Below are 60,948 nucleotides of genomic sequence, written 5' to 3' on the forward strand. Positions count from 1 at the left end.
CCCCCACCATTTAATGGTAGGCCGTCGTCGCATAAGTGAAATGTTTATAAATATGGCGTAAAAGCTGAATCAGGTGAATAAATGAAATAAATAAATTCAACCCACTCATCAAGAAGTGCCATCGTGCGTACGCTGAGAAAGAATTCTGGCAATCGTCATGTAAAGTCTTGCCCTGTATACGATGAAATAACGGGCACATTTCATATATACAAAAGCTTTTTGGTAAATGTTTGAGAAGTTTGAAACAAAAAGCAGTTATCAACAAAACAAAAACCAGTTATCAACTAAAACAAAAGCAGTTATCAACCAAACGTTGCATGGAAAACATAATCAGATTATAAACAAAGCAAAGGTGATACGCTAAAATCACTTGGAAATTCCACCAAATTTCGAGCTACTTTATTAATGGTGAGGTAAAACAGGCAGCCAAAGCAGTATGAGGTATATACCGAAATCATCTCATTGCTGATGTGATAGCGGTTTCACATTGTGCAGCATGACTGGTACTGCGGCATTACTGCATGGCCGGCTGCATGCATTCAGAAGGAAGTGTGTGTTGGAGGGGGAGGGAGGGTATAAGCGCCGCAGAAACAACTTCACAGGTTTTTCTTTTTTGAAGCAGATATTTATCTGGAAGCGTGCTAATATCTGGGAGTGTGAAGGAATATACGGGCCCATCACCAGAGCAGTTAACAACCGATCCTTTGCCAGCTTGCTTGGTGCAAGCGTTTTAACCGTGGGCGATGAAAACTCTGCGATATGAGGATTATGTGGCTTGCAGGGCCTCAAAAATAATTACCCCTAATGAGTGCTGTAAACACGTTCTTGAACAGAGGCCAATATTCCGTGGACACGTTCAAAGTAATCACCATAAAGAAGACATAAGAGTCAGTTGGTACGCTGAGGTGTTGATGTCGTCCGGCAAAAGTGACTGACACTGTCGACGGAGCGATTGAGGCGCTGAAAGTCCGCGTCCTCACCTTTTCATGCTCCAAGTTTTCATGGTCGTTTTAACAAATGAAGTATTTAACGTTTTCCGAAGTACGCCAATATTTAGTACTAACAGCCGCTAATATCCTGAACGGACAAATTGCTCGAAAGTAGGCCTATACGTTTTTATCCTTTACGTTCATGTCAAGACACACATGTCGACGTGGGAAGCGGAAAACATCCCTGCAGGACGGCATGCCCACTGTCACGAGGGGCAATCTGGAAACTATGACTAGTAAAATATGCGGGCGCCAAGCGGATAGAGATTGTGCGAACCTAATAGAAAACCACTTAGTGCCTAATTAATTCACGGCGGTGCATGCCACAAACTCCGTCAGGTTCTATTTTTTCCCCCACCCCAGGTCCTCTTCCTGGGACATTTATACTATACCGTTAAAGGAATGGATCGCAAGATGCTAGTAACCTGTTCTGCGATGTTTCTCGACAGGAAATATGAAGTCATTTGATGAAAAACTGTATTAACGACCCAATCTGTTTCTCGTAAGTAATCTAGAGGATCATTATCTATGTACTTTGAAGATGTCATGATATATGTTATGATGGGCGGCATGCAGTCAAAGTAAGAAATTAGGCCAGTATAAATAGATATATATTATATATGACTTGAACCATTCTGCACACTGCTCAATTAATTAAGCAAATAGTATGTACCGATAAAAAACATAAACTACAAGTAATATACAGACTCCTTCACAAGATATTAGAACCAATATCAGTACAAGATGAACACCTCCACTTTGTGCACACTAGAGTGCCACTACAGTGGCATTTATATTCAGCCGATATAACATTATGAATTTTTGTAAATGCTTCTTGCAGTCATAATATATGTATGTATTTTTTTAATTTACTTTTTTAAGTTAAATATTAAACAACCCAATGTGCAAAAACGATGAAAAGTGTGATTACAACACAAATTTAGGCCTATCCCATAATATACTCAGTCATACCAGCATGGGGGACGACTTAGGCGCTATGTTTCCAACATTCCGTCATCGCAAACGGGCTTGTTATTGTATATTAAATGTGATGACAATAAAGTATTTTGAGCAATTATTGACCAGTGGTAGACGTCTAATAAATTGCAGATACCATCACTGCATTCCTTTTTACCTAATTCTATACTTAAACCACAGTAATAGGGGGAATGTAATTTGCTACGATTTAATTATTTAAATATGAACAGTTGGAATCAAACCCTAGTGTATACTGACAGAAGGCCATATTTCACCGGTTACGTGCGACCATGTGTCAACTATCACCATGTCGCTGCTGCTCTGTGTGTGCTGTAAGTCTCTTATTTTGAATCTCAAGTGACCGTTAACACGCTCTTCGAAGTTTGTGTCGTGGTGAGGAAGCTTGTCCAAGTTTTTGTTGATATTATAAACTACCAGAGCTTAACAGGCCGCTTCAGTGGCATGCCGGCTGTAGAGCGTCCGTCTCGAACCCAGGTTGGGTCATACCAACGATTTCAATAATGGTACTTGTTGCTGTCTCACTTGGCGCTTTGGCCAGGTGTCAGTATAATGTGACTGGATGAGTGTGTCATGTCTGGTGTTGTCGGCAAGATCCTTCAGTGGAGGTAGCACTACGGCGGCAGCTACATGAAGGCACTCCATATGTACACACACCTAATGACTGCTCGTCGTCATATTACTGAAACATTGTTACATACGCAGTAAAAGCGAAATACATACACATACATGTAGAACCACACCAGGGATTCAACGCATCTGAATCGTTGGCCACAAAAACTGCTATATTTCTATATGATAATATAGGCCTGTAGTATTTAAACTGTTATAAGTCCAGCCCATCATCGCTTAATCCACACGTGTATAGTCTTAAGTCTTCACTCCAATATACAAGTCATCGTTATAATAGATACTGCCACAGTGTAGTTACGAGTACCTTAAGAGAGCTTTGTAATACCACCAGCAGTGTACGAGGATATATAGTCCTACAAGGACCTTAGGAAAACTTTGTACCAATGTACGATGATATATAGTCATACAAGGACCTTAGGAAAACTTTGTACCGATGTACGATGATATATAGTCCTACAAGGAAGTTGGGAAAACTTCGTACCAATGTATGATGATATATAGTCATACAAGGACCTAAAGAAAACTTCGTACCAATGTATGATGATATATAGTCATACAAGGACCTTAGGAAAACTTTGTACCAATGTACGATGATATATAGTCATACAAGGACCTTAGGAAACCTTTGTATCAATGTACGATGATATATAGTCATACAAGGACCTTAGGAAAACTTTGTACCAATGTACGATGATATATAGGCCTAGTCATACAAGGACCTTAGGAAAACTTTGTACCAATGTACGATGATATATATAGTCATACAAGGACCTTAGGAAAACTTTGTATCAATGTACGATGATATATAGTCATACAAGGACCTTAGGAAAACTTTGTACCAATGTACGATGATAGTTATATAAAAGCACCTTAATTATGAAATACATGTAGCTTTGTAATCCCACCAAGATACCACGATAGTTACCGCTAGTTGTTATACAGTGCTGAAGATGGTCCATCTATTAACATTGCCATATGAAGTAGGTACACTGTGTGTATATAGACTATAGCTTTGGCGAAGGAAATGTTTCAGCTCGAAAATGTGCCTGTTGGAATCATTTAGTAATAGGCCTAACCTCTTTATCATCTTCAACAGAAAACCCACATGAAAGCGCACGATGATCTGTAGAGATCGTTTCGTCTTCCGGACAGGTATACTTGATACTGTCGAACTTACACCGCAGCAATAAATATACAATTAGATTCTTTTCCGATTTTTTGCCTCCAAAGATTGTTAGAAGCCGAAGTGGAATATTGGTACAAATTGGGTATTCGGGACGTACACACTTCGCACTCTTCCGCACAGAATATATCGTGTGTTTCTATTCTATATTCCCCTGCTGTTTTATCTGAAGACACGCTCTCTGCAAACAAGTTCTTAATCAGAAACACATTGGCTCGACGCAGATACTGGGCCAAAACATTTCCTCTGTCGAGTGTTTTTTAAATAGAGCCTAACTAACATTGCAGATAAAACCAGCGTATCCTTTATATATGCATTTTATACGTCGTTTTCCTGCATATGGCTCCGGACTCAGATAGCGCTTTGTCATTGTTTGCTTTTCTGTTACCAAAGATTTTGTTGATCTGGATAGCCAGGTTTTACCATGCACATCTGATACTGCATGAGGCACTCCCGTCACGTTCTAATTAAACAACACCAGCTATAAATGTGCGCTATTATCAGAGGCCTGCCCTTGTCTGCATAGAAACTTACACTGAATAGTATTATAGTCTTCTGTCTTTACATGTGTATACATGTGTAAATGACCTTATAACACACATACAAAAGCATTGTGTGCTGGAAAAAAATAGAAACAAAAATTTGCTACCGCTTCCTTCTGGAAATTTACATAATTCATTGCATTACTACTGTATTTGACATCTGAAATTTCAAAGAATGAGTTTACCTATATTTACTATTATTCATTGGCGAGTTACACGTAAAAAATGTCTCCACATACCTCGCATTAACTTCTTTGGCAAATAAGCTCATTATGTATCTTTTTCATGTTGATTTCCTACATTTATATGGTGATACCTATGATACCTTACCTTGGGCTCTCTTATACACAAAATTTTGTGTGTTTTTCGCTCAAATATTAATATTTATTTATTTATTTGATTGGTGTTTTACGCCGTACTCAAGAATATTTCACTTATACGACGGCGGCCATCATTATGGTGGGTGGAAGCCAGGCAGAGCCCGGGGGAAATCCACGACCATCCGCAGGTTGCTGGAGGCCTTCCCACGTACTGGACTGGACTCGAGCTCACAGCGACCATATTGGTGAGAGGCTGCTGGGTCACTGCGCTGCGCTAGCGCGCTATCCAACTGAGCCACGGAGGCCCCCGAATATTAATAGTATTTACCACAAATATCAATACATTGAATACCAGTTACAGTTTTTGTTCTAAATCTATTTGTGTGTAGTCTCTCGTCGGTGCTTTATATGTGCCTAAAGCCTTAACCACCGTTCCAAACTATGTACAACGCCTCAATTTGTATTTCAGGACCACGCGTAACTGACTGTGGGTTTAAACAAACTGTCGTGCAGGTTGTCATGTTGGCGCGCATCCCTCACTTTTCTATTGAGCAGTTCATCCCCTTTATCGACTGTGACATATTTGTGGTACCTGTCGTTATGACTATATTGCGTGTTTCACGGCAATGTATCGTTTATTGTCGATTACTCGCATTTTCCATCTCCACCGCTGTCTGTTTGCCTTTCATGTTTATCGTGTATATACCTTATCTATATTGTCATCAGTGTGATTATCTCTCTTAGCCATCTTTATTTCGTATTACTTTCATTCTACTCCATAACATGCTTATGTTGTATTAACGCACCGGTTTTACGTAAGCTGTACATATTTACCCTGATTAGATTTTATGTAAATGATTTGAATCAAAGCATGTGTGCTGGCGATCCCTGTGTTTTCTGTCGTATTCACATCATGCATGCATGCGTTTTCGTTGATCCGAACGATATGTTCACAGTCTCTTTTCAGACACCGATAACCTTAGATCAAAACGCTTTCGTTTGTTCCAGTACAGCCTTACTCTAGAAGGTTTTATGGGTACTTGGCAGGAAGTATCTGACCACCATAACTCAAGAATAATAAAGTTCAGCAAGACTTACGACACAACTGAAATATATAAATAATATAGATCTTTTCTGACGGTGCCAATTTTTGCTCCGACAGTAAACTATATTTCGATCCATTAAACAGCTGCAACAATGGTACATGTGGCCTTTTAAATACAACGACGGTTGTTTCTCGAAAGGTTATATGCATGGTAACAAAAAAATCTCCCCACATGACTCACAGCAAAAACTATCCTTTTAGGCAATTGCCTTTGATTTTGACTTAAAAGGAGACATTCTGAATAGAATTCTGCTGTAAATCGCAGAAAACTACGACAGAAATGATTGATTCATTTAAGACCATAAACTTATATGTGTAAAGTCAGTGTATATCTTAAGAAATAAATGTATTCAAATAAGACCAAATCACTTACTCAAGCCTGTAGACCGCCATTATAGCTAAAATGGTGACGTCATGCATAGATCTTCTTACTCATTTGTACCGAATTTTGTTCAGCCAGTGTTTACAAGAAAAAGGGTTTTTTCTCCGTGTGCAGACATATATTTTCTTATACTTTACCACGAGTGTCTGAACAATTTTTTCTTTGTGATTTTTATACACGAGTTACAAATATTTTTCCAAAACGCTTTTCTAATTTTCCATCTTGATTTTCCCTGGAAGATATCTCTAGAGCATTTTGGTATTTGTAGAGAACTTAGCTGGACTGACACTTGTATAAAGATTCGCGTTGACTCGTACGTAGTCTACACGTACAACATGAGTGTTGGGGAACAAGTCTGTCAGAGGTTCATCTTGCTATATAATAACAACGTCAATGTTTTGCCTTTATCAGTTTTGGAATGAAGTCTGCATCATCGCCTTATCTAAACTACAGCGTGTTGTCAGATGCTTTAGGTATCAGTTCCGCGATTGTTAGATAAGGAAATGCCCGTACAAACGAGCAAGTTAGCGTTTAATGACGTGAAAGCGACGCCTTGACATGGAATGTAATTTCTTGGCATCCCTTCTACGAGGCCAGATGGGACATTAAATACCATGAAGTGAAAAGGAATGGACTACAAATGAGCCTCCCTCGCTGTTAAACGTTCCTGGCCAGTGACCCACGGTCACGGCGGCATATTTTGGCCCACTGAAGTCATTCCGAGAGCGTATGGACTACCACAAGCCAATATAAATATGCTTGTTGTTAAACTTGACGCGGTTAATGAACGAAACACACGTGGTTATCTCCCCTGGTAGAACTCGCGCATCCTTTCTGAGAAAACTCAATTAAGATTTGCAAACCTGTCCCTGTCGACTGATGTGACCATACACTATCCAGAAACTAAAATAAACTAATATTGATGTATTGTTGTACCATGAAATTGTCTCAGTTATGTAATATTCCGTACATTCATATATCAATGGAATATAGCGTTTAGATTAGCGTTAATTTTGAAGGTTTTTGCTTCAGATCATATCAAATGACGGAAACTCAGAGGTACGTTCTACAAAGCTGTCGCAACGCTGCTTCAAGCGCGTTTACCATGGCAACGAATCTCTTTATGGACATGTATGTTGTCATGAAATTTGCGCCGGGCTATTTTGTAAATTCGTAGAACATGATTCTTAAGTCTTGAATGTATGAAAAGTAATTCAGTCAAAATCTGGGAGACAAGAGGGACTAAAAAAAATCTCAGGAAAGTCGTTAAATATTTCCAGCCATTTGGTTGCAAATTGACAACAAACTTTTTCATTTTGACTAATTGTTTTAAAAGCTACAGGGTATAAATTTTGGACTATCCGCCGTTGTGTTGTCTATGATTAGACGCTATTTCAGTCAAGTGGAATTGACGTGTACAGGCAGCTATGTAAAGTAATAATTAATTGTCAATTATCAGGTGCAAAACAAAGAGCGCCAACTTCCGACTGCAGAGGAATCTATACGCACGCTCCACGCAGCTCTAAACGAACAGCGAGCTATAGTTAAACTGGCATTTACTGTCAAGTTAAGTATGATGCTTGTTGTAGTTAGTTGGCATGTCAGACAAAAATGTTTTGTAAATTCACAGTCTCTGTTTCAAGACGGGGAAACTATTTCGTGTCCAAAGTGATCTGTCCAGCCTGGACTCTTTTACGACGAAACCACTTAAAAATGCTCCCGGGCTACTTTACCCCATAGACGTTTACATGACATATCAGGGCAGAGAAGTCATTTCCAGGGTCTTCCAGACCTGAGTATGTCTGTAAACATGTCCGGTGAATCGGGTGAGTAATACGGACAGGTGGGTACTCAGGGTGGGGGTTGAGGATACGGATAGGGGATGCGCGAAGAGGGGAGGGTGGGGAGGCGTGATCTACAGCCGACCAGGTCAGACCAGTTGTACACTGGTAATGATATTTACGCGACCATTTTACCATTGCTCGAAATCCTAAGTTTTAAGGCTAATGAACATAACAGAGTCAGACAGGCAATTCTGGCATAGTATATATAGTAAAGAAAAAAAAATTGAGAAAAGAATTGCAGAACGTTTGACTTAAGGACTTGGCATTTCACAACAGACGAGTTATTGTTCCACCCCTTGGTTAACTACGAACTTCACATCATTATTTTTCCATGCACACAATAAAAACATAAAACAACTGAACATAACTAAGACATTTTTGCTTTTCTTTTTACAAACAATACAACGCAGTCTTGTCTACACGACATTAGCAATTACCAAGGTTGCGAGTTTGGGCACTCAGCTATTCTAGGTTAAAAACGAATGAACAATTAGAGCTATTTGAAGGGAACAAGGTTTGGAGCCAGACGAGTTTGGACTGCCAAAAACAAAACTTGTCCAACAACACTCAATCTTGTGATCTCTGTGTAAAAACGTATTAACTGCAATTAAAGTGCCATAAAAATGTCTGCTCTGACAGCTCGCCTATACTTACTGAATGCAAACAGCCGAATTCATGAACATTTTCTCTGAGTAAATTAGTCTTGTAGCGATTCAAAATTATGGAAGGAATGTATAGCCGACGATTTGGTGCCTGCCTTTTGGGTCGTCGGTTCGAGCCCGTAGTGGTCTCGGCCAATTTTCAGCACTATAAAATATGAACTACATTTAGAAAGTGTAATCCTTAATAACTATAATACTTTTAATTACTGGTTATTTGAGAACAAGCCATATTGACCGTAAAAAAACCCATACCAAGTATGTGTACAATAAATTGTGTAAAATGTGACTTGTAAATAACAGAATGATGTATTTATAATCGCTTTTTGTCAGATTGACGTTTCTTAATAACAAAATAACAAATCTTACAGCCTGAATATATGATATGCAATGACTCTGGAAATACGTTTCATGAGAATATTGACCTGAAAAGTCCATTATGGTTCACGTTTAGTACAAGAATGCCTTGCACGACGCCTGGATTTAATCTGTTCACCTGAGTGGACACATTTACAATTGTTACAATACATATTGAGTAAAAAACTTTCTTGAAAAAGATTCCGAATAACCAAGACAAATAACAACTATAAATAGTTTTCAAATCAGGTGGGAATAACAAAAAAGAAAGTCAGCGTTTATAGTACTTGTTACAGGTGCATATAGGTGTGACCAGGGCGGTGGAAGATACAGTGTCGCATAGCGGTATATAGGCAATCCTTCGGTGAATATTCAGATGACCTTTTTTATCAAAATGCCCTGATTTTTTTACCCCTCTGAATAAGTTTTTCCTATGTTATTGGTATTTAAATCTATTATGTTCCGATTTCACTGAGTGTTTGTAGCTTAATAACTTGCAGTAGACTTCAAAAACGCATAGAATTTTTTGTTGACGATACAGTCAGGTCATGCAGACTGACTTTCTTCAAAATATTTTTTTTTTGAAATATTCATACCGTGATACGCCAGTGCGCTTCAAGAAAGATATCTTAGTGATTTTGGCCATGGGAATCATTATTGTTGTTAAAGAGATAAATGTCCCATACTGACTCCTCCCATTACAATCATATCGGCCGAGTCAATATGCATTTTGTCAACAAAAGTTCTTCTTTTAATCTACGACTTTGTTGTGGGATGGGCAGTGTCTGTGAAGCAGCACAATTTCATCGCCTTATCAGCTCTATTTCCCCAATAACCGATGAATCATCCCAGAGACAATTATTTGATGCTAAGGTCTTTTTCCTTCTCAGATTGCCACAGTCTTGGTCTCGGTCCTTTTACCAGCCACCCGGACCCGTAATGGGTTGACCGGACTAAACACTGTGGTAGAATATCTGTTTCCTGGAGCGGTTGATTTATCGACGGGCAATCTTGATAGGGGAATTTTAATTAAAATTCTCTAATCGGAGCAGGGAATAAAGAAAAGCGCTGCTGATGGCAGGAGAGATAAGACTTGCATGGGTGATACGAAGGGAATTAACAACCTTATTGTCCAAAGGAGGGCTGGGGAAGGGTGGAAAGACGGTTCCCGGACCGAACTGACTCAACTACCCTATTATTATCGATACAAACGAGCCACAATTCACTTTACGGGGAAACGGGACAAATCTTCGTAAACTACGGAGTCTATTGTGAAAGATGTGGTCGGCAACATGGGGTGAGCTCAATGCATTGTGGAATGACTTCCGGCCTGATAAGGCCACTTCCGGGGGTCGAACCATGGCCCATGGAACTTCATTTTAACATGCATTAGAATAAAGCCGTCACTGATAACAGTTTAACAATACATAATCTAATCAGTCATAAATTTTCGAACTGTTATTAATGAGGTTGAGAAAGCCGCTTTGGCTTAAAATTCATTATAGCTAATGCTATATTAAATTTTGGGGTCCTTTATTTTGCGACACACGAAAACGTGTCGCTAACGCTAACGTCTTCCCATGAAGTACATGTACATATGTATACGAAAATGATTTTCAAGGATGGGTATCTTTTATACCACTGAGAGTATAAAATCCAGAGTACGACAGTGATGTCAGCAAAACAAGAGTACATTATACCTATCATGTTATAAATTTATTTTAGTATGTCATCTGTTCCACCCCCTACCCCCCCAGCTCTTCCCGGTTTCCTCCCACATTGATGCTGGGCGAGGTCGAAGAAGTGAAATATTCTTGTGTACGGCGTAAAACACCAATCAAATAAATATATAAATTATTTTTAATCGTAAAACAACATCCGGGATGCAAAAATTCACAGCCATGAACGAGGGTTGTATATCTTGGATCTAAGTTGCTTTAGGCATGGCAGATTCACACTTTTATCTATATTTTCATGAGAACAGAATATGGGTTGGTCTTGTAAATGTCGACTGTGGATCAAGTCGAGCATGGGACTTGTTATGTAAGGGTGTTTTCTGTAATCCTCTCTCTGTCAGATCACTATCCAGTCATGAAGTTTGAAAAAGTTTCTCAACTACTAAATGTTTAATCACTGAATCCTCCTGGTTACAACCTACCTCGAAAAGAGAAATTTTAATTTCGTTAGCAGTGTTGAAATAGTCCTATTTTATATATACATGCTTACAATATACTTGAAATTCATTAAGACATTGTTGCCCTTCCTGGCCATGTATGTATTGGTTCAAAGCTATTAAGGACAATACTTGCGGTTTTCATCGTGTATCAAGGAGCCCCACTGCGCGACCAAGAATGCAGGGGCTAGAAACCAGTACCCTATTCATTATAAAGAAAACTCGTCATGCCAGAATTATATAATACAAAAAGATCCGTTTATTAAGATTAAGGCTAACATGATGATGTGATTAAGATAGATTTTCTTTTAAGTGATTTACGGGCCGTTTTGCCAAGTTTGTAGGGAATGAATTGCCTCCCTTGAGAATGATTAACGAACCGGTATTAGCATATCCTACGTAAGGGCTTCTAGGATTGGTTGGCCTCCCCGAAAACCCTGAGGCGTTAAACTATTTATCAACTCAGTTTTGCGATGTCGTTTTTTATTCAGTATCTCCCTGGCAGTTTGGTGATTTGTTTTGGGGAAGAAAACAAACATATTGCTAATCCATCAACGGTTATACGTCTTATGAAAGCTGAGATTAGCTGGGAGTGTGTTTAAGTCCCTGGCTCAACCCAGCGGGGCGTGGATAGCGTCAGAGGTGCGAAAGGCAAGAGAGCTACAAACGATTCCAGCCACGCCCCCTGCTCGGCGCGCGGCGTCAGGGAAACCGTTTCCCCAGCAGCAAGCAGCTGGCCCGTCAATCATCGCAAATTGTGTCCATTTCCAAGCCATTGACATTAAACATTGGTAATTGACCACAGAGCGTTCTAAGTGATGTTTGTCTATAAATAATAATAAATTGGCACATAGCTAGGGATATATTTCACAAGCGAGTCTTTGAGAAGCGAGACCTTTGCACTTATAGGATTGTCTGCTTAGCCCTCATCTGGAGGAGGCATTCAATAAAACACTCTATATGTTTAAACGCTTCCAGATTCGCACAATTATTCCTTCTTAAAGGCTGGACCGTTGACAAGACTGGCTCCTGAGTATCCGATGGTCAGTGTTGTAACAACTGACTGACACCAGACATGCTGAACAAGTGCCTCATTCTATTGAGTATCGGAGGGCTTCCATGTAGCTGACCGGTATCTTTACACGCCAAAATTAAAAGAAGGAAAACCAAAACGATACTACAATTTACATTTAATAAAAATAATTTATTACAATAATAATAAACACGCCAGGTGATATCACCCAGAATAAAACTTGTTCCAGTGACCTGTCAGGCTAAGTTGTCAAACGATTCCAATCTTCCTTTTTTACAAAGATGTCTTTCACGTATATTTTCACCTAGGAACGATGACTTTTTCAAGGCCCATAACTGTGGCGAAGGTAAAATGGCTGCTGCGTTAGTGATGAGTGTGAGGTGAATTTGGGTCTCACATGTCCTTACGAAGTGGAATATATTTGAGATGTTGCGTGTGCGGGCGAGTTGAGAGGTAAGCACAAAGAGACCACTTTTGGACTGCAGTCATTGTTTGGAAAGGACTTACCTTTCGTGACGCAAATCAGTGTATGGTTTACTATTGGTTCCCCCTGTGGCTACGATTCTCCGACAGCCTAATAAAGAGAGGAGTAAAGAAAGAAGTAGCCACTTTGGGCAAACCCAAAACCATTATCAAGACAAGAAGCATTGTCAAGATTTGTGTTGAACCGAAAATACTGACCCTTCATGTGTTGATAATGGTTTTGAATTCAACCAAAATTTCGACCTATATATAAATGGTATCATCCTCCATGGCTCATCTGAATTTACAACGTGTTAAAAATAAGCCAACTCCCCAGATATGACCACACACGCGTGTGCTAAGTATTGAATAAAATCATGTGGTCTAAAAAAAGGTTGATCTGAACCTTCGACATACATTACAGCTACATGTATCTGTTTTGTGTGACCAGTGACGTCTAACATATTGCCCAGCTCATGCTGACTTTCTCATCCGGCCGTGAGTGAGAAGGTCTGCCAGACTTTCTAAATACTGTCGGTGTGGCTCATAAAGCCCACCATATTTTTCAAATATTTGAATGCCTTTGAACGCTATCAAAAAATCTGAAAATATAAATGAAAGTATTTTTATGCATAGTTTTCAGTTGTCTTTATGTTTTATGTTAGCTTTCTCTTACTTTAAATACTTTCAAAAAATTTCTTTCAAAGGTTTTGGAAACGGGGGCTGGTTAGCGCAGCGTAATGACCCGGGAGCCTTTCACCAATGCGGTCGCTGTGAGTTCAAGTCCAACTCATGCTGGCTTCCCCTCCGGCCGTACGTGAGAAGGTCTCTTATCAACCTGCGGATGGTCGTGGGTTTCCCCCGTGCTCTGCCCGGTTTCCTCCCACCATAATGCTCGCCGCCGTCGTATAGGTGAAATATTCTTGAGTGCGGCGTCAAACACCAAACAAATAAAAAAAAATTAAAAAAGTAATCTAACATATTGTAATTAACATCACTGCTTCTTTTTTTACCTAATTCTGCTTAAGCCATAGTGCTGTATATGGGGCGTGTAAAGTACTGCTATATTTATGTATTTACAGGAACAGTTAGAACAGAATCCTAACTGAGGTAAATTGATAAGAGGCAGTATTTCACCAATGACGTGAGACCATTTGCCAGCTATCACACCGTCTTTAATTATATAACTCCTTATAGTAAAGGTACTTTGAAAGTATGTTTATTCACATCGTTTTGAGAAAGTTTATAGTCTGTTTGCTCAGGATGGTTAGAAATTTTGCGTGTTGAAAAAAAGTAACTCGACATGTACACATACACGCCGAAAGGCACCTTTTGTTATATTGTAAACATAAAACTAAAAAATTGAAAACTGTTTCAAGCAACAGGATCAAGGATTCTCGCAAGCAGATGGATTGGAAAGGCTCCAAATTGTGATGCTATAGGCTGTGTAGCGTGTATGTAGAATACAGGAAATAGTTTTGAGCACCTAATGTTGTGTCAGGCAAAATATAACCGATATTTTATATAAAAAGTTATGAATTTAAATCATATACACAAAGTTCTTAAATGAGTAGCATCTTCGTGGAAAAATGAAATACATTATGCATGCATATATCTGAAGCAATTTTCTTCACAAAGTTGTAAATAGAAAACCCTTGCCAATTGTAATGAATTAAGGCCGCTCAGCTTTGCAATATGTGCTATATGCAGACGTGAAATACGGAAATGGTCAGAATTGGACTCATTTGGACTCAATTGAGAAAACAAATACGAAACGCTTGAGAAACAATTATACGAAATGCTTGAGAAACAAGTTCGGAATTCGTGAAAAACAAATCCAAAGTTACTGTCACTCCCAATGCATGCGTGCATTAAAAATGTATGATATTTGTAAATTCTTTCAGACCACACGGATTTTAGCTTTGAGCATGCGCAGATATATGACCATCGTGTGAACTCATCAAAGTCAGGGCCACATATTTCACACCAGCGGGTGTCGCTCCCCTCGGAGATAAAACCATTTCGTTCGTCTCCGCGCTGTGATAACTAGCTCATCACCATTTATCAGCTGAGATGTTTAAATTATACGAGCCTTAATAGCAAGCTGCGACGTCTTCAGCTTTGAACTTATCAATATGGCTAACTTATTTAGAAATGTGTCCATTTCATGCCGTGTTTAATTTAGTGAACACTTTCTCGTTTACAGTGTTACCCAAGTAATTTAAAATTTTTTTTTTTTCTCACTTTTAGGAATAAAAAACAAAAATTTTTCAAAGCCAAACCAATGTTGTTGAAATATAGCCCGTGTGCAACAGTCAAATGTATACTAATTTATACACGAGCTAAACGATACACAGTCAAGTTCTTACAATCTATCTGATAGATAAATAACCAGACGTTCTATGAAATCTGACTTGGTCCCCCTAATTCGTCGCCTATACTCCTTGAGACATTTTTTTAAAAAAACCTCAAAGAATTTTTACTTTTTGATGCACGTCTACTTACCAATTACTTTCCACTAACCAACCATTGTATAACCTAACTGGCAAAACTTGCCAGTACATGTACCGGTATTGCTGTATATAAATGTATGGAAGTATCCATAATTTTCCTGCACAGCATACACCTATATAAGTGCTTCTTGTTGTGTTGTTTGTATACCAAAACCGACCCATACTCGATATTTGTACTTATAAATATATAAGTGGGGCCGGGGGTGGAGCTAACTTAACGCGTAAATGCATCAGCAAAACACAGTTTTAAAGATATTTGTATAATTACTTCGTCAGTCGTGTAAATACTTTCCCTCGTTCCCCTCAAGCAAAATGTCTCAAAGCTGAAGCAAGGATCAGTCCAAATATTTAGCATCAGGTTCTGCATGGCCACCAAAGAGACTATTCTTAATTCTTTCGCTATGTACGAGATAGTATAATGTGTATGTGAAGTAAGATTAAATTATCAGTACTTAATCAAATTATGTACTTATCAGGTCACTGAAATAAATAAATAAAAAAAAACAATAAAAAGTCGCATCTAACATACCACTACATTTGAGAGAAAGCGATGATTAAAGCGCGAATACCATGTATAGCTCAAAACTTCAGGAAAAAATTAAAAACGCATGTTAAATTAAAACTTGATGGGTTGGAAAAACAAATTGTTGGTTTGGTCGGAAATAATGATGATTACACTATTTAGAATTTCCATATTTGGCTGTATTTACACAATTCAGAAAAAACATGTTGAAATCCTTTGCTAAATTTAGAAGCATTGTACAAATATGAGTAAGCCCACCTGTTGTTGGTTGACAATACTGACATCCATTTACCGTCAAATTACATACACCTATTTTAGCCGTAATATATTATTAGTGTATATTTCATTGGTGCCTATGCCTTTACAGCACTTTGGCTGTGAAAATACGTGCGGTCATTGTTACAGTTTAGTATGAAACTATGCCCAATTGTACCTGAATTTACAGAAAAGAGCTGTTCATCTATATAAACAAATGCACTGTAGCCCAATATGCCCAAAATTTACTTGAAATATACTATTTCTTATTACAGTGTAAGATGATCTGGGAAACTCGTGTTTTTCCCGGTGGCAGCTTGGTCTGAGCTTGCACATCTCCCACAGGGTCAATATAAACAGGTATAGTGTGGGCAGGCCATGTATGGAAAACCATTTTACTGGTTTGTCTGCAGTAAAAATGATCGTAAAGAAAAAAAATCACATATGCATTCTAAAATACCATAGTTGTTTTTGTTTGCAGTATGGTAATTGGAAAATGTTCACCCTAGAAAATGGCCAATAATGGTTTATATCTGTAGTATTTGGTATACTGGCAAGATGCCCACCTTGGAAATTGATCCAATAATCCGAAATACGATCGCGTTTTGCGTGTGCAACATGAGAAAATATTCATATTGGCAAAATGATCCAACACTCGAAAATGGGGCAGTGGCTCGTGTCTGAAGTATGGCAGCTGGAGAAAAGTCCACCTTGGCAAAATGATGTCACACTATAGAAAATACGACGGTGGTTTATGTCTAAAGTGTGGCGATTGGAGAAATGTCAACTAAAATGATGTCACACTTGACAATGGGATAGTGGTTTCTGTTAACAATATGGAAACTGGAGAATGTATACCATGGCACGAGCTCGTAAATGTTTGATCTCAAATAAAATCTCAGATTTATAATAATTTGTGTCTGCAGTATGATAACTGGAATAATGTCCAATTTGGAAAACGAGGACACCCCCGAAAATACCACAACTGATGTTATAGTGTCTGCAATAAGGCAACTGGAAAATGTCCACCTTGGAAAATCATCGCACGTCCGAAAATACGATGGCGGTTTGTGTCTGCATACAGTATGACTATAAGGTAAACCATGGAAAACAGTCTCACGTCCTATAATTCGATATATACTGGCTTGTGTCTAGAGTATATGATATCTAGGAGAAATGTCAGTCTCAGAAATGGTCCCACACCTAAATACATGATGGCGATTTGAATCTACAGTATGATTACTTTAGGGAAATGGCCACTTTGGAAAACCGTCCCACATCCGAAAATAGGTAAGTGGTTTGTGCAAGTCTGCAGTATGATACATGTAAGAGGAAAAAAGCCCACCTTAAAAAGTGAAATAACATTGAAAATTACGGGAAAATATAACTGAGGAAAAACACATCTAAGAAAATGAAGACAAACCCAAAAATGCGACTAGTTGTGTCTGTAATATGGCAACTGAGGAAAATGATCTTACACACGAAACTTTGTGTGAGGTTTGTGTCTGCTTCAGAGATGTCCACTTTGCAAAATGGTTGCACACCCAAAAACACAATAGTGGTTCTGTCTGCATTATTGTGAGTAAGGGAATGTTTATCTGAGTAAAAATGTCACATATCCGAAAATACGGTATAGAGCTTTGTGTGCATAGTACAGGCGCTAAATTGGCAAAAATGATTTTTCTTGGAAATTTGAAGATTACATATATATATCGTAAAGAAATGTTCGTTATAATGTGCAATAAATGTCTCCTGCCAAAGCAAATTTCAAGAAATTATGTAAATAGTTTCAGAGACAATTTTTAGTATTAAAACAGGACCAAATGTAAAAGAAAAAGCCAGAATTGTATGTGATATCCAATAGAGCCTCTATGATGTGGTAGATTTCAGGCTGTACGTACTTTTTTTTTTTTTGGTTAATTATTTGAATATTATTTCGCTTAAATCGTGCTAAACTTTTCACGAATGGAGCATATCTAATATTCATTAGATAATATGTGTAAAGTAACAAAATTTTATGTATTGCATATTAAATAATTGTACCACCTTTTCTGTACCAGGTGCCCGATATAGGCAAAGGTTTTGTTTGTTTAAAAAGTTTGTCAGACTTTAAGAATATGTGAAAAGGTGCTATAAAACGGAGAGTGTGCAAGTTTTAAGAAACGTGAAGGACAGAAAGGGCATTTTTCTAATATTTGTAATATTGGTAGGAAAATGGTAGGAAATATTGGGAAATGACGTCATCGATGAACGTACTGGGAACGTGGGACCAGCTTAAAAAACTCCCCCCAATTCGCGCTCTCTCTCCCCGCCTCCTCCACCTTCTCAACAAAGTTATTTTGACAACTACCACCGTTGACATCACCAGAGCAGGTTACTTGATTTCCGAGCTGATCGCCGGGACCCTACGAAAACTGTAGCTTAAAGCCATTTTTACGTCCCAGAGTAAAGTTGATGAACTTTTTTTTAGTTTATAAGTTAGGCACATATATAGTTTGTGCATGTGAAATCATGAACGGACTACAGTGGAGGGGAGACAATCCGCAAGCAATCGGCTACTTCACTGCACCAAATGAACTCTAGGTCTACTACAAGCGCTTAACCAATAATACACATACAGTTTAGTTTAGTAACGACAACTGTACACAATTCTAGTAGGTCAAGACATTCAGATCGTGTATGTTAGAACAGAAATGTACAGAAATGAGAACATAGTGGATTTTTATTTAACAATGACACATGAACCCACATGAACGCAAAAATGGAATTTGGAAATAACAGACTGTGAAAAGTGGTTGAAGGGAAGTAACTTTGTCAAGGGAAATGAGTTGTCCACCCTTGTATTGGTAACTGCGGCGCGAAATGTCAGAAGAAGAAAAAAGTAATCTCGAACTCTGAAAAAACAAACAAACAAACAAACAAAAAAAACTATATACAACTACGTGCCAAAACGTACAATATGGTCAGATCTTTGGTGTTATAGCCCAGGTAGCACTATAAATGCGTCAGTATGCATGGGACCGACCTGTTAGAAGGAGATATATATATATATATATATATATATATATATATATATATATATATATATATATATATATATATATATATATATATATATATATATATATATATATATATATGGCCGAGCCGTTAGCATGCCAGTGCGGCGCAATAGCTCAGGAGCCTCTCACCAATGCACCTATGGATGGTTGTGAGTTTCCCCCGGGCTCTGCGCGGTTTCCTCCCACCATAAAACTCGCCGCCGTCGTATAAGTGAAATATTCTTGAGTACGGCGTAAAACACCTATCAAATAAATAAATATATAAATTTTTTTTACATTATTGTCCATGACGTCGTGAAGGACTTTTCTATATTTATGATTGACTATATGATTGACAATTTCTTCAGAAGTGCATTAATGTAGGCCTAATGTATTGTAATGATACATATGAAAGAGATATAATTGACAACAAATACAAGGTTTTGAACAAATAAATGAATGTAATATCACTTGGCCCATAAAGAACGCCGCAGAATGGCGAAAACCTGAATGATTTTAAATTAATCTCTTGTTTTTCGCCGTGCTTTGACCAGTCGCGCCTAAGCTGAATTGACTGTTGTCTCTTGCATGCAGTGTCCGCAAAATGTCATTAGGCAAAAATAAGAATGACCAACAGACTACACTACATGCACCAATAGACTACAACAATAGACTACACTACATGCACCAATAGACTACACCAATAGACTACACTACATGCACCAATAGACTACACTACACCAGCAGACTTGTACCCAGTTAGTCTGAGCGGGAAATGTGTGTCAAGATTATTCCATCAAACGTCTTCATTCTTTGTTTCTTAAGTTTTACAATGAGTATAGTTCTCTTGTAAGTAAATATGGACAGCGCGTCCAGAATCTGTGGCGCTCTACTTCATGATGGTGTCTAATTCCACGTAAGGGTTAGGGGCCATATATTCATCGGGTTGACCGGCCCGGATAGCACAGCTGGTAGAGCGTCCGCTTCGGGACCGGTAGATCCAGGATCAATCCTTGATCGAGTCACACCTAAGACTTTAAAAGAGGAAGTTGTAACTTCCTCGCTTGGCGCTCAGCATGAAGGGGATAGTGCAACGACTGGTTGACCCGTATCAGTATAATGGCTCGGGCGGGGCGGCTTACTTGCCTTCGGTAAGTCGTCTCAGTGAAGCAGCACTGAATAAAAGAGCGGTGGAAATCCGTCCTGCAACAAGGAGGCACATTACACGTACATGCACCCTAATGATTCCTTCGTCGTCATATGACTGAAAAATTGTTGAGTACGACGTTAAACCCCAAGCACTCACTCACTCACTCATCGTGTTGAATTTGATCGCCTCGTTGGATATGTGAACAGTTGCAATCATAGCGCATCTGAGATACATATTTTGTTATGGACAACTGATATTCTAGCATGGTACATGATATGAATATTGATTTCATTCAGTCGCCTAGATCATATCTTGCGTCTTTCTAACATCTTTGAAAACTGGTGACTGGTTCTCTTTGCATGATTCCGTCCTATTTTCGTACTTTATATACTGTCTTAGTTCTTTGGTGGATTGTGTTTTAATATAATTAACGACGTACAGCACAGAGAGTAAAACCAGAGCAGCGACGACAGTGTGATAGCTGACATAAAGTTGTTTTGGGAATTGGCCTTTCGATTATTGACCTGGCACGTCCTTATTGGTTGACGGATGGTATACAAATGTCTAATACTACGCCTAGATTCATATCCTGATCAAGAACTGTTTTCCAAAATTCGATGAAAGTATTTTAGAAATTCGACTTAAGATGACTTCTCCAACATAAGCTGCGCACGGCATCTTATAATGGTCGTATCAGAGGGAAATTAAAACCCATGGAAGTGACATTCTCAAAAAAACAACCCCCCCCCCCCCCAAAAAAAACCCAAAGAAAATGACAAAATTTTAAAACTCTACCCCGGTACATCAGTACCCAGAAGCTCCAGGGCTCTAGATTCCCATAGACGTAGGCCTATTTATTTTTAAAAAATTGTAAAATTGACGCGGTTATTTAAAAATGGAGAGAGGGCGGGGGCAGTTTAAAAGTCTATCCGAGCACATTAGGCGAAGATACGTTTCCCTAGATTCCCGTTTAGACGGATTATTCATATGTAATTATACATGTACCTGCATGGTCATATCTGGGAAGCCTTTACAATTTATACTGATGATGTTTGTACACGGATAAGTTAATTAAAATCAGAGGGGCCCAATCAGTCAGTCAGTCAGTTCACACGTCATTCTGTCACAAATCAGATGTCCGCACTTTACCACTTTCGGTATTTCGGGTCGTTTCATTTTTTGTCGACAAAGAGATGACACTTTTTTATCCTGTTTTCGGACATTGACAGTTTTCCGTGTGTTTTGTCAAAACGATTCATAGCCTTGAATTAAAACATTGGTACATGGCTTCACCATGACAAGTTACAGATCAATTATGGCCGTTTTGTCCTGTTTGGACAATTTACAACACTTTCTTTTCAAAACAGTTGGTTATTCTTAATTAAAACGTGGAATACAGATTTACCAAGACAGGCCAAGTTCGCGTTCTGGTATTCTCGTGCATTTTAAACAACATTATGAACATTTTTGGTCTGCTATGGGCTTTGGCATGTATAGCAATACTTCTGACGGTTCAAAGCGATAGAAGATATGCTTTCCCCTCATTATTTCGGTCATATCATGACGGTGAATACGTATTTCCTTTTGCCTACATGTATAGCAGATTGGTGCATGCCAATGCTACGACTTATTTATAGGGCTTGTCAAACTGGAACGACATAAAAATCTTAGCAGACATATGACGCCCTATGGGTGCCGAGGTGGTCAGCAAGCCAGCACGGAGCATCCCACAAATGCGGTTGCTGTGAGTTCAAATCCAGGCCATGGTGGCTTCCTCTCCGGTCGTACGTCGGAAGGTTTTCAGCAGGCTGCGGATGTCGTGGGTTTCTCCCTGGCTTTCCCCGATTTGCTCCCATCATAATGCTGGCCACCGTCGTATAAGTAAAATATAACTGACTACGGCGTAAAACACCAATCAAATAAGTAAATAATTAATGTACTAATTAATGTACTAATTAATGTATACTGATCGTCACTGAGCTAGCCCGGAAAGTAGACATACCAAGAATCTATATCAACAGATTAAAACAAAGGTGTGCTCAAGGATGAGTGATAGAGAGAAATGAACATTGGTAAATTTTCGGAATCTTTCACGATGTAAATGGCCCCTCATCAGATGAAGCATTAGACTATATCCCCACCCTACCGACGCCTTTCATAAAGAAATTTGCTTATAGAACTTCTACAAAATTGAACATACCCGATATATAAAAAAAAGAACACGGTTCGAAGGTTTAATTTTGCTTTTATATAATCTAAGTATGGCAATTTAATTATTTCTTACACCGGTAATTAATCTGTGTACAATTTTAGGTATGTGAATGTCTATGAAGGCTCATTGTATTTTTATGGTCGACAGAATGTTGAAAAATATTACAACAATGGGACTGTATCGGTGTAACTGTAATCAGAGAAAATGTTGACATTAAGTTAAACGGCGAAAGTTCTCTTCTATGTACATGTATATTATACATGTAGGCCGCCTATATACCGGTATCTCAGAAATTCCAGAAGATTTTAGCAAGCTAAGTGAATGTAACTGGTTTAGTAACGAGAATGAGAAGTTTGGTACACTCAGTGATGTAAACTTTGACACGTGGACAAGTCACATTCCAGAGTTATTTGTAGGTTTGTGTAAGACGATCGCCAGCTTCCGAGGAGAGGATTTCTTCGAGGGTCCAGAGGTGTCTAATATTTAGCAAAATATTACCGAATACCAAGAGATTAATTTCGCGTTTCACAACAGATCTTGGAGAAAACACGTGTAAGCTGAAGTATTCAAATGTATAAGCTGTTATGTATGTTTTCTTAGACCGGATATTTCAGGAATAGAGCGAGTAAACATTGTCACTTGTGTGGAGCCTTGTATTAAGTTACAGCCACCTTGCCAGATTCATTAATAGGCTACCTCTTCTGTCTTGGAGGTAGAAATGTCTTCAAATAATCTGGGATGGTAATCGTGCTGTTCGGGGATAGCGTTCAATTTCAACTTTTCCCATCAGTTTTTTGAAAATTTTTGATCAAAAACCAATTACATACTGTAAGTATGTCTTTTAGTTTATGTTATAATGAAAAACTTTGTGATTATAGAGTCCATTTTCGGTGTAAAGGCTCATTATCTCGAAAGTCAGTAAGCCAGTTTCCGTGGTGAATCACTTTGACAGTTTAGCCTAGTCGCTGCCGCTGGACGGGAGAAGCCCATTTTTGGACGCCCGTTAACTCTAAATTGTTAACTTAAAGGAAGCTTAAGACCACTCGGCGTCGGTGGTTATAACGTTTTGTTATCCCATTGAACTATTAAGAGATCAAATCAGATTATCCCCTACAGCTGTCGTACCCCTGTAAGCATAGCTTAATCCGCTACTGGTTTTCGATCGCCTCCATTTCCGCCGCCAGTGTTTACGAAAGTGCGGAAATTTCATTGTTTACGCTGACGTACGAAAAAAACCCCCCAGAGAAAACCTCTTTTCTGGAGTATGAATGCAGCGAACGGTATTGACTTTCAAGTAAAGTGCTAACTACCATGAAGTAATACTGTATGCCATGTTTTAAAGGAGTTACATGATGTACACCATTAGTCTTTCCCACTTGTTGACTCGCCACATGTTGAGTTGACAAGGACACTTTTGAAGACTGTTTCTATGTTTAGAAGTTGTATTTCTTTTGTTTCACCGCTTTAATTGTCAGTTTTGTTAATTTACTAACTATAACATTGATCTTATGGTATGACTGCCAAGTGCTGTTCAGGTTTGCAATGTAAAACTACGTGAGTTATGGTCATGTTGATGTCAGGCTAGCAGTCCAGGTCATCACTGTGTGCTGTTTGTTGTCTTCTAGATCCATACAGACCTGTGTATTCTGGTAATTAACCATGGCAGATAACGGAAATAATGAGGATGATGCTCTTCCACCCCTCCCCAGGGGAAGCTACAACATCAACTTTGACGAACTTGATGAAAACACAAACCCTTTTCAGACCTCAAGCAAAGTGGCCATGTCACCTATGCCAGCCCGCAAAAATCAGCCGACAACAGGCGCGGATGGAGATAATCCATTTCAGTCAAAATCTAAAATAGGCCGTTCTCCACCTGGCTCCCCAGCTCCTGATTCATTCTTGACCCCTCCCCCAGAGGAAGCAGGTGGCGATTTTGATGACAACATTGACCCTTTTGCTACTAAAAATGCACTACAGAATTCTCCTCCACTTCCACGTAAAACAGCATATGAAATTGTAGAAAATACTGTGGAAGATTCATCAGAAACGTCCCCACCTAGGCCACAGGATGATGATACAGTAGCACTTTGTGAACTGCCTTCACAGCCTGCCCAGCCCAAGATGAGAAAGACCCCATCAGGCCAAAAGGCTAAAGCAAAGAAGAAAAGATTGTCCAAGGAGATTAAAAATGAAGTGGCGCCAGCTTCTGTACCTGATATTGAGAGCCAGACAGATCCTATTGCTAGTCCATCTGATTTATCAACATTAGCAAATTCTGCATGTAGCTCTGCAAATCTTCAAGCTACATCACCTCAGTCGGCAGAATCACCTAATAACAACAATAACAAGAAAGGCACACAAAATTTGGAGGGCAACAGTACCCAACCTGTTGCAGTACAGGAGCCAGAATCTAAACCACAAGATGCACCAAATCCCTCAAAGTAAGATTTTTTTTGTCATAAACATGCATCTGGTACATGTGCAAATAATTTGCAAAGGTGTAATGTATCTTGAGGGATGTTTTCTTCTTTAGTGTGACAGCCATTATTGAATGACTAGCATGTATTGTGGATCTAAATTGGTTTCCTCCACCCATAGAACTGATCACCATCATATACGTGAACAATTCAGTATTGTGTTAGACAACAATCAAATATATAAAAAATAGATTGATATGTACATAGTTTCATGAGTTAATACAATTAAAAGCTTTTGTTAGTTAGGATAAAACTGATTTTATTCAAAAGAGCTTAGTAGATGAATCAAATGTATATATACTACAATACTAAATTAATATATATTCGGCCTGAAACAATTTCTAATGTAGTTTATTTACATCTAAGACTAACTGTGTTTATATTGGTTGCACAGGAGGAATCATAACATGTTTACATTCAAAGTACATATGTAATATGTATGTAATATACCTATTATAACATTATGTATGGATCTGTGCCCTTTGGTGCTATTGGCCCATGCCAGACACAAAACCAAGATGAAAGAAATGGATATATCTTATAATGTTTACTTTTTAAATTTTTGTTTGTTTCGTGTTTTTTTATGTTCTTGTTCTGAAATTTATTACTAACTTGATGTTAGATAAGCTTGCACTTACACGTTAATGATAATGAAGATTCGGTAATGAATGAATGATTATGGCTAAATTCCACATCAATATTACAGACAACTATATGGTGGCAATCTCTGATAATAAGCACCTTACATGTATAATGTTTGACTTATTTGCAGTACCTATACTCTTGGTACCTCATGAGTAATATGTGTTCAATACAAACTTTTAATCTTGAAGAATGTTGAAGTTTTCTTGAAACTCTTGATATCTTTGTGGCAAGGCAAAGGTCTGCTTTTTATGTTGAGGTTATTTAAGAGTTGTTTTTAATTCAGTTTCAGGAAAAAGCAGGCCAGGATAAAGAAACCTGTAAAACCACTTAAAAGTGTGAGTACAAGTTAAATATGTCAAAAACTGTCTTTGCTGTCTTTCAGGGGAGATAACTCTCTGATGCATTTGTCTTGGCGATGCCCTGAGGATAAATAAAATTCAAATAGCAGACTTATTTTAACCATATGCATTAAATGTCAGAAATTATTCATATCCTTGGTAATTTTATCTAATAAGTGAAAATACTTGCACTTTTTTACATGTACATATGTATAACTTACAACTTAAAACCTTACCCATACATGTGAGCTTAATGGCCATACCAGGTATTCCAAACTTTATATATGCCATAAAGCCAAGTGCAACCAACATGTCAGAGTGTAGTAGGCACAGATATTATTTATTTTTTTTATTATTTAGAAGGGGTAAATCAAAGTTGTGTTTCAGTAATGTATAATAGTGGATACGTCTGGTGTATTCATCCATATATCTATTTGATTGTGTTTACCTGAGAGTCATTTGAGAATATGGTGAACTTTGCTAGACTGCCAAAGATTTCTTTTCTGTAAGAGAATAACAGGTTTAAGGTCATTGGCTCTTGCTACATGTATGTCAAAAGTGGTATTATAGGCTGATTAATCTTATCATGCATGTATGTAGATGAACCATATGGAAGCAGGAGTGCATTGTAATAAGAGCCTGGCAGTGAAGATAAACTCTATTTGCCTGTTTTGTATTGAAGCATATATTGTTTTTGGTGTGACAGAACAAAGCTGCTGAAGAGGAGATAGAAATATTTGCCCCACCATCAAAGCCTAAAGCATCTCAAGATACAGCGGCAGATCTTCCAGCTGAATCTCCTAACCCTACCTCTGGTACAGGAGAGCCCACAAATCAAGGGACACAATCTGACCTGTTTGAGCAGGAAGGCCCCTCACAAGACTGGAGTCAGACAGACGACGGTATGGGGGAGAGTGTACAAGATGACTTCCCAGGGGATTTCCCAGCAGATGAACGGACAGGGGGCAGTCCGGAGGGAGAGTTTGTGGATTGTAAGACCAGTGTACATGAGTTTGGGACAGGAGATGACCAGGGCTTGGGCGACATGGGAGATGAGCCTAATGAGGAATTTGTACCTGCTTCAGATGGTGAGAAACATCTGGTTTTGAAATTGATTCTGAAATGTATACATGTACATCAGCGGCAAAACATCTTGTAATTGGTTGTGTTGACATTGCACGTTTTCCCTGGGGTATTACCTGCTGGTGAATATTTATGTATCAGTTACATGGACATGTTAGTTGGTTTCATTTTGACATGCAAGAGTTGTAGCCCTTGTATTTTAACACAGATCTGAAAGTAGCTGAACATGCACATGACTGCAGCACAGCACCAATCATATACTGATGTACATGTACACGTTGTGCTGTTTTCACATCAGAATTTTTAATAATCATGCACAATCATGTACATGTACACTGGATGCATATGTGAATATTACAGTTTATTATATGTGGTTCAGCTTGTATAGTTAAATATCTATTTTTTTTTTCTGTCATTGCAACTGTTCAGGTATAGATATTTGTAACATACCTCAAGCACTCAAGGGGATGAATATTAACTATAGTTGTTGTGAAAACAGTGAATGAACATGCATTCATGTAAATCTCTTATTTTTACTTTTATATTTACAATAAGTCTCTGAATACACCTCATCATTTGTCATTTTTTGTTGTCCAAGTAAAAAGTACTTGCTGTACAAGTACATGTGTTTGACTCATTGTAGTCACATTTTACATGTGCTTGTAAACATGATAAACATAGGTAGTAAAAGACATTTTCCAGTCCACACACATACATGTATATGCATGTGTGCATCTATCTTAAGCAAAAGTTAAGTGTTAATGAGGATTAATTTAACCTTAGGCATTTTCACTACTTACTAACATTCATAAAGCTAGGCAATCTCTCCTCCCTGTACATGTATGGTTTTGTTGGTCAGCTGCATGTATGTGTAAACATGAACCTGCACATAGATGTATTATTGTTACAAAAAGTATGTCAGGTCATATAAATGTAAATTACCATGACAACCAGTACTGTATATGCTGCATGGCCATGATGGTAATATATATGTGTGCTTATTAAGTAAGTTGATACGTTGACTTACATTTATGTCAGGGTCACATGCTGAAAAATCTTGTTGCAAATGATTGCTAGACTGACAGATGAATTTACCTTTGATTCATTGAACAAAATGTATTTAACTCAGTTTGTATTATTTTGAAATAAGCCTATAGAATTACAAGCAATGTTACATAATTCAGAAAAGTGTATTATTTGACTTCAAATCAGTGATCATTTTCACAAAAAAACTTTTTTGTGTGAAAATGGTTTGGACTAGGTTTTAGTGCTGAAAGGTGATTAACCGTTTTGTGAAAGTGGAGCGAGTGCTACAAGGAATTTTAAATTATATGTAAAAATGAATAATTTCAAAACTAGTGAGAAGACACTAAATATACCGTATTACATGGATTAAAAAGCTGTAAAAAAGCTTAACCACGAGTATACTGTAAAAAAAACAACTGTTGTTATAACTGGCCAGGAATCACATGATATATCTTATTGATTATTAATGAGTAAATTCACATTCAGCTTCGTACAATGATGTACAGGTACTTACTGCATTGTACATGTTGCTTACTTGAGTATTAAAAGCGAAGGAATAGTTGTATTCATGTTGTTTACAAATTGTAATACAGTAGTGTTGTATATGCATACGCGAAGCATTGTTGCATGTAGAGATCTTGTGGTGCAAATTTCCAGCAGGAGTTCTACTACACACATACTACCAAGTTGTACATTTTGACAGAATCTTGTCCAGATGTGACCTGAATGTGGTGGGCACAGGGCTCAAGCAGATAGTACTCCACTTTGGTACTGGCACATGCTCATAGCACACAATGAACCAAGTTTCTCAGGTTTTATGCCCAACATGCACTTACTATAATGTTGACCAGTGTTCACAGCCTCAGCTGAGCACAGGTGCTGTAGCCCCCTCCAGTTACCATAGCAACCACATGAACTGTACTGCCATGTTGACCTCTCAGTGACTCAGTTAACTGTTCTGAATGGGTTTATCTGAGGTTGGAGAAGTCAGTTAAGGGCCACATGTACCCTGCAAGCTTGTTGATGAAGGAGGTTTGGGAAAATACATGGCCATAATTCTTTTTTTTTGGCTTGAAGTGATTCAAACATACATGCACTAGCTTCTGGTGTTTAGTGTGGCATGTGCATTTTAGTGCTTAGTGCAAGAAATATTGGGCCGCTTTCCTCAAAAGTCACAGATCACTCTTTTATTGATCCATTTGAATGCACTGAGTGACCTTATGAAACATTCTGACCAGTTCAGTTGCAGTGCATGGATTCACCTCAGTGGCCTGTCAGCCTGACATCTGACACTCAATGTTTCAAACCTCTGAGGATGTGAACTCTTCTTGAATTTATACTATAGTATCCTTAAAATTTTTGGAGAATGGTCTCTGACATTTTGTCACAATTATGAAACAATACAGTGAGTTGTTTATCTCATGTCACACAACGACTGTAATTTCAGAGCAGTACACATCATAGCCTGTGAACAAGGTTTACACTGAATTGCACAATTGGCATTCTTGACCAGACAAACCACATGACTGAGAAATCGTTCACAGTCTGTATGGCAACATTAATCTTGCTGGATAATATGGGAAAAGCCAATAACACTCCTAGTTTAAATTTTAAGCCTGCAACTGAACACACAGATGCAAGTGCAAAGAATTACTTTCTGAAATTGAAATATCAAATGAAATGTGTGTTATTAAGACCTTTTTAGCTTGGGTACACATTCACAAAACTTCGTGTAATTTTTATGCAAGTTTCATCTTACAGTGTCAATGTAAATCACATTGGAAGATTTTAGGAAGTACATCTACTATGTATAACATAAATTTGCCTGTCCAAGAGCATCTTACCCATCAGTCTTAGTACAGTCATACTGTCAGGCATGTCAGAGGACTATACACTCCCATACTGACCTGCTGATGTCTGGATCTCATGCAAAGTACATGTTTGTTCACCATGGGCTATAGATGTGACTTACATGTATACATGTACTGTCATGTGATTGTCTCTCTGCTGAATCACCATTGTCAGCTGTATATCTATACCCCTATACTGGCCTTTGACTGTGAGCAATCCTCATTAAAGAAATAAAGCTTTATAGGTGTATGTGCCTAAGTTTTGAGATAATAGCAGTATAGAGTCATTGCATGGCCTACATGTAGATGCCTTGTTCAAAGTTAGGAGTCTCTCACCAATGCAGTCGCTGTGAGTTCAAGTCCAGCTCATGCTGGCTTCCTCTCCAGCCGTATGTGGGAAGGTGTGCCAGCAAACTGCGGATGGACGTGGGTTTCCCCCCCAGGCTGTGCCCTGTTTCCACGCATCATAATGCTGGCTGCCATCGTGTAAGTGAAATATTCTTGAGTACGGTGTAAAACACCAATCAAATAAATAAATAAATCAAAGTTAGATTGTCAACAAAATGAAAACAAGAAACTAGCAGGCATGCAGTGTATTTATTTGAAAAGAGCTTACCATCAAGTTTCTCAATAATTCTTAGTGTGAATAAAACAATATACATAAATCAAAACACAATCCATCAACAATGTATAGTTTTGCAAACACCCTGTTTAATTATCTATACTACCCATATTTGGAAGGTCCTATGTAACTGGTCTGGAGTATATGCCTCACTTCTGTCTTGACTGTAGGGGACCATATACAGATCTCCAGAATTGTGCCACATTCTCCTGAAAACTACTTCTCTTGTAGAGTTTTATTCGAAAAGTATGTTTGTCTTTCACTTTGAGTTAAACTCCTTTGTAAGATATCAGATTTGATATCTTTTTTAAAAAAATTGTCTTATTTCCTGATGCCTCCTCCGTTTGACACATGTAATTTGAAGATAACCCCCAGGTTTCCATCTACTAATTTACGAGTGACTTTGAAGTATTGTATCCATGTGTCATAGCTGGCGGCCTGTTTTGACTCAAATGGCTATTTTCAGTGTTCACGGATCCAGATGCTTGGGAGATGTTGGAAAAGCTGGGTGGAGAAGGAAATGTGAGTATTACTGTCAACAAACTTATGATTATTTAGATGTGGCTGCAATTTCCTGATACTGCTGAGTTTGTCTTGATTCCCCATCATTTCTTGATGAACCGTGTTTTCCTGTCATTTTAGCTCTAATCTGATATTTCTACATGTAGGTGTAGACACATTAGAGTGTAAAGACTGACTCAGCTCTTGTAATATGGGACATGGCCATGGTTGTACTGTACATGTCAGAGACTTTGTAATGCTTCTCTTTTTCAGCAGTGATGAAGTTACATGGAGGTAAATGCAAGTTTATGATGCTAGGCAAGATCTACATGCACCCCCAATATCTTGGCCTTCTCACATTTCATACTGTCCCCACTTTCACGAAGTTTCATCAATTAGTTTTTCATAACTCAGTTGGATATATTCTGTTTACACTGATGGCAAAAATTGAGCTCATTCAATATATTTTAAAGGTGTATAATAAGTTAGATTCCATTTGGAGACATTGTAAACCAACATGGAAGTGGATAAAGTATAACAAACAAAACAGTTATATATCTGTAATCTAATATGAAGATTTGCAGGGTTCAAAGTCATCTAGTATGTGAAGGAATTAGCCCAATTTGAGGTGATCATTTTTATTCTTAGCTCTTAAAAACAAGTGAAAAACCAAATATTTTGACCCCTCTGTATTCTAAGAAATATTGCCCTGTGAACACATATCCTTGCTCTGTGAAGAACGTGTGTATCTAGTAATGGTTGACAACATAGAACTTTACCATAAATTTGTACGTTGAACAGTATTTATGGACTTAAATGTCCAATAATAATTGTAATAACTGGACCTACAGTAATTATTCCATTATAAAAGTGACATCTAATTTAGCATTTGAGTGTGCAGAAAAGGCAAGTAAAAAAAGGGATTGTGCAGGAATCATGCCTTGTGCATACATATTTGATACCTTCAGTCAGAAGCTACAAGTTACATGTAACTTGTGATTTGAAAACCAGAATAATTCAACTAATTCTGGTTTGAAGTTTCTCTAATTGTGCCTTCACCTTAAAAGCTGTCGTAAATAACCTGTGATCTTTTGAACAATAGATGACTAATGTTATGTTATATTACAATGGTAATGGTGCAAACGTTGAAAGGAGTTGAAATTATTTAATGCGGGTGTGCCTTTGTATTGCGTGATCATATACCAGTTGAGTTTCCTGGAAGAAAATCATGTCTTAGCAGAACAATAAATTGTCTGTGTTTGTATTAGTTTAAGGACACTGACCTGGCCAGACAGTCCCTTTATGTGAAATTTGACCCACTGAATCAAGTTGAAGACCAGATGAGGGGTAAGTTGTAAATGTGTGTGTATGTGTGTCTCAGTAAACAGTGGTGTTCATTGTTGTGGACATTAATAGTGACACAGATTAGCACTTTTCTTGTGAGCAAACTGAGGAGTGTGTGTTGAAACTCAAAAGTTTCAACAGGACTGGCCATGTTGAATATCTCTCTTGTTCTTTCTTTCTTCTACTTTTTGTTCTCCCTTTCTTTCTCTTACGCAATTTTCCCGGCCATCATTTGCTTACCAAATTGGATTGACTTACATGATGATGTAGTAGATAGAATAGGAAGTTTCAAGTTCGAACTCTTTTAACCTTGATTGTAGAAAAAGTCTAATTGTATCATATGACCTGTCAAAAAATATTAGGCAATTATTTCTGGTCACACTCACTATGACATGGGTGTCTGAAAATCGTCTCATGAAAAGTAATGGAGAGTAGACGAATGATTGAGAAACTTGAGAATCTGAACGTTTGCGAACTTTCAAAGTTCCTAAAGGAAAGGGATGTCACTTGTGCCTCTGGAACACAGTGAGACAGGTGATCAGTAAATTGATGTCAACACAGATTGCCTAACTTTTTTCACGACACATAAGTACTGTTATTATTACCTTTCACAAATTACAACAAAAGAGTTTCAACTCAAAACTCCCCCAGTTAATTGTTTGTGTATTCACATGGCCATCATTCATACTGTACATCTGGCTGAGGTTGATGCCTTAGATATAGTTGTATTGAGAAGAACGGTAAGACGTATGTGTGTAAAACCTATCACAGAAATGGTGCCTGTACAGACTACAATGATATCTATGGTCATATGACAAAAGTTGTCACATGCATGTTGGACTTTAGAAATCTGTTGCAAAAGTGAATTCTAACTTTCTTGAGACATAAGCCATGAAATTCCATATCTTTGAAGATAGTGTTACTTGAACATTTTGCCTCATTAGTGAGTAGGCCTTAGGTTAAGGGGGCTAAGCATCAGTGGGGTGAATTTCTGTCTAATATTATATCTTCAGCAGGGAAATACATAAATGTGTGACCAATGCAAAACGGGGTTACTTTCGTCTTGGTGTAGATTTATTTGTAAATGTAAATTCAAAGCATATGTGGCATTAAGGAATTTTGTTTTTAAAGTAAAGTGCATGTATACATGTAGTTTGAAGTAGGAAAGTGTCTAATGAGGTAAATGTACGTAGTTTCATGTGCTTCACTTTGACCTTTACTTCTCTCTACCACGTTGTAAGTATGACAAACTACAACTTCGTTAAAGGAAAAGACATCTAAAAATCTAAGTAGGCATCACTAAGTATATCACTTAAAACTGTGCATAAATATACTTTCATTCATTTTTTTTTTAGATTTTTGCGAAAAAACTTAAAGGCGCTCAGACATTTGATTTCTAAGATGGGCTTTATGGACCATGCTATCAGAGGTTAGGAACTTTGACATCACAGGAAGTTTGTTCAACTCTAATCATGACACTGAATGTTGGAATAACTCTTTTTACCCATGAGTGAAAGATTACGGAAATAATGTTCCCAAAAATTCCTTTCTTCAGACTTCCTAAATATTGTCAATATGGCTTATAAAGCCCACAATAGTTTTCAAATATTTGAATGCCTTTCAACGCTCTCAAAGAAATCTAAAAAAATAAATGAAAGTATGTTTACACATAGTTGCCAGTTGTCTTTATTCTGAACCTTGCTCATATATTGGCTTTCTTTTACTTTAAATTATTATAATTTGTTTCAAAGGTTTTGGAAAGATTAAAATTGACATTTTCTTGTTGGAAAACAATATAGATTAACTCTATAAGTATGTAACATTACAGATTAGTTAATTCAGTATAGTTTGTTTTTAAGGGCTTTAGATCAAAATTGACATTTTATTGTCTGAAAATTTAATATATAACTTAAGTGTAAAAATGGTTGTATTTAATTTTTTGACATTTTGGGTATCAATATTAAACAGGAAATGTCTATTTAAGAAAGGAGTAAGAGTGCATCACAGAAAAGTGTTCCTATCAAAATTGGAGAGCAATCATAATGACTTTACCATATAGTCGTCTCTTCAGACCCCTGTGGCCATTAATTTATTGCCATGGTGAACCATTAGCTAATGCTATCGCTTGTACTCCGAGATTCATCGCTGGAGGTGGGAAGATTAAATCAGGTTATCATGTGCTGGTGCGGTATGGATACGGCAGGACTTTCTGGGTGACAGCCTGTGCACGTAGTTTATTACACATGACCCAATATTCAAATTAGATGCTGTAAATAGAGTGAGACAGAATTAATCCAGAGTCAGAGTAGTTCTTAGTCAGGGTTTCATTTTGGCATAAAGTTTAAACTCTGCATATTGCAACCTTTCAATGCAGGCAATCTGTATGCTTTTAAGAAAATTTTCAGGAAACATTTATGGACTGCTAAAAATAACTACTGATTTTCAACTGTGACAACAGTTCAGTGAAATTATTAATTATATTTTTTTCCACATTTAGCACTCATTTTGTATGCATAAACTGAAAAGTGACATATACTCTCAATATTTGATTGTTAAGTTTATTCAAATTTATATTTCTTCAGATGTCATGCACATTCTAAATATTTTCTTCCATTTAAAATAGACTATAGATCTATATCTGCGTGTAGTTTAAAATTGAAGCGACAGGTAATGTGTATATAAATATAATTCATGGCCTAAATACGTTGTACGTGCCGTGGAAATGATGTCAATTTCTTCTTAACTTCTTTTCAGTATGATCTTACATGTTTTAGAGACATTAGGGTAATGCAGCGCCTGTGTTTGTTTTTTCCAGCTGTTAGTCGTTTTGTTGCCTCACAGTTTGACATGACTCATAGCAGCTTTGATGGTTTTGTTTGTACAGAGTTCCCAGAACACTGTTTTCTATGACACCCTGAACATTACTGGCCGCTGTGATAACAAAATTGGAAAAGCCAATATGATGATGGCAACAAAATCCTTTGTTCTAAAACCGGGATCCACCAAAAAACATCTGAGGCCATGTTATGGAAGGCTTGGGACATGTGCTTGTTTTTTCAAGATCAGGACAAATTAATTCTATTTATCGAACTCAGAGATTATTAAAATATATTGCTAGACAGTTATGCTTAAGTTTCCATAATATAAAGTTCTCTCAGGCATTACAGGACGAAATACAAGGATATTTTGATACCTTTTAGGGGTACCCACATTGCGGGATACCCCAAAAATAAAAATTATTGGAAATACTGTCAAATAAATTGTCAACTTTGGTGTTGAAAAAAAAAATCCTTATATTTATTTGTACTGTTTTGTAAGTAAGTATGTAATTATTTGAAGTAATAATTTCTGGTTTCTTGATATCTGAAGATAGTTTAGCCCCAAATTACCGGTCTAAAAGGGTGACCAGATTAGAAAGCTAGGTTTGGTCCTGCATTACAATTTATCCAAGGCCATGTATGTCAGAATGTAGGCCAGATAAAAAATACATTATGAGTACCAAAATTTAATATATATGTTTATCTTAGCACACAGAAATACTGGCAGTGTTTCACTCTTTGACATCATGTTAAAGTTCTCAGACTGATACCAGGGTTCATTTATTTATGGTAATTACAGTCATGGATGTTGTCCTGCATGGTTGCAAGATTCTGTGAGCTAATGTGACAAGTGCAGGCGGGCGTTATATGATACAGATGTACCCGTATCGTCTCTCTAACAGTCATCAACCCACAGACACTCGGCTTTTTATCGTACTACATTACATGCGCCAGCAGAATCCCTCTATAAAAAGTAGTTAATTTGAGCAGCTCCATCTTCAATGTCAGCCAGCTGCTGAGTCAGCCTGTAGACAAGGTATTTATAGAGAGCTTATGGCCCAGCTAAATAGATATAACATCCCTAACATCTTTGACCAGTCTCTTCCCATTTACTCCAAAGTTTCCTTCCTCAGTTTGCCACAGTGTTGATGGCGTTTTGGCTGTTGTTCAGACCTTGTTTCTCTTTTTGCTGCTCCGTTTATATCTCATAAGGAACATATCAGGCAGACAGCCCTCTAAGCGGCCAGGCGAACTTTTCAACTTCAAGAGTTTTAAAATACTCTTAAATGTGGACTTGTGGCTGTGGTGCATCCATATCATGCTGTAGCAAAACTTGCCTGCATACCGTGGAAGGTGAAAAGATGATGAGGCCCTCATTAAGTACATGTAGCAACTTAGAGGTGGTGATGAACTGTGATCAGCTGATGCACAGTTGAGATGTCTGCTAGCTCTTGATCTAGCTACAAAAAAATGGATCCATGCACCTCAATCTGGCAGGTGTGGATTATCTGTGATGACTATGGAGTTGATACTACCTGTCTTCATGGAGTCTTATCATAGACATATATCTTGTGAGAGTGGATTTCCCAACTTCCCTTCAAAAGTATAGAGGCCGTGTTCTGTTCAGCGTGCACCATGTTGCGTAAACTGAGCAAACTCGCTTCCCGAGGTAAAGGTAACTAATTTAATCTCCTTTGGCACAACTGGTTTTGGTGTGTTTTTAACCTTTTGGTCTGACTGTCCAATCTACAATGATATATATTTATATGTACTGCTAAAATCTTAGATTTAGCTAGATTTTGAAATCAAGCTTTCTGATTTCCAATTTGTCTTTTTTTCCCCTTTCTCTCCCATGTCAATTTTGTCAGAATAAGGGGTTTAAAAGACACTGAAACACCCTCCTGGCTAAACCTGCTGTTATAATCAATCTGAACACAGTGTTTCACAGCAATGGGTTTTTGTTTATAAGTGCGACTTCCATGGGGACCCCAATATAGTACAGCCAGAAGTGAGCTCTTATCATATTCATAGTAATTAATACATTTGCCAGGACATCCACATGGTCAGGTTGCTGTTATGATGTTAAGCAGTAATGTAAGGTGTCCTTCTGCCGAGTTGTGACGAAATGAATAAATGAACTACATGTACACCTGTGTATTTCCAACATGACAAATTGGATTACATTCGGGTGCTTGGAAATCATGATATATGGGGTTTTTTTGATTAAAATAAATGGCCAATTTTTTTATGGAAAATATTTGCCAGAGTGGATATTTTGCTATTAAAGGAACATGTAGGAAATACATGTAATGTATATTTGTTGGATAAATAATCGCAGAAAATAATGAGAGTTTTTATGGCTGTAAACCTTGGTCTAATTAGTTTGTGTAATAACATCATATTTTTTTCATAATAAGCCATGGGCTTATCTGTTAATATTGGTGTCTTTCCTGTTCCTAAACATATTCACAGACCAACAATTAATATGACCTATCTATCACATGCCTGGAAACAAAGGCCAGTTTTTGTAGTTTGTGGATGGTTCATACATGTATTGTTATGGTAATAATGTAAAAAAGTGAACTGTGATGGATTGCCATATTACCTGTAGGACAGTGAAAAGAAAGTCAGGTAAACAATGCACTGTTTGTCAGCCAGTGTGATACCTGGTTACTTACCTGTACAGGTGATCTGTCTACATCTAACACTTCAGCTGACAAAGGTAGGGCTTTGACTCCTATCTACCCTATTCTAGTCTTATTGAACTTTTGTGCATACATCACTTTTTTACACTAATTAAGAAATAATGCTTGTACTTGTATGAATTGGATAGTAACATTTTGAGGGTGTGTACTTACGGCTGTATGTACTTCAGGGCTGTTATTATTTCTGGACACTTGGTCAGGTATCCAACCTCTTTGTTGACGTTTCATCTACATTGTGTACTTGTATACATATTGTATGCCAGTTATAACGACATTTGGCTAATAGCAGGTCTGATATCTGTAACATGGAATACCTGGAATACATGTAAATATGCATGCTTCACAGATTACCTTGATGTATTTATAAAACAATTGTGTCAGATATTGTTGATATGTTATGAAAAACAGAAAGAAAACCAAAATAGCAAAAGTACCCTAATTCTTCTAATTTTTGGGATGCTTGGTATGTTCTTTTTAAACACTATACTTGTAATTGTATCAGGAATATTTAGTTTCTTTTTTCACATGGTTAGTACATCAAATGACCAACATATTCATACCATTACTTTCCCCAAAAAACTGAGAGCGAAATGTAATTCTTTGCTTTCAGCATTACTGATGTTTCCTAAAAATTAGAAGAAAATAGGGTATTAATTTTAAACATGTACGTGTGTCATTAAAGATGCTGCTTTGATTACATTTCTTCCCAGTAGTAGAATGCCACACTATAAAGTGTTATACTTTATAGTGCTATGAAAGCAGCCTCATGCAGATATTGTTTTGTGTTTGTCAGTTGGAAGTTTGTACATGTATGTAGCTGTAGTTTGATTCAGGTATGGCTGATATGCATAACACCGTACACCTATGTTGGCACATTGTCAGGTTGAGAAGGGCAACTACATGTAGCCTATCCATCTCACTGCATTCATACCTCCATCAGACCACATCCCAGACATTCCAGGCCTTGTTGTTGTTGTAATTTGCTGAATACACTAAAGGCACCATCTAGCCAAAGCTTACATACAAGTAGGCATCAAGTTCAGTTAGCTTTTCCTGGGCGGGAAGTCCTCTGAAAATCTTTGTGTGTTGAGTGGAGGAAGTATGGTGGACAGATTGACTATAATCTGATTCAGCTTCAAGCCAGTTTCAGTTTTTCTGCAGGAAAATCTGTGACATGTGGACGATCTGCACTCATGAACATGTGTTCTCTGTTCAGGTTTCTGTTTGGGCCTATAACTACGTAGATGTACATACGTGTATATGTGCACATGTATATAAGATACTGCGAAGCTGACAGATACATGTAGCTTAACCTTGATACACAGCAAGCTGGGACTGTCTACACGTATTAGATGTGACTAATACTCCTGTGGATTATACATACCTGTGATTTTATACCTAATGAGGTGTAACGAACATCTCTGAGACACTGTTCTCACAACATCAAGTCAGTTTATAATCAACTGGTAAATTATAGGTCTGAAGAAACAAATCTTATATTGATCATGGGTCAGAGTAATTCATCAGTGGTGGAGACTGAAGGTAGGTCACTTCACAATATTTACAAAGCTTGTATGTAAATATTTTTTATGAAAAATTTGGCTCCCTGCTGGCTCAGATTTTTTAAGTGTTGGACTCAGTTACCTGTTGAAGGGCAGTGCTTCCAGCAACCTCTGCCAATGATGTGCGCTGCATTTGTAAGCCTGACCATTTTCATAGAAGCTAGTACATTATTCTTGAGAGTAATAAGCTATTAAAATAAATAAATAGTAAAAACTACAACAGATAAATCATGCTTTGTAAATATTAACGATGATCCATGTACATAAATATGACATAAGCAAACTTTTTGATATTTGAAGTATGTCATTGTTTGTGACTCCCATTGAAATAAGTGCATTTGAACATGCTGTTACTGATGACCTCAGAGTGGGTCATATGCAGTGTTATCACTGATTTATGAAAGGGTACAAAGCTGTGTTTAAGCAGCCTTTTATATCATACACAACAGGGAGTCATGGTGTGATTTATTTGTGTATATTTTCTTTGTTGTGTTTATGCACTGTACTGAGGAGTATTTCGCTTGCATGTGTTTTTATATAATGAAGCTCATGTTTATTTTTGGTATTTTAAAACTGGACAAATATGTAAACCTAATGAATGTGTACCTGGCCAGACACCTGACAAACCCCCTGATGTTAATGACCCAATGACAGCTGTATGTAAATTCAAACATGCAACCCCCATTTGCCAAAGACCTCCAGAGAGCCATTGATTGGCACCCTTTTACACCATTTCATTTGTTTATTTGATTGGGTTTTTTTTTTCAGTGGTAAAACCACTATTCACCAACCTCCTGACTGTATTATATAGGGTTGTGTAAACTGCATGGATTCCGGAAATTTTGTCAAGGGTCATCATTTCCTAATGCTTAAATTATAAGGAATAATAATACAATGTAGTTTATTCTATTTTGAATGAGAACTTGAAAATTGGAGATGGTATGTGATATATGTTTGTTCTGTCTAATAGAGAGCAAAACCGACATGCATTTCTGCCGAATATATATCTCACATGTCATGACACATGGCCGTGATTGAGACTATTCTTAAGTGGCTGTCCAATCACTGTTATTATCTAATCAGGTGTGGAGACATGTGCACAGATCTGGAAAAAAGAATCTCTCGACTTATGTCTATATCAGTCAACTACAGTAGATGTTGCTTACTCAGTTCATAACAGATATATACATACAGTGTACCTGCTGGTATGGGGGAAGAGCCAGACTAATGTCTGACTGTGAACAGAAGCCACTTGTGGTGTTTCATCACACAGTTGTTACTATTTCCTTAGTGACCTCATTTATCAGTACCAAAATAAACACCAGCAGACTTCTTTTCTGTATCTATGAAGCATATGTTGTATAATACTGTCAGCATGTGTGTACCGGATCCGTTTGTTTACTAACTAATTGTGACAACGAAACAGCTGGATGCATGTTTGAAAATGCGTTTTAACTACATCTACTGTTTGTGACAGGAGAAGACTGTGTTAAGACTGGTATATCAGATACATTGTATGGCATTTCATCGCATTACTACATGAGCTCAGCAGATAAATTCTCCCTAGCCCCCTTGGTAACACATAGATATCCCTGTTCTGGTCACCCTGCCCTGGATCACCCTACATATGAGGTACTATGAACCTACAACAATTAGATCTATTGTTGCTCAAGTGGTCTGGCTCGATCACTATTGTGATTTTGAAGAGTGAAATAACTGAAATGTTTTGTTGTATTAAAATGATTATTAATGTATTAATATTATACCTGAAAGCTTTATATGGATATGAATCTCTGAACATGGACATGTAAATTATCCTGGAATATATAGAGGTTAATATTTTTTTAGTCCATATGATATAAAGGCTTTTTTAAAGATTTGTTTTCTATCTCATATGTTGACAACTTGACAGTTCATTTCTTTTAATCATTCTTCCTTGTGAACTAATCTCATTGCCAACGGTGACATATTGCTCTGTTGTTTATACATTTACAAAAAAAAAATTGCAACTCTATATGAATTAGCTCTCAGAGCTTTCCTTGTTTCTTTTATTGAATGACGTGGTTGCTAAGGTAAACAGTGCCCCACCCCACCAACTGGTTGACAATATCTTATCTCCAGCTCTGTCTTCCCTATCTTGTCACACTTTACCATTCAGTAGACAAGTTGTGCAGCAATTGAATTATCTTGTGTCTTATCTTAAAGGCTAATTCTGTACATTGAATGCAAATTTGACATGTGTAATTAGATTCAGTGTACAATGAAGTCATGATCCCTAACATCAACCTTTCTAGTTCATGAAAATTCTCCAACCACATACCCGTTTATCTTGCATGTATGCATGCCTGTTGTGCTATCTTTCTAGCTTTTAATGGAATTTTCCCATCCTGACATGAAAATTCCTTCATCGCTGCACACCCTACATAAAGTAATTGTACATGGAAAGTAAATAATCATTAAACTGCTCAATTAGTCATGGACAGCTTTAGTTCACATGTTGACGTACAGCGCAGCAGTGTCCCAATCAACTCATCAGACCTGGAAGGTGTTGGGTTCCTAGAGAGTACATACATTTCGAAGCATCGATTTTGTGGATCAATATACGCCCTAGATAGGGATTCGTGGTTCACTGTGCCCTCAGTCAGTCTCGCAGATCATGCGGGCTGGAGCGCTTGCTGACTGGATAGATCAGTCCTCATGCAGAGACGGTAAAGCTGGTACCATTACCGCTTGTCAAGTAGTGCTGGTATCAAGGCTTATACCATCACTGAAGGCAGGGAGATTATTACCACTTTAATTCCATGCCAGTGCTGATGTGTATGATGTCAGGATGATTCTACCTATGGTAAATGTAGGCCTGTATTGTCTTGTATCCAGAATTATTCTGATTAATTATGCATTTTTAATGACGTGTGGCGTTGATCCAGTTTAACCATATGCTGTCACGAACAGTCACATGTAGGTTAAATGGGGAATGCTGGTTGGATTAAACAGTAACAAGATATGCTTGAAGGACCTATCCATACCTTGCATTAATTTATTCTCAGGTGATATGGAATTGGTAAGACTGTGAATTTGTCATAGCCTGATAGCATCAGCTGTCTACCTCTGTCTGGCTTTATAACTAGATATACATATAACATGCAACTAATTTGCTTTAGCTTTAAGGGATGGTAGTTAATATAGGGCTGGAATTAGATTTGCTTGTATTCTTCTGTAAAGTCACAGCTGGGCAGTAGTTTTGATTTATAGTGGATAAAAATACACTTACATGGATACTAAGTGATGTATTTAAAAGCATATTTGCAAGATGCGTGGAAATATTTGTTGTAATTGTTGTGAGTTTCTTAACATACTTTTGTTGAAGTGATAACTAGATCAGTGGTCATTGTTGAATGGCATATCGTCAGGTACAAACTGGGGTTCCCATACCTTCACATGTATAGTTCATTTCAAAATTGGGAAGGCTGGTGCTATATTGGTTCATGTGGTCACCTTGTGGTTCTATCAACCAGACTACATAATGCTCTGTTCATGCATGTGCATACTACATAGTGATAGAGCATGGAATTTTATCATATAGATTCACTGTAGCTTGGTACACGCATGGAGCCACAGCGCTGGTTGCTGACCATTGAGTTTTCTGTACACCAAATAGACTGGTCCTGAAACTGCATATCATTCAGGCCAAGTGATGAAGTTTAATCTCCCAGCTGGTAGTGATTAGTGTGTAGTAAGGATGGGCTTTTATACTGTGTCAGCAGACTCTGTATGGTATTGGCAGCCTCATTGTACAAATGGTCATATACTCCACCACTCATCTGTTGACCTCTAGGGTATGTATGCATCATCCTCAAACCCAGTATGTTCTTATCTTATACAAGTATACATGTAAGCATTCACATACAGGCATAATCAATTTAATAATTTATTCTGCATATACATTAGCCTAGTAAGTGTGTATTTGGTCTAGGATGCTTGTATAATGGCCGTTGTATTGATGTACATGTGCAAGATGCAGCGGTATTTCTTCGTTACAACACTGAGGTCACTCTAGATAATACCTTGTATGGTATTGCCATTATATTATGATCTAAGGCTTCAGAGATAGAGTTGTATATTTATGTGAATACATGGTACTTAGACACCCATACTTACTCATGCAATAGTACATGCACATCTGCTTGTACCTCAGAGCTCATGACAGCCCTTTGTCTGGTGAACATCATGATGTCCATGTATACGTATAAACCCAGAACTACAATGTATAGTTGGGCAATACTTTCTTCTCATATATCATATCCCTTAGATTTATTATGTAAATGATCAGCCTATAATCCTCCCGCGTGGCTGCTTTATTTATTGTATCCATGCTAATGAATCGTATAGTGAAATGAATACATTTATTTATTTGATTGGCCCAGTTTCCATCCACCATAATGCTGGCTGCCATCATGTGAGTGAAATATTCTTGAGTATGGCGTAAAACACCAATCAGCTAAATAAATAAATTTATTTGAATGGTGTTTTACGTCACACTGTAGAAAGAGAAGTGAATACATGGATTGTGCACTGTACATGACAGATTATCACACTACTTACTTTCAGAAATTGATAATGTATTTTGTACGTATTTAAAAATATACCCTTGTATCATTTTATAAAAATATAATAGATTATTCATGTATATTATTAACATGTTGATTAAGGGATTCATGACAAGGAACTAAAGAAGATTTACGTTATGTGGGAAACTGAAGCTAAAATTTCATCTTGCGGGCATATCCATGTCTTAGATTTACCTCTTTTCCATGCATGAGCATTAGTAAAAAAATGCAGAAATGTTGACAATGAACATTATGACTAGCGCGATCAACTTACATGAATGTAAGCGGGTAAGTCTGCATGCTGAAACAGTAACGATCATTGTGTTTTTATTTTTCAGGTAAATCAAAGGAGAAAGTGATAGAGGCGCCTGCACTGGACGGACAGGGGTAAGCTTATGTAACATTTTATACAGTATTCAGGCAGGTCCTTTAATGGGCCATTGTGTAAGTCAGCTAGCCCTTGACCAGTTAGGTCAGACTGTCAAATTCTGTTTCAGCCTGTCAGGTGGTTGGATGTTCGTAAGAAACATGTAGATTTACATATATTGGTGTAAGCAATGTGTGGTGATATCATGTAGGTTTTAACTGGTTTTCATCTCATGTAAACCTGACAGCAATTGTACATGTAGATATTCTTGTATGGCATCCAACAAAATGGAATACAAGACCAAATTTATATAGCCCTCCCAGAAAAATGGTCAAGTTTTCTTTGTTGGTAATACAGGTATATATGTACATGTACCTCATTTTCCTTCAAGCCTGTATCACAATAAATAAGGATACCAATTATAGTTCATAGTAGGCTCTAGTGATGAATGTATGCATGTGCATTTGAGATAGCCTGGATTATTGTGTGGCCTAACACAACAGGTATGTTATTGTACATTGTACTTAAGAGTAATGATGGAAGACATGCTGTTACATGACATGCTTTGGCCGGGGTAGTGGGTACATGTACATCAATAGATACTTATGTATGTGGACTTAAAGAAAATCCTCGTGGTATATGGGTGTGAATGTACATTTTCTTGTGCAGCGTTTCAGTGTGATCTGGTTGTCTTATATGTGTATGTATAGTGGATAAGTATTGATTCCATTAACCATTGCTCAGAGAACTGTATATGAGGAAGTATATATAAGTATACATTGATGTATATATAAGACTTGCGGAGAATGACTCTAGAATATAGGTCTTTAGGTTTTCCATCATACCACATCAGGTGATCGAAGATCTGATTCATCTAAAATACACATGAATGTCATCGTGTTGACAGTATGATTTTTCCCCACATACAGATGCTAGAAATAAGAATCAAATATTTACTCTGGAGTAAGTGTGACAGCCATTGTAGCCTGTAGTCTATAATTACACTCCAGGTCATTAACCTTCAAAAACGACTTTTCTCTTGTAGGCATGCTTTTACCCAGATGTTACTCTGTAGTGATACATGTACATGTAGCTAGTGTATGAGGAGAATTTAGTACCTAAGAGTATTCCCTTAATACCAGGAAGCGACGGGCTTTTGACAGATTCATGTGCATAAGGTCATCAGTACATATTATAAATGATTATAATTGTGTAGTATTTAGTGGACCGGCCTGGATGTTCAGTACTGTAAGATAAGCCTGTTGGCTATAATACAAATTGCCTCACAGTCACATACATGTACATGTATTATAAACCTGACATTATGTCCCCACATTATGCCCAGTGGTTTGAGGTTACACTATTGTTCCCAATGACCAAACCAGTACTGACATGCCTGTATTCATGAAGTAAAGCTGCAGTATGGGCCTGTAATGCATTGAATCTAAGTGCAGGGTGTAAACTGTTAGGGTACATGTAATGGTCAGAAGGATATATGTGTACGTCCCATAAACTGCACATCCTGTCTACAAACCAGGCTCTCTGATAATCTAATAGACGAACATGTAAGTGAATATCCAATGAGGATTGATACGCCTGTGCCATGAACAGCAAGCTTTGAGTGAAACAGCTTGTGATGAGCTGTGGCAGAGGATCCATTGTGGATATAGCAGAGATGTAAACCTACATGCAATACCTATACATCTCCAGTGTGTATGTGTATGTACATGTTCAGTTGATTGATAGTCGTGTTTGTGTATGAACAAGGTCGTGTCAGAAATGGAGGACTGTGAATTTGAAGACAGGTGGGTGAATGTGCATGCAAAATGCAGAGCAACCATAAATGAAACAACAGTGATCTGATGAATTATTGTTTCATTACTAAGATAATCCTTGCATATATATGAAAACATCTTGCTTCCTCAAATAGATGATTTCCCAAGTTGTTGTTGCAGTGTATACATGTAATTTTAATTATCTAAGTTAATATGGTTATTAATTATTTACAGGAACATTCCCTATTGTTTCATATCAGGTTCTTTATCAAGGCTGCTTTTTAAAGCTGTTTTCTTGGCAAAAAGGTTAATTCGAAAGGTTAATTGCACAGCCATTGACTTTTACAGAGCTGTTGTCAATAGGCCACTCCTACAATGGCATTTGACTACGGCAGATTTTGTAGTGAAAATAAGTCATCAAATTTTCTTTCATATAAACTTTATATAAAAATATATGTAAGACATGCAAAGTGTGGCTTTGTAGTTTGTGGCTCTGTAGACCATGACATTGTAGTGGCCTGTGTCAGTTGCATGTCATAAAATGCCAAAGTTTCAGTGACATACTGAACATCCAGATGAATGAGAGAGGGCCACAACATTTCATGATGGTCTGAGGGGAGGCAAGCCATGGTGTTTTATTCTTCTTTAAATTAGGCAGGATCTTCAGATTTGTATGGTTTTCTTCTGGTCAGATATATCTTATGAATTTCACATAAGCCATACAAAATAGTAGAATAATTTAACATAATGAATGACAAGTAGTGCTGGATAAATTGGAGTAGGAAATGTAATATGTTTGCTGTTCACCTTTAAGGAAAATACATATATTAACAGTGAATTTAATGGCAAGTATTTATTCCATTTAATTTCTGTAAACAATCATCTGAAGAGAAAAAAAATTATGCCACGGCTGTTGATAGAACTGCTTTACATTAAATTTTTGGATATGATCTGCCAGGGGCTATGGAATTTTTTTAAGCGACTTGGAAAGAACATAATTAAAATAATGCAAGCACATTACTGATCACCATTATAAAATAGAAAAAAAATTGTGATAATTGTGCATGATTCATCGGGGGATCAGTGCTGTGTCAGCTTATAGTACATATCCATATTTCAGAAAACAGCTTTAATATTGTTGAAGGGGGGCCTCCGTGGCTCAGTCGGTTAGCGCGCTAGTGCAGCGTAATGACCCAGGAGCCTCTCACCAATGCAGTTGCTGTGAGTTCAAGTCCAGCTCATGCTGGCTTCCTCTCCGGCCGTATGTGGGAAGGTCTTCCAGCAACCTGCGGATGGTCGTGGGTTTCCCCCGGGCTGTGCCCGGTTTCCACCCACCATAATGCTGGCCGCTGTCGTATAAGTGAAATATTCTTGAGTACGGCGTAAAACACCAATCAAATAAATAAATAAATAATATTGTTGACCATACTGTAGATATACATGCGAAAAAACGAAGAAGAAAGGAGACGGTCTTAATTTGAATTTTTCAATGCCAAATCTGATGTTGTTTTAAACTGTCATTTGTCACGTGTTGACAGGGATGATCTGTTGCAAATGAACACCCCTCCGGTAAAGAAAGGCACGCCCAAAGCAGGCAAGCACCCGGCTGTTAAGCGGCTGGAGCAGCATGTGGCGGGCACAGAGGAAGTGGGCGGAGCCAGAGAGGTGGATCAGATCTACAGCAGGACTCCTAACGCAGGAGAAAAGGTGAGGGAGACATCAGGTGTGATAAGGATTTTAGAACTGGTGAGCATTGCAGAATTAATGTCCAACCTTATATGTCACAGGAAAAGATGTGAAATTGTTGGTGCTCATGTTAATACTCAAAAACATGGAATTGCATTTCATGTAACAAAAATGTTTTTCATTGGAAAGGTTCATTATTGATGAAAACATTGCATCAGACTTTTGGATACAGTATCTTGACATACATGCACATATATGGCAAAGCCTGTAGATCTGTAGATCTTGTCACAGAGTCTTGCCTGTTACAGTTGATACGTGTACATGCAGTAACCATACAGTACCACTGTAGAACTTTACAGTATTTCTTTCCCAGTTTACAGTATTGCAGGCTTTGGTTTGTTGAAATTTCTCTGCCCTATATTACTGTCACAGATCTTTAGGTTGAGATTAGCAGTGTACATATAATTATACACTGTTCTCACTGGGTAAGTTGTCGATCATGTTTTGAAATAACAGAATTTAGAGATTTTAAAGTCTTGAAGTTTTATGTGGTTTTGATTGAGGGAGGATCAGAGGTATTTCAGACATGTTGGGTGGAATTTCATGACCCTTATTCTCCTGCCTGTATTAAGGACATTGACGAATCAGAGCTGCGCCGTCAGTTCTCCATCCCTGAAGTTCCACCAGTCATGAGCGACTCGTGGTTCGACCAGGTGAACACGTTCAAAGAGATGGAGGACTCGACAATGTCTCAGGACTCTGTAGACGTGTTCACGGGCTGGTCAGCGGCGCAGGACTACCCCGAGGGTCACCCGCTGGAGTACGAGGACCGTGAGGCTCGGGGTAGTAGTCAGGAGTTAGACCAGGATGTACGTATATGCTGCAGGCCACTGTCTGCATCTTGCCCATTGCTCGTTCTGGGATGCGGCTTTGATGATCTCACTAGTTCATTGCATGGAATTCATGGGAAGGGCCTGTGTTGCCTAGACTAGACACTGGATGCCTTTCTTAATAACAAGGTGTTTTTACTCTCCTTTCTTCAGAAGGAAACTTCAGAAGGTCCTGAAAATGATGCACATTGGTGATCAGACATGTCAGCCTGTGTGCTCTCCTAACACGTTGGCACGGTAGATTTAAATAGCATGTGATCAGTGTACAGATTTTATTTTCAGGTGTTTTAGGTGACACATGTTCTTCAGTTTCCGAATTGTGATTTTCTGAACATTTGTGTGTGTTTACTAACATTCTATGTCACATTTGCCTTTTTATTGAATGGCTGGATGCACAAGGACCTATTGGTTTGTGGATGTAGAAATGAGATAGAGGTGCTGTAAAAGGATATGTTTTTGATATTCTGAAGTGGATAATTCTTTTCCTTTCCACAACAGGTTCTGGCAGAGATTATTGACAGATTTGTTCTTCTCGTTTCTCTGTGTGTTTACTAATGTTTTCTTCCACGGTTTTGAATGACTGGATGCACAAAAACTAATGGTCCTGTGATTTGTGGATGCATTATAGGTGATATGGAAGGATATATTTGTGATAAATGAACTTTCCTTAATTGTCCAGTTTCCACAGTTTTCATGGTAATGAAATAACTTATCAGAGTTGTTCAGTTGAAAATAAGCATAGGTAGATCAGATTATGACTTGACTGTTTAGGGGGAGGTGCGGGAGGTTGGGGGAGGGGGAACTCAGCCTCAAACTGTGGTAAATCAGGTTGTCTCTTACAGTATATACAGTTTTGGTTTTTATTTTTCCATATCTTTCCCATGTTTTAATTAGGTGTTGCAAAGACACAGAGACATTGTACTGATTGAAGCCTTGTAATGTACATACATGTGCAAAATATTAATATTTCTTGATTTGGAAGTATATCATTATTAGATTCAAAGTAAAACATGCACAGTTCCATGCAGCCAATCGTATGATTGATCTGTGAATTGATAAATGTAGTGTTTTTCTGCATCATTGCATCTTGCATCTCTATACTCCATGCCACACTAACCAAAACAAATTGGTTAGTTTGGCGCAATAAACTCTACAGATTTACAAGCTGATGATGTACTACATGTATATGAATGGTTGGATGCACCCATACATTTACATGTAATGTCTGTTTTGCTGACATGTACAGTATGTACATGTACATTTAAATGTGTTTAAAATGACGAAGTTGTAGTAGAATTGACAGGAGCCTTTTTTTGAAACCTGTAGCGATGAAGGGTAGCCAGTTTGTTCATACTGGGCTGTCATGCCATTAGTGCTTTTCTTACTATTGTTTGCTTTCATAATAACTGATACCCTCCAATTTGTAAAAATCTACTTGTATCTAAATAACAAAGCAAAGAGTTTAGTTTTGTGATTTTTATTTTAATTAATATGTAATTGTGAAGCTGGAGTTTAAAAAAATGTCTGGACTGATCTTCGGTTATACAATTTAATACACATGTCTGTAGTGTGTAAACAATATATCAGGTATTAGTATACTGATTGCATTGATTTAGACCCCAAAGTGAAGATAAATGCAAATGTAATTTTTATGCAGTAGCTATCTTGAATGTTCCAAAACTGTTGTATATCTCCTGACTTCTGTTATGTTTGTTTTTAGGCTGACAGTGGTCATGCTGGGAGTGCCTGTACTGCGTCACCCCCCAAGTCAGGCCCTGGTGGAGAGGATGACCTAGTAGATGTGAGACTTTCATTTAACATGACACAAAATATTGCTCTCATCCGCTGGACAAAAAATGAAGATAATACCTGAACTGTATAGTTTTCAGCATGTAATGGAATAGACATTCTTGAAAAATGGTGAAAAACAATTAATGTGTATTTTTAATACACGAAGGACAAAAGACATTTTTTGTTTTCATTGAAAAACCTTTAACAAACCTTGATCGATAGACTTTCCATGACTGAAAAAAATTGAAGTCTGTACAATTTGCCTTAATTATTTTGAGTCTAAAGTTTATACATCTTGTTACAATAGAAATCAAGAAACACTGCTCATTTGTGTGCATGTTGAAATGAACTGAACAATGTTCCCTGGTTGTTCTCCTGGTCATCATATCAAAATACCATTTGCTTTTATAGATGTTAAAGTACACTCAGCATGACATGAACAAACTTCGGAGAGATTTGGAACTGGAGTTTCAGGGGAGACTACTCAGTAAAGAAAAAGAATGGTGCAAAAAAGTTGGTGATAGGGAGAAGGAAGCTTCAAATCTCAGAGATCAAGTAGAAAAGATCAAAGCTGCCCATGAGAACATGAAGTAAGGGTTTGATCATAAATTGATCAGTGATACGCTATTGCTGAACTATTTATACATTAGATGTGAATTTATGTCCTGATTTTAAAGTGTAATGCAAATGAGATAATTTTCATAAAATTTCTGTTGGGTGGAATACATACTGTGATTATATTTTCAACAAAGGCTTTGTATGACATTGTTCTGCTGATTGCCTACAGACTATCCAGTATTGAAATATAATTGTGCTTGTGTTTGATGTCTTTATTTATTTGTAGGTCTATCGTGAGTGATTATGAGAAGACCATTTCACAACTTGTGGGTAAGTAGTTTATAAATAATGCGGATTCAGCTTTTGTAACCAATGATGTCAATACATGCAATATGTTAATAAGATGTAATTTACTGTGTAACAGTCTCAAACTCCTCAGTTGTCAGTATAAGACACATTTCAGCTGACTGACATCATCTTAGTAGTGAAAGCAAATTCAGACTATTTTAACTTTGTAAGATTTTGTACTGATTTAAAAATTCTAATTGTTATAATGTTGTATGTTTTGTTTTTTAATTATCTAGCTGATAAGGAGAAATCCTCATCTGAATCCAAGGATTCTTTGGGAGAAATAATTAAAGACAGAGATCAGGTGGGAAACTAATGTAGACGTGAAAATATTGAACAATTCTTGCTAATTTTAATATTGTGTGAAAATAGACAGCGAATTCTGAAGAATCACATCATTATACAGTTGTACATTCAGAACTGCAAACAGATTTGCTACTTTAAGATTAAATTAAGGATGTTTACTTGTGTTTTTTTTCTTGCATAAGATAGGCAAAGTGTGTGGTGAAAATAGTTTGATTTATTTAATGATTTGCAATACCACAAATTAGTAGGATATGAAAACATACATGTAGTTTGATGAATGTCTAGGAAAAGATTGTTGTGTAACGTGGAATGTTATTGTGGCTGACTACCATGGGTTTAACAAATGATGTATATATATTACCTTCCAGGCTGTAGAAGATTTGAGGTCAGTAGAATCAGCCTTCTCCGATTTACACAGGAGATATGAGAAGATAAAAACAGTTGTAGATGGTTTTAAGAAGGTAATTATTACGAGTGAATTATGTATACACAAGCAAAAATTTTGTGAAGTGAAACAACTTCCACATGTACATGTAGCTCAACTAAATTGGAGGTAAGGGCAGTAACTAGTGTAACCCCAGAATTTTGTCCGAAGTAGTTCTGTCCCTTTTCTTCTATCATTAACCATGTGTACTCAAATGCGCTCATTGTGTGAAATGTGGTTTATGGAGATTATCATGACATTGCGTGATCTGAGATGTTGTATCAGCATCGAGTTGTACAACAGCCCGACCTCAGACAACAAGATGTCGATACATCTGTGTGGAGCGCGCTCAGTCTTGTTGATTTGTATGTCCTATACCTCTTTTATTCAGCGAAATCAACGAGAATGATTTGGCAAACTTACAAGTTCAACCATGGTGCCGAAGTGCCTGATCACATCACTCGTAAACCCGCAAACAAACATAGCTTGTAATAAATATTAAATTAGGCGAATAAAAGTGAATGCAGATATTAAAACTGATTGAGACTTATTTGAAAATAGTCCAAAATTTTCCACTTAATGATGCCTGATGAATAACCATAGTTTTGAACAAATACGTTTGCATTCAGTATCCCTACGCCACTCGGGATCCCCAGAAACAGTGCTGGCATCACCTCGGAGGTTAATTACATCAAAATCTGATTCACAGTAACAACACAAACAAATCAAATGTCAAAATGGAATATTGCTGAACTAACTTGAATAAAAATAAAAAAAATTACCGCTGAAATTTCAGCTTAGAAAGAATTTGCAGGTTCGCCGGTGATATTTTATTGCTTGTATGTTTGTCAGTGTAGCACATCTCAAATATAGTTCTCTGTCACCAATGCGGTCGCTGTGAGTTCAAGTCCAGCTCATGCTGGCTTCCTCTCTGGCCGTCTGTCAGCAACGGTAGTGCAGATTGTAGTGGGCTCTTCCCGGTTTCCACCCACCATATTGCCGGTTGCCATTGTATAAGTGAAATATTCTTGAGTACGGCGTAAAAAACCAATCTAATCAAATAAATCAAATATAGTTCAGGGGTTTCCCCAGTAAAGGGTGCAGACAAGGACAGGGAGTTCAAAGTAATCCTAGAAGGAGTGCTGATGTCATCATCTGATACAAAACTTAGTATCAGATGGCTTGCATTGGATGCCTAGGAACAGATGGGCATATGATATATACCAGATAGCAGTATCATTATATTTGAAAGTGTGTACTGAGATTGTATAAAGAACATTATTTTGTTACGGTATTGTTACACATTAAAATATTTTAAAGTGTGGATTATTCTATTCATCCATGCACAACACTTATTGACAATTCGTGTACATGTGTTTTTCATGTGTGTTTTGCACTGTGCTTTCCGACACTTTTAACACAGATGTACCTGTAAGACATAATTCATATGTTCTGTTCACAGAATGAAGAGATTTTAAAGAAGAGCATCCAAGACTATCAGGGAAAGTTAAAAGGAGCAGAGCAGAGGTTTCAGGCTCTGAAGAATCAGGCTGAAGAAAAGTTAGATCTGTGAGTAGAAACACGTCAAAATTACATTTTAAGGGCGGTATTAATTGCGCTATGCACCTTTTTAAGAACATGACACATTGTACATTGAGTTCTAACTTTACCCCGCAATCGGCTAATTATACTTTAGAAACATTTTCGCTTTAATAATACGAAAAAAAGGTGAGGGTTAATCATACAAATGTATGAACACAAAAGTGTAATAACAAAGGTGATACTACAACATATAGGGTATATCCATTATTAGATATTTCGCCCTTTTAAAATGAGAAACCCTTCCCCTTCTAAAGTAACTTGGGTCCAAGCTCTTTAGTCTGTTGTTTAATCCTGCCTGTGCGATGACAATCCGTGGATAAGCTGCTCACGTACTGCTTTTACATTACAAGAGAATAATGGTCGGATTGGTGTGGTCCCAAATCGTCAATGTGCGGAAAAAGTGACTCCATTAATAAAATAAATTATTCAACAACTTATCACCACAAAGTATATATTTTTGAAAACTTGAGGAAAAATCTAATAATGTTTTTGATATAATCCTGATCATGTCTTGTACAGAGCAAACCAGGAGATTGAAAAGGTGAGAAAGAATAGCTCGTCAGAGGTGGCCAGGGCTAGAAGCTGTTGTCAGGAAGAAGGACCTGCAGGTGAAAAGTTTGGAGAAAACCCTGGAGACTAAGGTAATGTAATTCCCAGGATTGGCACATATATACAGGCAAAACAATTTTCATCACATGACACAAATGGAAAGCTTATCTCGAATCATATTTTTATAGATGTAACAGCATTTTTGAATTTGTCTGTGAGTAAATAGTTAACTTAATACTGGGAATGCATGAATTCCATGAAGACATCATCATATCTAACACCATCAAAGTTGTCTATTGTGTTCACCGTACAATACAAGAGTTTAATGACATGTTTATATTAATAAAAAAAATCTTTAAAAATGATATTAATGAAGTCCTTTCAGTGGGTGATTACCTTAATTCTTCAACCTTTTCAATGACCTCTGTGATAATATTTGGTATGACTTTAAGATGTGCAGAAATAATTTACACAGTTTTATGAAGCTTACATCTTTACTGACACAAACAAATCATTTTAGTGTCATTTTCAAAATAAACTTATGCATGAATTCCACTGAAAAAAGTGCTCTAGAGGTTGAAAAGGTTAAAGATTTACAGTACTTAAATTTCTAGCTGTCTCTGCATTTAAACTGGTGTCAGTGCTTCAGAAATGTGTACAGTATTTTCCCTTTAAGTATTCTACACCAAACTTTCTTAAAAGTTAGTGCAGGATTAGTTCTCTGTTTTGAGACACTTTTTGAGGAAATATTTGTCCATGGGTAGCATCAGGATCATTTGTTCAGTCAGTTTATTTAGTTGGCTAAAGCAATGACCACGGTCAGTCATGCTAAGACAATGATATTGTAGGCTAAAATCCAGTTTTTACTTAAGACACAGTTGTATCTGATGCAAGGTGATTGTTTATGTTCGTAAGAATCCATATAAATTTATGAAATATCGCCTTTTAGTGCATTTTGTTTATTTTAGGAATTAAAAATCACATACATGCAGTATGTAAGAGTTCAGATTGTTAGCTATTGCAAGATACAATCATTTCTGTTAGTGGTCGGGAATTTTTAGAAAATGTTGAATTAGCTGTAGTTTGGGTGTGTAGAAGCAATGGCCTACTTTATACCATGTTTATGGCACTGGTCTGTTATGTAGACAGTTAGGAATTAATGTATTCCTAGGTGTTTATAGCAACATGTTAGAATCAGGGGTTGCCCTACATATAGTTTAGCTCTGGGAATTTTCCATGTTATTTCGATCAATAAAGTTGGGCGTCTAAGCCCTTCTCATGGCTCAGTACTTACATGCACGTTTTCACATCTTCAGCTGAATGTTTCTGAGCCGGTTCCATTGTAAACTTTTGACATTGCACATTGTATGTGAGACATGTGATATGTCAGTGTGTCCTGCGCATTGCCTAGCCCTGCTGAATTCTAACATCAGCTTTACATAGATGATTTGAGGCTAGACTTCACCTGACATGCCACTGACTTCTCCTCTCGCATTTTTTTTTTTTTTTTTTTTTTTTTTTTGTAGTAAACAGTAAACAGCGAGCAGGTTGTAAGCATGGGTTAGCTTATTCTAGACCAGCCCACTTTTTCACAGAAATTTCAAAAGCCATCCTCGACTTCAAGCAAATCTTCTTTTTCCCTCCACCCTGTTCGGGTGTTGGCCATACATGTGCACACTTCCTTTGTGTTGTCAACTCAAGGAAGATTAATATCAACGACGATGATCTCAATTGCATCCATGTACAACATTCCTTCACAGGCAAATATTTGGTGAAAAATGCTTATTGATTTATTGCAAGTTTATGTGCCTCATCTTCTAGATTTTAAGCACTGTGCACTTTGACACTTTTAGAATTCTGTGTAAAGTCTGGCCTTGGCATCTACAAAATCTGCAGTTTTTAAAACTACTGTTCATAAATATCTGTGCCCAGACTAAGCAGAGTTTAATGCCAGAAGACCCCCATCCCCAACCAGCTCCCCATCCCCAACCAGCTCCCCACCTGTCCCACCCCCGGATTCATATTCATACCTGCCTCAACTTTAGTGGATCTCCCATGTGGCAAAGCAAGTTGCTGAGGTGCTCTGTTTTCCTGTCATGGAGCCATGTAAATCCTGTGTATTATAACTAAGGGTCTGTGACATTGACACAGAGGTGTGGAAAATCACTGGTAGAGTTTGTGTCTTACAGCGTTTAATCTGTCTTACAGTCTAATCCCGCTCACCTGTGTGGGTAAGCTGGGGTCACCCATGGGACACCCAGGGGACATTAATAGTAGTTGATTATAGAGGTCGGTTTAAAGATTTTATAAAACTAAAAAGTCATACAAGTCTTCCAGTTAAATTTGTGAGTTTATCAGCCATGTCAAAATACCAAAAAAAGAGCCTATTCACTGCAATAGGCGATAAGTAATTTCAAGTAGACCAATGGCAGATGTATACACATGTATATGTACATCTATTTGTATATGAGGTAACTTACACTTAATTTTATTTTTTATTTTTTTCACACTCTGAAGTATTTGAGTCATAAGATGATCTTTTACAATCTAGATGATATTGATGTAAAGGTATGATGGTCTCACATAATTTTCATCCTTTTTTAATGGATTACTTTCGTGAGATCTGATTAACACCAGTAGACATTCATGTTTGTACAGATAAATCCTTAATACAGAAGTATGTGTGATGTCATCAAAACCCAACACTATTAGCATGGTAAGGTCTATATACTGACACTATACTGACCACTACATTGTCTTTGTACATGTAACCTATACACCTTTCCTGGAAATACCAATATTTTGGAATCTTTGGCCTAACCATACGGTTATGGGGTTGACTTACTTACACCATTCAGTCTTTTAAATCTCCATTTTAATCTCCAGTCTCTTAATGGTCATGTTTCTTTATTCCAGGTGAAGGAAAACGAAGAGCTGACATCGATATGTGATGAACTGATTGCTAAGGTGGGCACAGGACAGTGACAAAACTTAGGCAGATTTTTGTACATAGATCAAATTCTGTTAATACCAAGCTCTTGACAGACTGATTTTAAGATGGCGTTCAAGGCAGCAGAATAAAGCTGTATATTACTGGAAGATTGGAATTCTGCTTTAAATACATGATTCAGGGATTGTGAACTTAAAGAGTACAAACCAGGCTAAAAATTTCTGTGGAGGCAACCCAATAGTGAAACCACTGGCCTGATAGTGGTTTGCCTGTGCTGAGGCAGTGAAATGATTGTGGCTGACAGAGAGAATGTGCCGATTGGCTGATCATCTTATCCACCAGCCTCAGCTTTGATTCTGCACCTTCAGCTCTGCCAGCAGTCGGAGGCTAGGTGAATGCTAGTGGAATGCTTGGTGAATAGAATTGGAATGCTAGTAGCCAGCTACCATTGTGCAATTGGTATGCCTCTAGGAGCCTGTTTCCGGTTGTACTCTCTGAATGACTCACCCATACTCATGCTGGAGCTGTACCATATGGAGAAGCAGCCATGCATGTCTTAATTGATACGGATGCTTTACGCGTGAAAAACAGCACATTGTGCAATTGGTATGCCTCTAGGAGCCTGTTCCCGGTTGTACTCTCTGAATGACTCACCCATACTCATGCTGGAGCTGTACCATATGGAGAAGCAGCCATGTGTGTCTTAATTGATACGGATGCTTTACGCGTGAAAAACAGCACATTGTGCAATTGGTATGCCTCTAGGAGCCTGTTTTCGGTTGTACTCTCTGAATGACTCACCCATACTCATGCTGGAGCTGTACCATATGGAGAAGCAGCCATGCATGTCTTAATTGATACGGATGCTTTACGCGTGAAAAACAGCACATTGTGCAATTGGTATGCCTCTAGGAGCCTGTTTCCGGTTGTACTCTCTGAATGACTCACCCATACTCATGCTGGAGTTGTACCATATGGAGAAGCAGCCATGTGTGTTTTAATTGATACGGATGCTTTATGCGTGAAAAACAGCACCTGTAATGGCATTACCAAAGGCCTGGAAGATGACCGATTCACCTTGCATATACGCCATTGGATTTCATGTATGTGTCAGCTTCACAAAATCCCAAAAATGTTGGTCTATTTCTAAAACAAACAAAAAACGCCTGTTGAATTGGACTTAAAAACATTTTCCACTGTTAGGTGTCTATAATGCTGAAGAAAAGGAGTAAAGGGAGATAATTTGTCATTGTCATGTGGAGTTTCTCATATTTTGACAATCGACAGAAGCTGCTCCTCCCACGTGTACATATATGTGTAAACTGTGAGTTGCCTGCCTCAGTCAACAAGCAAACACAGGACAGCCAGTGCCTGGTCACATATTCAGCCATTTTTATCCTTCAGAAAAATTCCGTTTGGAGCGGACTCAAATAATCAACAGCTATACTTCAAAATATAGACGCAATTTTGGACAGCCAATTTGGTTTCTGATTTCTGGCTGCAAAGGAATCGTCACATATTCTAAATAAATGAAAACCTGACAGCAGCTGCTACATGTAGCTGTAGCCTGAATAAAGAAACAGATTACAACAAAGAATTCTCAGTGTTCTTACAAGGAAAATATCTAGCACCTTCTTGTACTTGGGTTGCAGTAGTATTGCTAGGAGAGCCCCATGGTGTATGGGTTGACCTCCAGCATAACCATGCCCTGGCTCCTCAGCCGTCATTGTACATAGTTTGTACATAGGACACATCCTTCCTACATGTGTTAACCAAAAATTATCCTGTGATATAGTTAAGCTGATATTGTTTGTTTTTGTTGATTTTACCAGGGAAAACCCTCCAAGTCTTGTCCTTTGATACTGTGAAGTTGGTTGCCTATGTACGTCCTTTGTCTCGATACATTATGCCTTGGTCTGTTACATGCTGTGACTTTTGTTGATCATCTCAACTAGGTTTATCTTATGAATCAGGGTGTCACTTTTTAACTCCTATGAGTTTATTTTGTTTCTTCTGTACATACAATGTATATGAGTTACATTATGAATTGATAATTGTACTTGTGCACCCTATAGTATATACTGCCTTGTTTTCGGGGTGAGTATTGAGGAAATCTCAGAGAATGTGACAGGCTGAGTAAAACCATTACGTTTTAAGATCTTAGAAAATTCATTCATGTAAATAATGATAAGGTTTCTGAAAATGTGTTACAGACTACATATTTATAGATTTCATTTTGTTTTTAAAAATTGACAGTTTAAGGAATCCATATTTTCATCTATTTTAATTTCATCTGCATCTCATAATAGCACAGTTACATGGAAAACATTTTTAATCATATACAGGACAGTGATATTGGATAAAATTCAGCAGAAAGAACACTTTTACAGGTATTTAAGTAAAGATGCAGATGTTAATGCAGCCATAACCTGTTACACTTATAAAGCTAAAAGATTCTACAGAAACATCCAGGGTAGAAATTCAGGCATGGCTTGATGGGGTTCCTCATACTTAAGAACATAAATTGCATCACGGCTAATATCAGTAAATGCCAGTTATCATCTTATACACATGTTCTGTAACTCAGTGTAATAATTTATGTTACTGTCCATATGCATGTACAGAATATACAAGTCAGACAGCTGTCACTGTGGGTTGATGGAAGATAAGATAAGTGTAAATGTGTTGATGACCTCGAAGGTCAGCTAGATTGAGAGACTTCATCCTCATGCATGGGTTAGATTTGTATATATGTGTTACAGTATATACATTATACTATGTGAATATGTACATGTACACAACAGGTGGAGGATATGGCTTTGGGCATGGTTGAGATTCTGATGATATTACATGTAACTGTAGCAGAAAAATGCCATATTGTGGGGGTTAACAGTGAGCAGGTTTGTGCTGTTTTCATGTACTTCATGTTTTTTTTTTTTTTCCGTAAATGTGGAAAGAACAACTCTTGGCCAGATTTTTATGTTACAAAGTTAAAACCACCTGTACATGTTTTTTGTGCAATCAGTGTTCAGCAGATGCATACCTGTGAACCCATTCTTATCCTGGCTTGTTTTTTGTTATTATTGTTTTTTAACTGCCCCAGCTCTGGGAGTTTCATTCCATTGTGTACAATAATAAATCTTTACTGATTGCAGCATGAGAGTTTGTTTTTTCGAGATAGGATTTTGAGAGGGAGATGAAACTGGTTAAGTGTAGGATTACAGCATCATAAATATAGTTCACATGTACTCAAAATTCACCATATTGATATCTCTCCCATCCTCTAATTTGATACCACATTTATTTATTCCTCATATTAAATGAAAACAGAATAATGCTGTGCCTCTTTTTGCAAAATTCAGGTTTCAGAAATTTCATTAGGATTAAGTAATGGCAAATGCCATGAATACATGTAACAGAAAACTTAGATGACCCGCCCCGCAATGAACTTAGCTTTCTTACACTTTTTACTTCATCCAGTAACCAGGCAAGCCTATGATGAATGTAATCATGACATCTTTCAAATACTTTTTCACCCTGAGGATATATGAGAAGACTGCGACAAGAACTATTTACATTTCAGTAGGCATTAGGGCAACATAAGGCTTGTTCATTGTTTTGAGTGCATTCTGGTAAGTGTTGCCTTTGTTTGCTGTGCAGTACCTAAAATTACATTTTAGAAGTTAACAGGCTGATGATCATACAGGTTAAGGTGTATCAAAAAGCCCTTCAGATATGGGTTTACTTA

At 37.6% G+C, this 60,948-nt stretch overlaps 1 protein-coding gene across 2 annotated transcripts; it reads left to right on the forward strand.

Annotated features, from left to right (window-relative positions):
* The first annotated feature begins 23,094 nt into the window (after positions 1-23,094).
* Positions 23,095-58,932, forward strand: LOC135469359 (transforming acidic coiled-coil-containing protein 3-like). 2 transcript variants are annotated; one of them, XM_064747989.1, is made up of 17 exons: positions 23,095-23,200; positions 23,998-24,816; positions 25,787-25,832; positions 26,542-26,923; positions 30,883-30,938; positions 32,186-32,264; positions 44,293-44,341; positions 47,635-47,803; positions 48,415-48,651; positions 50,393-50,473; positions 50,875-51,053; positions 51,308-51,351; positions 51,606-51,673; positions 52,044-52,136; positions 53,562-53,668; positions 54,221-54,342; positions 57,167-58,932. In XM_064747989.1, exons 2-16 carry the CDS (start codon positions 24,032-24,034, stop codon positions 54,339-54,341), a joined length of 2,496 nt encoding a protein of 831 aa, XP_064604059.1. In that variant the 5' UTR covers positions 23,095-23,200; positions 23,998-24,031; the 3' UTR covers position 54,342; positions 57,167-58,932. The 2 variants fall into 2 exon arrangements, with proteins under 2 accessions (XP_064604059.1, XP_064604060.1); XM_064747990.1 differs by lacking the exon at positions 48,415-48,651.
* The last annotated feature ends 2,016 nt before the right edge of the window (positions 58,933-60,948 follow it).

Source organism: Liolophura sinensis, chromosome 6 (genome assembly GCF_032854445.1).
Source record: "Liolophura sinensis isolate JHLJ2023 chromosome 6, CUHK_Ljap_v2, whole genome shotgun sequence".
Taxonomy (NCBI): domain Eukaryota; kingdom Metazoa; phylum Mollusca; class Polyplacophora; order Chitonida; family Chitonidae; genus Liolophura; species Liolophura sinensis.

Excerpts from the sequence above, each read along its gene's own strand:
- LOC135469359 (XM_064747989.1), top strand. The coding sequence starts at position 24,032 with ATGGCAGATAACGGAAATAATGAGGATGATGCTCTTCCACCCCTCCCC. Across the intron at positions 44,342-47,634 it reads CCTGCACTGGACGGACAGGG|GGATGATCTGTTGCAAATGA; the intron begins GTAAGCTTATGT and ends ACGTGTTGACAG. Across the intron at positions 51,352-51,605 it reads GACCATTTCACAACTTGTGG|CTGATAAGGAGAAATCCTCA; the intron begins GTAAGTAGTTTA and ends TTAATTATCTAG.